Source organism: Culicoides brevitarsis, chromosome 3, assembly GCF_036172545.1.
Source record: "Culicoides brevitarsis isolate CSIRO-B50_1 chromosome 3, AGI_CSIRO_Cbre_v1, whole genome shotgun sequence".
Lineage (NCBI taxonomy): Eukaryota > Metazoa > Arthropoda > Insecta > Diptera > Ceratopogonidae > Culicoides > Culicoides brevitarsis.
The window spans coordinates 23,736,819-23,799,329 of NC_087087.1; the positions used below are offsets into that span (position 1 = coordinate 23,736,819).

At 28.6% G+C, this 62,511-nt stretch overlaps 2 protein-coding genes across 2 annotated transcripts in view; one reads left to right on the forward strand and one right to left on the reverse strand.

The window, feature by feature from the left end:
* LOC134833303 (uncharacterized) overlaps positions 1-10,793 on the reverse strand; it is a 25,031-nt gene extending 14,238 nt beyond the window's left edge. The window contains exons 1-2 of the mRNA XM_063847581.1: positions 10,156-10,793; positions 4,589-4,863 (exon numbers count right to left, since the gene is read on the reverse strand). Coding sequence (XP_063703651.1) covers positions 4,589-4,863; positions 10,156-10,670 — 790 coding nt within the window. The 5' untranslated portion in view covers positions 10,671-10,793. The remainder of the gene's footprint in view (positions 1-4,588; positions 4,864-10,155) is intronic.
* Positions 10,794-29,612: 18,819 nt separating this feature from the next.
* Positions 29,613-60,747, forward strand: LOC134834646 (nuclear factor 1 X-type). Its single transcript, XM_063849381.1, has 12 exons — positions 29,613-29,667; positions 34,308-34,659; positions 48,327-48,882; positions 56,246-56,401; positions 56,533-56,724; positions 56,996-57,179; positions 58,491-58,730; positions 58,813-59,004; positions 59,067-59,201; positions 59,258-59,940; positions 60,345-60,543; positions 60,613-60,747. Exons 3-12 carry the CDS (start codon positions 48,802-48,804, stop codon positions 60,681-60,683), a joined length of 2,133 nt encoding a protein of 710 aa, XP_063705451.1. The 5' UTR covers positions 29,613-29,667; positions 34,308-34,659; positions 48,327-48,801; the 3' UTR covers positions 60,684-60,747.
* The last annotated feature ends 1,764 nt before the right edge of the window (positions 60,748-62,511 follow it).

Consider the following 62,511-nt stretch of genomic DNA (forward strand, 5'->3'; position numbering starts at 1 on the left):
TTGAACGAAAAGCAAGAATTTAAATAAAATGAAATCTTTTATCTTTCTACACACTCGCACACCAATACACACACACAATTTTATAATTTAACGTAACATCAAGAAGACACAACAGGAGTGAATATATCAGAAACTTTTATATATAATAAATTGAACTGAACAAAGACACACATACAAATGCGTTTCTACTATGTCTTCTATGTACAAAGTACTGAGGAATGTATCAGGCTTCCAACTGTGCATTATTGCGCCACATGCTGGAAATGGATTTTTTTTTCTGTACAATCTGGTTCGTATTGTAGGCAGGCATGGAATTGATCGTTTTTTTTTTGTGTGTACTTCTCTACTGCTCTATTGCCAGAGACAACAACATGTGAAGGAAGAAATGAATTTATTTGATGAAAGAGAGATAGGCAAGGTAGAAATTTATAAGAAGAGCAATTCAACAATAAACAACAAGTTAAACATTTCTCTGGGAATATTGGGAAAAATTTATGTCTCTCGCATAAAATTTTTTTTTGAATAAATTCGTATTTTTAAGAGTCACAGTACGAAAAATTAAAAAAAAATCTAATTAAATTTTTAAAAAATTTTTTGATGAGAAAAAAATCAATTTAAAAATTTTAACTGAAAATCTTATTATTTCCAAGTTAAATTTTATATAAAAATTTTTTTAAAAATTTTTAAAATTATTTTATTTTAATTTAAAAAAAATTACAAAACGAAAAAAAAAACATTTAAATTTTTTTAAACAATATTTTTCTAAAATTTTTAAATTTTTTTAAACAATTTTTAAAATTTTGTAAGCACTTTTTATTTTCAAAATTTTTTTTTAAATTTTTTATAATTAATTTTGAATTTTTTTATAATTAAAAAAATAATTTTAGAGTAATTTCTTGTTAAAAATTTAAAAAGTAACAAATTTTGGAAAAAACTCAAATTTTTAATGCTATTGTTTAAAATTAAAGCCACACGGTGGGCTCGAGAAACATGATTTTTTTACATTTTTTTTTCAAAAATCTTCAAGAATTACAATGTTGAAGCTCATTTCTTTCCTTTTCTCTTCTTGACATGTCGAAACATGACTGTCGAGGTTAAAGAGTGAAGGTGAACAAAAATTTGGTGGATGTAACTCCAAACTACTGTGCGTAGAAATGTTACAATTTAACATGATTATATTGTCATGACTTCACTATAACTGTAAATATCACTTTATTATTATTTTTTTTTTTTTGAAATCTGTATCAAACACGATTGGCATGAATAGTGAACAACACTCCAGGGCAGAGCAATTGAAATTTAAACGTTTTTCTGCATTTGAAGTTTTGAACTTTGGACTGTTATTATCTTCGTCGTTGTCGTTGTTATAAAGATGCCCAGAGGGAAATCTCATGAAATGGTCTAGTCCTCATGATATTCTAATGTAATGAAAAAAAAAATGGCTGACTATTGCATGAATCCATTAATTGAACTCTTTCTCTCTCTCCCAAGTAAGTTTTATTGTTGAATAAAATAAAAGCCGAAAAAACTTTTCCATAAATCCATTAAGGAAATCCCACATTAAATTAATTAACATCACACATCATCATGCAGAAGTTTTCCGTTTGTCTATGGAAACCAAAATTTCTCACAAATTAATGATCGAGTAACTAACTTTTTCCTCTGACAAACAAAATTTTAGGAACGCACAAGTTCAGTAAAAGGGAAAAATCAAAAATTTTTCCTTCCAATTTCATAAACAACGATCAAATTAAATTAATTTTGATAACATCTGCTTCAGGCAGCGTATCTTGTACTTTTGAAAACTTTGTTATGTTCAATTTATTTATCATTAAAAAATATTGTTGTGATTGATTTCGGCGAAATAGAAAAATTCATTTGGCTTTTCTGGCCTTGAAGATTCACTGAACAGTGAAAAAATAATTATCATTATTTATTCAGGATTTTTTTATTAAATTTTGTCAAAAAAGCTGTCAGAAAACTTTTAGAATTTTTTTTTTATTTAAAATGACAAAAAACTACTAAAAAATTTAAATGACAGACGTTTCTATTCGAATTTCAGAAAAAAAATTAAATTTCGGAACAAAGAAAATTACACTCCGGAAAATTGTTGTCATGTGAGCTAATTGATTGGTTTTGGGTGGCAAAAACGATGGTATGGCGGATTTCACGTTGTGCTTTCTAATCTTCATACTTGCCATACACATCGTGAATTATCATTATTTAATGGCTGTTTTCAACGTTATATTGCTTTGGGAGTAGAAATTTCTCATTTTGCAAAACTCTTCTCTGCGTTTCATCTTCATTTTGCTGTCGACAACGGAGTAATTTGACTTGAAACCCTCCGGCATTATCTCTAAATTAAATGACTTGTTGCTGAATTGCTTGAGAGAGAGAGAGCAAAAATATTTTGCATAAATTATGTGCTGTGTGTTTTTTTTTGCGTTTCTCTCTCGCGCCTTGGCACAAAAGAAAATTTTGTAAGGCACAAAAGCCCGCTTCAAAGAAAATGTCGAAGGCACTTTTGTGCTTTTGAACAGAGATGATGTTGACGATGTTGTTCATGATGATAAAAGGAAAGGTTTTTCCTTTGAAGTTTCACATTTTTATCGTGACTCGTGTCGTTTTTTTTCTCGTTTCTGTGCTTTTAATGAAAAACCTTCCTTAATAGAGACTTCAAATTAAGAGCATTGTTGAAAGGTTTGAGCCGAAATTTATCATTTATTTACCGCAATTCGAAGAATTTTTGTTTGTCCATATGAAACATTGTTGAATTTTAAGGTTGAGAGGTATGGAAATGATGAAATTTTGATTTCTTGGAAAAACTTTTGATTTTAATGGAATTCGAGGTAAATGTGATTTTCATTGAAATTTAATTAAGTGAAAGAGTTTTGCTTTGTAATTTTATGCATTTGGAGTCTATTTAGTAAAAAAAATAATTTAATAATTTAAAATTTAAAAAAAAAATTTAAATTTATTTGAAAATGATTATTTTTAAATTAATTAAATTCATAAATAATAAAAAATTAATAAAAAAAAATTAAAATTAATTTAAAATAGGTAGGTATTTGAAAATAATTAAAAAATTATAAATAATTTTTTTACTCATTTCATAATTTTTATCGGATTTCTTTAAATAAAATTAATGAAATTTATTTTGACTGAAAAAAAAACACATTTTAAAAATTTAATTTTTCTGAATAAATTAATTGGTATAAAAATTAAATTTTTTTTTTTCATAAAATTAAATGAAATTTTTATCCATGAGAATTTTATAAGAATTCAAATTAATCCAAGCCAAGTTTTAAAAAAAATAACTTATAAATTTGTGTTTTATTTTTAAACTATTTTACTTTTTTTATTAGTTAAAAAACAAAATGAATTCAGTTTTTGTTAAAAAATCAAATTAAAATTTTAAAACCTTGGTTTGAATTAATTAATTTTTTTATTCATAAAAATTCAATTAATTTTGTATTTCAAAAAAGTATTTTTAGATTTTAAAATAATTTAATTTGTCAATTAAATTTTAATAAATTTAAATCTAAAAATATATTTTTTTTAAATACAAAATTAATTGAATTTTTTATTAATAAAAAAAATTTCAATTTATTCAACCAAGAATTTTAAAAATTTAATTTAATTTTTTTTAACAAAAACTGAACTCTTTTTAATTTTTTCTTTAAATTAATAAAAAAGTAATCAATTGTCGCTTTAACTGGACGCATTTCATGTCAACAACGAGCAACCAACAATGAGAGTTCTTAACAAATTCCTTCACTAATTCCGTATTCCGTATCATTAATCATCGGGAATTAGTTGATGATAATGTTTACTCTTTTCTTTCTCACAAAAAGACACACACATACACTGACACGCAAGTTGACGTTGATGCTGCTGCTGCTGCTGCTGATGTGTTATGCCCTTGAACTAACCACACATTCTTACGCGTCTCTGCTTAAATGATTCATGATTATGACTCTCTCAGCAATTTGTGTCCAACATAAACTTACGAACAATTACCACAAAAATACAATAATAATAATCTGGAAGACAAACACACAGAAAAATGACAACAACAGAAAAAAAAATGGTCAAAGTCATTAATCAAATTCTCCAAAATGTGTGCTTGACAATGGAAAAAAAAAGAAGAACAAGAAGCAAGAAAAAAAAAAGTTCTGTCCATTGGTAGACAAATTTTATTTAATTTTTTCGGTGTCTCTCGTCGTTGTCGACATCCCGAACTGGAGGACAGAACTTTTCTCTTAACCACCAAAAATAATTAATGAATGATAATGCTGGGGCATTGTGCGGGCAGCATTAAATTTCATCATCGTGCGCCGCGCCGTATAATACGATAATAAAACAAAAATTTCATTATTCAACATGAGCAAACAGAACAGCAGCAGAGCAGCAACAGCAGTCCGTTGTACATTATTTTAAATAATTAATTGCACCAAATTAATGATATTTGTACACGCGGACGTTAAATATTGCATTGTATTATAATATTATACCTCATTCGTGAAATTAAAATAATACGACACCGAAAAAAAAAAAAATGAGGAAAAAAAGTTTAAAAGTTACTTACTTCCTGCCACGGGTCCGGGATGCGATGGCGGCGCACCTGGCGATGGCGTCGGTCCGCCACCGTGATGTCTCTCGTGATTGTGATGCCGATTCGGGTTCGGGTACATGGGATTGCTGTTGGTCTTGAGAATGTCCGCATTTGGGGCGGACGTTGGTAGCGCATGATCGCGCTCAAGAATTTCCTCGAAATTACGATGGTGCGAATTAATTTGCTGGTAATGTTTTTGCAGTTCATGATTCTTGTTGTTTGCTGGTTCTTTCTCTTTCTCACGATACCTGATGATGATGATGATGATGACGATGACCACAGCGGTGAGCGATGCAAGAAATGCAAAGAAGAGAAAAGAAAAAAAAAACAGAATAAATAAAATTGTGTAGACATAAAAAATTTACGAATTTATGTGCTTTTACGAAGAACAAAAAAAAAGTTATTTGAGTAAAAATATTTTTCTCGACTATATATCATTCATCTGTGCGCGAAGATAAGAAACAGACAAACATACATTTGTACACATGGACACACAGAACAGACGAAGAAAAAAGAACGCGCACGCATAAACTTTTAACGCTCCTCTTCAAATGTTTGCTTAATTAAGAAAACATTGTGTTGTGTTTTGAGGGGAATTTATGTGCCTTTGACTTTTTTTTCTTCCAAGACATTTGTCGCATTTAGAACGAAAAATATGTGGTCTAGAAGTTTGTCCGTTACGTTAAATTAAAAAAAATCAAAATATGCACTGGGACGATAATTTAATGACAATTTTTTTTCATTTTTTTTTGTGGAAATTTTTAAAATATTTTAAATTAAAAGAAATATAATTTCATAAAGAGTTTTGGTCAACATTTTTTCGTATTTGAATAAAAAATTTAGAAAATGTGCACTGGGTTTTTTTTTAATTTTGTTTAATATGATTTTTTAAAAATATTCTTAACCTTTAACAGTCAAGAAAATTTATTTCACATGGAAAATTGGTTGAAATTTGTTCGTATTTGAATTAAAACTTCATAAAATGTGCACTGGGTCAAAATTTTACAACCAATTTTTATTTTGTTTCACTTCAATTTTTGAATATTTTTAACCTTTAAAAGTCAAGAAAATTATTTCACATGGAAATTTGGTTAAAATTTGTTCGTATTTGACTAAAAAAATTCAAAAAATGTGCACTGGGTCAAAATTTAAAAATCAATTTTTATTTTGTTTTACTTTGATTTTTGAATATTTTTAACATTTAAAGCAAATTTATTTCACATAGATTTTTAGTTGAAATTTGTTCATATTTGAATAAAAACTTTAGAAAATGTGCACTGGGAAAAATTTTAAAATCAATCTAGAACAATATTTTCAAATTATAACTGAATAAAATGTCTAAAATTTGCATTAGGAGAACTTTTAGATTGTGTATTGAAAGGAAAAATTCAGTTATTCAATACGCGGACATTTTAAAATATGCACTGGGCCAAAAAATTTTTCTATGGTTTTATAAGAAACATCAAAATGCGATAAAACTTTTCTTCAAATGACGACTTTCAACGAATTTTTTTTGTACAAGTCAAGAAAACTCGCAGACGCAGATCCACTCTCGCGATACACAGCACAACAAAATTAACAATTAGTAAGAAATATAATGCCCTTAACTTCATTTAACAGTCTACTAATGATATGCTTATGTACTTCTTATTATTTTTCTCTCTCCTTAAGTAATGTAATAATCACCGACGAGCAAATGAAGACGACGACGTTGATTTGCGATTATGAGTTCTTCGCACTGCAAAATTCCGCGTTGACCTGATTCTGTCGCTGTAGAAACTTTCAAGGCTTTTTAAGTGTATATTTCCACCTTTCTCTAATGTCTCTTTTTTTTTGGCTACAACACGCCATTCTGACACTTTAATGACCAAACTTCTCTAGAAATAAATATTGTAAGCGCACACAAAAAAAAGGTACGCTAAGTACAAAAACACAAAAAAAGTATCATTTTTTGTTTTGGAGCATCATCGTTGCGGACGCACGACGTGTAAAAAGTAATGTTTTCTTTACAAACAATTTTTTGCTCTGTGCTCGTTTTTTTTCTTTGCTATTTTTATTATTATAATGCTGCAAGAGAGAGAGAGTGTGTGTGTTCCAGCTCTACTCAACTCATCTCTTGTGCTTTGTTTGTTTACTTATGTCGTCGTAAAATAATATTTGTTGTACCATGATGTTATACGATTCTCTTTTAGTTGCACACATTTGGAGCAAAATATATAATTAAAATTTATGAGAATTTTAATGCTAACTACACATTTATAGCTAGTAGTTTGTGCAGAGTCGGGACGAATAAAGAGATAGATGGTATCCAGCATTTGCGTTTGTAAGCTCTTTCGAAAAAAAAAAGGAAAAACAAACGAAAAATCCTATTGTGACAATTTAAGCCATTTTTAAGCTTTGTTTGTCGAGTCGTCGCATGAGCAAGTGATTTTTTTTTTAATTTTCGATTTTTTTTAGGATTTTAAAAATTTCCATGAAATCGAAAACTGATCAAAATTTTTTAAAAATATTTTAAATCTGGTTAAATTATTTTAAAGCATTTTAACCTCAAATAATTATTGTCTTCATTTTTATTGAAATTGAATTATTTTTTATTAAAAATATTTTTTTTAAATATTTTCTATAATTAATTTTTTTTTCAGTATAAAAAATCAATTCAAAAAAAATTGAATGATCAAAAAAATTATTACTTATGAAAAATTTCTATTTTTAATTTTTTTTTTATAATTTTTAATCAATTTATTTATTTATTTAAAAAAAAAACTATATTTTTAAAAAAAAATAATTTTTTTCAACAAACAAAAATAAATTAAATATAATTTTAAAAAATCATTAATCTTACTTAAGTTTTCTTTTTTTGTGTTTTCTAATTTTATTTTTAGATTTTCTAATTAAAAAAATATTTTAAAAAAAGTTTTTAAAATTTATCAAATTTAGTGAAATTAAAGTTAAGCAATCGAAATATTTTTTTTTTTTATTTTTTTAAAACTAAAATTAATATTGACAGACATCCAACATTCCTGCCCAAAAAATTCGATGAAATTGAAAAAAAAAATTGAAAAATTTTTGTTGTCATTATACCTGGAATGACACTCAGAACTTAAAAGCATTTATTCGTTAATTTAAGCAACAATTTTTGTGCAAATTGAATTTTAATGTGTCTGTGCGGCGCGTTTTTTGCCTGCGTTTGATTGATGGAACCGAATTAAAATACACTCTGTTCGCAGGACAAAAAAAAAGTGATTGATTTCTATTGAATGTGTGTGATTTTTCTCTCATCCTCTCATCTCATCTCGTCTCATTTGTGATGCAAAAGTCACAATTTTTTGCAGAAATTTCATTCAATCAAACGAAAAATTAAAATGAGACCGACATTGACTTGAAGATCGGCCTAGTTGACATTTATTAAATCAATTTAGCCGGCATTAGTGTCTATTCTATCTCGATCCAATTAAAACTTAACTCGAGTAATTGACCTATTTTCAGGCGTCATTTTGGCATATGCATCTGCACTCATTTCGCAAAAAAAAATATCGATTAACGAGAATTTTCATTTCGATTTGGTTTTGTTTGTTTTTATTGAGCAAAAGTCTGAAAGGAAATGTGGGAGAAAGAGAGATGCCTGGAGATTCACGAGAAATACGCACATAAATCATTCATTTGAATGGATGAACGGAATTAAGTGGATTATGTTCTTCTTTTATTTCTGTCTGTCTCTCGTTGCTTGAAGCAGGCAGAAGAAAGACAGGCGCATGACCGTTAAACTATTTCGATTGTTTGTTTGGAGGAGCATTTCTACCCCAAATAAAAAGCGTTGCAACGAAAATTGCCTCATGGCAAAAAATGCTTTTTTTTTTGTACAAATGCGAGTGATCCACGCGCGCTGTTGATTGAGAGAAGTTGTCAATTGATTTCCGGCAGCTACCTTCCGATTTTAAATTACTTTTGATTATTAATTTGGGCGACGACGACGGCAACGACGAAGATCCAATCGGAAATGTCTGTATTTGGATGGTCATGCCTGACTTGCTTAATTGAAAGTTTTTTTTTTGGGGGGATGATGCATTTAGTTTTGACGTGTGCAGTAAAGGATGAACATGAAATTATGTCAATCGAGATCCAATATTGGTTCAATGTTCGTTCAAGTAGAATGACATGGACATTAAGGATTGCTTTTTGATGTAGGAACGTGCAATGAGCAAAAATGTTTCAAATTTTATTTTTCTTAATTTTAAGAAAATTTTTAAAAAGCATAAGAAAAATTGAAATTTTGATATAAAAATTAATTTTCAATTTAGAAGAATAAAAAAAAATATTTTTTAAAATTATTTTTTTAATTTAAAAAAAAAATAATTAAATTTATTAATAAAAAATATTTAATTTTAATTATTTTTCATCTTTGTATATTGTACTATTATTTTTTTTTCAATAATTTCAAAAACATATTTTTTTTGATTTTTGAGGTATTTAATTTATAAAAAAATATTTTAAATGAATTTAATTGTCTGAAAAAATAAAATAAAAATAAATAAATTTGTCAGACGATTAAATTTTGTTTAAATATTTTTTTTATTAAAAAAATAAATGAAGTAAAAATAAAAAAAAATATATTTGAAAAATTATGAAAAAAATAAATTTACAATGATAAAAAATAAATAATATAAAATATAATTATTTTTATTATAAAATTTAATAATTTTTTATAAATTGAAAAAAAAAATTATTTATTTTTTAATTTTTAAAAATTTGTGTATTAAAAATTTGATTTAAAAAATATTTAATTAAAATTGAAAAAACATGAATATCAAAAAATAACTGTCAAAATTTTTAGGAAAAAAAAAGAAATACAATAATTTTTTTAAAAGACTATTTTTTATTTAACAGAAAAACATTATTTGAGTAAATAAAATTTAATGAAGTCTTTTAGTTTGGAAAATTAAAATTTTGTAAAATTTTATTTAAATTTATTAAGTTAAACTTTTAAACGATTTAAATAAATTCGATTAATTTAATATTAAAATATTTTTTAAAAATATTTCATTTAATTAAAATAGAATCAAACAAATTTTAAAACTATGAATTTTCAACAAAACAACAAAATTTAAGCTCCTTTTCCAAGATTTTTGCTCTTTTAAACAAAAAGTGAAGTGAAACACTTTCATTTGCCGAGCCATCCTTTTAATGGAATGAAATTTTCGAAAATTTAGCCGGAAGTCATGCACTGAGTGTGTAAAATTTTCCGAATATTAATGTTTGTTTCCAACTTTCCTCATTTATATTTCAACTATCAAGAGTCATAGGACACGTCGTCCTCCCATATCCACATAGCGCATATCGCATACCCATAAATAGCCGTAAGTCAAATCCCAACAGAGTCACACCAGAAAACATTAAACTTTGTTGTTTATTTTGTCCCTCATACACAAATACACACATGTCAAGCACGATTTTCGGAGAAAAATATTTTTTTTTTACTCCATATGTACCGAAAATTAATAATTTATCATCTGATTAAATAAGTGAATGAGTAAAAAACGAACCTATTTGTCGTTAGGAAGGGTGTCGGTATCGTCGTTAGACTCGATTGTCCCATGCCCAGATCCGAAATGCTGCGTTTCGTCGTAGTCGAGCCATAGGAGACCCGACTGAAAATTGCCGCAATTTGGTTTTCCATGTTGAAACGATTGAGGGCATCCTCAAATCCGCCGCCGCCGCCGGAATTACTTTTACTACTTTCCACATTGTCTGTGGCTCCGGCATCGCTGGCACCGAGCATCGGATCGACAATCAGTGCGGATGCCGTCGATGTCACGCATGTCACGCAAATAATTAAATACACTAAATAATTTAAAATCACTAGGTTTGTTGGAGATTTTGTGGTGAGGACGGGATGTTGGAGTGAGGACCTTCGTCGTTTAGTCCATTTGATGTTTCTGTTGCGCTTACAACTACTACTGAGGGACATTTGACTTGAAATCCGCGTTGGACCATCATCTGTGATGACGAATGATGATGATGGCACGTCTGAAGCACTTAAGCTCATGTTTAAGACCATTATCTCATTTCTTTTAAAAATTATTTTTTTTTATTAATTATCACTTTTAATAATTTTTATAATTATTTTTTTTTTTTACAAATAACACTTGATAATCTTTTTATTTATTTTTTTATTGATTGATTGAACAACACTCTAATTAGGTGTTATTTTTATTTTCTACTTTTCTCTACTACATAACACTGTTATGATTATTATTTTATTCAATAATAATGAAAATAATTCATTTATTATTATTTATTTCGCACATGTATTCCAATTTATTTATTTATCTCGAGTAGATTTAATAATCAGCGGAATTATGATGTTGTTGTTGTTGCTGCTATTGATGCTAGTGATGATAGACTACACATTTTTTTTCCTCGTCGCCATAATAATTTATTTTTAATTTTATTTTTCAAGTTTTATGTTTATTTTCTTTGAAATTATGTTGGGGCAGAATTTCTTTTTTTTTAGTCGGTACGTTCTTGCAACATGATATTTCTAATATTTTTCGTACACACACCCAAAAAGGAAAATATTTTTTGTTCAATTCTTTTGAATTTAATTTTTTTAAATAGAGAATTATTTTTTTTTTTCGTTCGAAATGATGATATTATAATTAAATAATCACTATTTGTTTTACAATTCTCTGCGATTCTTTGTAATTTCCATTATTTTTTGTACAATACAATTCTATCGACTAAAAAATTCGATATTTTCTTTCCTTTCCATTTAACACACATGCCCTTTCTATATTATATTTTATTTTATGTATCATCACACACATATATTTTACTTGTGTATTTGTGTTGTATTATATTCAGCCATCATCCAAAAAGAAAAAAAAAATTAGCTGTACGATGTTGTGTGTGACTTGTACGCGGACACAAAGAATTATTTCAACTACAAGCACTAAAACATAATTATTTTCCGACTTTTTTCGCGACTTTCGTGCCTTTTCACTTAACTTACGACTGAGATTCACATGCGTTACTATTTACACGATTTTTACATAATTTTTTGAATGGTTTCCAGAGAGTTTTTGTGTGAGAAAAAATATATCCAATTATTTCTTGTGGCAGATGTCCATTTTGCTTCACCACCACTCGCATCTACGATTTCACTTAAACTGACTCCGTTGCTTGTCGTGCAGCTTGGTTTGCCTGCATGCTAATTCATGAAAATGTTGCACAAGAAACTTGAAGCTCGGGTGATGAATTTGTCTCATATGAGTTGAGCTTGGGTAAAAAACTTGAAACTTGGATGGAAAATATGTTTCATAGAAATTGGACTTGTACAAGAAACTTTAAACTTGGTTGATGCATGAATCCCATGTTGAATTTTTGATTTTTTCTAAATGTTTATTGGAATTTTAAGGTGTTCAAAATGTAAGTTGGGGGAGAATTTCAACTCACTTTCATTCGTCTCATGGTGAAATCAGGATTTGGTGAGAAATTTGATGGTTACCAACCTCCCAATTCCTGCGGTGAATAGAAATGGGCTCGTTCAATAGAAAAAATTGCGCAAAAGTTTTATTAAGTTGAACGAATTATAAACTCAGGAGGAATGGAGTTTATTTTATTATTGAATTACAGCAATTTTATCGTCTAGTCTTGAGACGACAAGAAAATTTTAACATTTATGAAGGCACATAACAAAAATTAATGACATGAATAAACTAATATATCGTCAATATTGTTGCCGTTGTCGTCGTCGTGTTTATTATAATCAAATAAAAGAGGGAAAACTTTTTAGTTATGAAATGAGCGCATTTTCATTACTTTTTTTAACGAGTTGAAAGTTTGTCAGGAATTTTATGAGTTGAAAGAATATTTAATTTTAGTAATTAAAAGAAAATTTAAGGACAATTTTTTTATTGTTTTCAAGGACATGAGGATATTTAATTTTTTAAATTTATTTATTTAAATTCACTACTTTAAAATTTTGAAAAAAAAATTTTAAAGTGCTCCTATATTTTTGATAAAAAAAATATTTAATCGAAATAAAAAATTTTTAAAATATTTAAAAAAAAAATCAATTTTTAAACAATTTTTTTAATCAAAAGATTTTTTTAATTTTTAGAGATACAAAAATCTTTTAAATTTTTTTTTAAAGTTTGATCATTTTATTCAATTTTGGAGATTTTTTTATGTTTGAATTTTTTAAAGACTTTAAAGATAAGAAAATTATATTTATTACCAAATTTATTTTTTTTTTAAATAAATATATCATTGAATTTAATTTTTATTTAAACAAATTTTACAAAAAATTTCGAAAGTTTTATATTAGTTTTTACTTTTTTTGAATTAAATATTTTAATAATTTTGTTTAAGGCTTAGTTATAAAGCTTTTTCGAATGTAGAAAATTTTTGAACCTATTTTTTTTTTGTACCTATTTTCTACAAAGATTGTTGGAGGTCCAAAATTAGGATAAGGGCGAACTTGAAAAAACTTTTGGTCTTTAATTTTAATTTTTATTTTCATCATTAGAAAAACTTTAATTCAATTTAAACTAAATTTAGGCCATTAAATTTAATTATTTCACTTTATGTCGCCCCCCCTCCGATTTTGCCGAAAAAATTCAGGGGGAAAAATAAAAATGATAAAAAAAATAAGGCATTACAAAAGACTTTAAGCCCGTTTGTATTGATGTGCGTATTTTGACATTTTTTGATACTTTTTGATTAAAAAACGATAATAATGTCCAGTAAAAATTAAAATTCTATAAGATGTGAACTTAACTTGCTTTAAAAACGCATTATCTATCGAAAATTGATGTAAAAATTTTTGAGTCACGTGACCTAATTTTTTATTTTTTCTTAAATTTTTATTTTGTGAAATTTTATGAAAGTTTTGACTTAAAAACTTAAAATAAAAAAAGTAAAAATTATTTTAATGTGTTTAATCAACGATTAACGTTCAAAAACGTCAAAAAGGTAGTAAATTAAATTAATATAATTAAATTTAATGGCCTTAATCTAATATTAAATTAAAATTTTTAATAAAAAAAATAAATGCTTAATTGATTTATTTAATTTTTAACCTGATTTTTAATTAAAGAAAAATTATTTTGATACACTTACTTATTTTAAATTTAGTTTTAATATCAATGAATGAATCGGGGTTTTTTTAAATTAAAAATTAATTAATTAATTATTTAAATTTAAAAAAATTTTAATAAAATCACTGCGGACAGACATTTTCTCCCAAAAAAATAATTTTTTTTTTGGGAACGCATTACAAACCACGGAAAAACGGTAACAACTTTATGACGAGTGTAGAATATATTTGCACATAAAATAATTTCCCATATCATTAAAGCAATTTTCCTCATCCTCCACCCTCCGTCGTCGTCTTCTTCTTCTTCTTCGCGCAAATAAAGCATCATCACTGCTGTGCACGCAATAAAGATCATTTGTATTTAAATTGTAATAAATTTTGAACAACATTTCAATTGACGTCGTCGTCTTGTTGTCTCTCTCTCGAGCACACTTGAAGCGAAAAACTTTTCGCAACCAACTGGAAGGCTTGAAATCAAAGTTCAAGTTGTCTCCAAGGACAACTCCCGCAACACACACACACACACGTGACATAATATTTTAATAAGTCCCCACAATTATTTTTGCTCATTTCCACTAATCTCTATTCATCAGCAGCTCATGACAGTTAATTTTGTGCAGCGTACGTGGAAATTATACCTCAGCATAAGTAAAATTAATGAGTACGCGAGCGAGAGTAATACACAAAGGCAGAAAAAAAAACAAGCAGCTTACTTGTGTAATGTAATAATAATAACAAATTTTTTGTTCCTCATTGTTGTATATGGCAACTTTGATGCCTTATGATTGCCGTGTTTCATGGGGGTTTTGTGTGTATGCAAAGAAAAACTGTGAAAAACATAATTTTAATAAGCAAAGCGAGACGAGTACTTTTTTCCTCCGTTTTCGACTGACGTCCTACATTTACGTAATCGAAAAAAATATAATAATAATAAAAAAATGTTTTTTTTTTCACTCACACTGAATATAATTTTCTCGATGTACTTGTTCATGCACTAGAAAGACGACTAGAAAAGTGTGCATCAAAAAGGGCACACAGCTGAGCGAGCGACGACTACGACGACGAGAGTACACAGATAAATTACGGTAATTAAATAAATGTGTTAGACAAGTTGCACCAAGAGGAGATGTAAAACGTTAGAATTAAAGTAATATGTCTTAATGTGTGCATCCATGGTCCGTGCTTTTTTCCTCCTCCTCCTCATGTACACGACGAGCTGTACCAACTATGCACGAAGAAATATGCACCTGTGATCGGTATTTATGGGTCTCATGACGTCCATCTATAATTTAATGAAAATGGCGTATGAAAATAATCGTTTTTAATGTAGGTTTTAAGGTCATTCTAGTTAATTGGATTTTTTTTTATAACAATATTATTATTTTTTCCAAGCAATTTTTTATTTTTTATTGACAAGTGTTTTGATGACGAGAATGAAAATTGATACAGTTTGTAAATATTCTTTTGTTGGTAGTGCAATATAAAAAAAAGTTTTTAACGAGCTGTAATACGATGAATTTTGTAGGAAAAAAACAATCTGATTGTTATAGAAAATATTTATTTATAGAGGAAATGTTTTTAAAAGGGCATCAATTTTTTTTAATGTTTTTTTTATTTGTTTAATTTGGTTTCTTTAATTTTAATGATCTTATGTAAATTCTTAATGCCCTTTTGCAAATCTTTTCAATTGCCTTAAAGGTGTAACAGTTGTCCAAATCGTTTTACATTTCCTGTTTCCTAATTATTTTAAAAATACCCAAGGGACATATCGATTAAAGAGTGTCTAAATAATAAAGAATTTTTCAAATTTTAATACATTTTTAACAAAAAAAAATTTTGAATTAATTTCAAAAAATTATAAAAATATCAAAAATTCTTTAAAAATAAGTTTTAAATATAAACAAATTTTTTAAATATTATTTTCAAAAAATTAATTTAAGTTCAGGGCAATTTTCAAAATCAAGTTAGAGACAATTGGAAAAAAGCCAATTATTAAAAAAAAAATCTTCAAAAATTTTCAAGTTAAAAATTGAAAATCTAATTTTTAATTCTTTAAAAATTGAAAAAGAATTCATTTAATAATGACTTCAAAAAATTTTAAAAAAAAAAATTTAGTAAAATTTTTTGATAAAAGTAAAAAATTATAAGTCCTTTAAAATATAAGGAAATTTTCAAAACAAAAACTTTTTTTAATAACTTGCTTTCAAAAATGGTAAAAAAAGTCTTAAATTTTTTTTTGTCAAATTAAGAGTCAGGAGGTAAAAGTCAGGGTCGAAAAAACTTTCGACTTTTAAAATTTTTTTTTTTTTTTTATTGGGGGGCCCAAAAATTGGATTTTTGTTAAGGTTATTTTAGTTAAAGAAATTTACAAAATTTTTAAAAAAAAATTGAATTAAAGTTAATAGGAAAAATTCAAAATTCAAAGTTTCTTTCAAAATAGTTAAAATTTGTAAAATTTTTAAAAATTTTTTTTTAATAATTGAAAATAAGACGGAATGATTTTACAAAAGGGAAAAATTTTAACAAATTCCTAAAACCACAAAAAATTTGTAAAAAATTACAAAATTCTCTAATTTTAAAATTCTTGAAAGGTTAAGAAGGTTAATAATGACTTCAAAAAATTGATAAGAAAATTTAGTAGAAAATTACTCTTTGATAAAAACTATAAATTATGAAGATATAAGTCCTTAATGTTCAATAATAAGGAAATTTTCTTAGCAAAAACTTTTTTAAATAACTTGCTTTCAAAAATGGGAAAAAAAAGTCTTAAATTTTTTTTGTCAAATTAAGAGTCAGGAGGTAAAAATCAGGGTCGAAAAAACTTTCGACTTTTACCTTTGACTTTTTAAGGCTTAATCTTTGAATTAAGTTAAATTAAAAAAAATTTGTCCAAATATTAAAAAACTTAAGCATAAAGTTCAAAAATAAATTTTCACTAATAAATTTTGTTTCAAAAAAATTTATTTTTTGACTTTTTGAAGATTTGTTTGCCAAAATTATTTGAACAAAAATCATTTTTTTCAAAAAAAATCAAGTCGTCAGCAAAATTCTACATTTCATCGGAAATAACTTCAATTGAAATTGTATTTTTAAAAAAGCTTAAGTCAAAAGTCAAATTGTTTCGACTTTTGACTTAAAAGTTTTTTCGACCCTAGTAAAAATGGCCAAATAACAAGAATGTTAGTATTTTGTTTCTTTATCAAGCATTTTCTTCTTTTGTAAAACAAGTCTACTTGTAGTTTAGAGCAAAGTTTCTCATCTATCATAATTCCAAGATATTTCATATTTCTAGCTCTCTCAACCGGATTAAATCTATTTTAAATGAAACTGTTTCATTTTCCTTTCTTGCGTTCATAATTTGTCCTAGACTCGGTGAAAATAAGTTTTCTTTTGTATTTTTGGTCCAAGCCTGGAATGTAAAAAAAATATTATTATTTTAATTTTTAGAAATTTTGTCTAAAATATCAAATATCTCTCTTTTTCCTCATCCTCAAGTGGTAAAATTCTTCTCATCAATTTCCATAGAAAACGTTCTGATTACGTCTCATCCTCGCCTCGTCTGTTTTGATCCGATTTGAAAGCATTTGCGTTGTATTTAAAAGTATTTTATGAGTCTTTAGCTGCGAGGCAAGTAGCAAGTGTGCAATATACTAGATGCACAAACAGACAACAAAAAGCAGCGCAAGACACATAAAAATAATTTTATAGACAAATAATAGTCATAACATAACGCATGAGCTCGAAAATGAATGAAATGAAAAGAAAAATCCAACAAGCAAAAAAACACAACAAGATTATTATTACAACAACCAACAGTCATAAAAGAGAGATATGTGTGTTTAAAAGTCACACAGAGTCACAATGTTTGTTAATCTGCATGAAAAAAAAAATACACACACACACAAGGAAAATAAAACAAAAACATTTGGAAAATTATTATTGCAATATTTATTCAACTTTTAAATTTTTATTATTATATTGCAATCTCGGTTCTGTGTGTGTGTGTTTGAAAATTATCATCGTCACATTTAAAAGCTTGAGACCTTGTTTCCTCAAAAATGTGTGTATGTGTCGCTAGCAGCAGCAGCAGTATGGAATTGAACAATCAGACAACTTTTCAGAATTCATTGTCGCCACACATTGACTTTTTCAACTTTTCACACAATTTTCCGCCATGTACGAGGCAACAGTCTACCATGGAACAACCGCCACATCATGTTACTTAAAATATAAAGCGACTGAGGACGACGACGACGACGGAAGATATTTCGCAAGGAAACAAAGCAAATTTTTATAGTATGTTGCATTTAGACTAGCGCGCTGCTGTATATATTTTATTTTTATTGCTTTGCTGGAATTACATTTTTTTTCTAGTACAGAGGAGAAGACGATAACAATTATATGTAGTTAGTAGATTTTTTTTTCGTTGGTTGTCTAGAAGAACGGCGAATGTTTACTGCTTCCTTTTTAGCACACAACGATGGACGATTATTGTCGTTAAATGGACTCATTTTGTGGACAAATTTACAACTTTTTTCAGATGACGCACTCTTTTCTAGTGAAAAGGAAGGACTAAAGCATAGATTTTGAGTAAAATGCGCATAGAAGAAGTTTATAACAAAAGATCTTTAACATGAAACTCGAATAAGTCCTTGTAATGGAAACGTGAATGAATGGATTTCGCATTATCACACACATTATTACAAAATAAAATTTGAGGCTTTCGTGGAATGGACACTTAAGCGTATTTTGATCGAATTTTGGTTGATTTCCAAAAGTAAGTTTTTGGTTTTTATCTTCTATTTTTAAGAAATTGTCTACGGGAATTCGCAATTAACACAGGTAGGGTCAGTGGCGGATTTTCTCAGATTTTTTGGCAATGGTGACTGAGGCTCTTAGGCCTTTTTCGACAATTTTGGAACCAATTGTAAAGAATTTTGCTCTACAGAAATCTCGGTGCCTGAGGCTGTAACCTCATCAGCCTACTGGTAAATCCACCTGAAAAACGGTTGACTGAAAAATGTGAAATGGTTCTGCCGTGTTGGGTTCTTAATCGGTTCAAAGTACACCATTGAAGCCTTGAGATATCGTATTCTTCGCTAAGATTCGAACCAAAATCGAACAATTTTCAAGATAGACCCGAACCCTTATATCTTTCTTTCATTTTGTCAATCAATTAGAAACTTAAGCCAAAGTCTGTCTGCAGTTTTCAACGGAGGATCTCTAACTAAACGTGGTTCATTCAAGCTTTTGTACAAAAATATAAGCAATATTTTTTATCTAACTATTGATCAATTCCAGTATTCTCGACGATTTTCAGGTTCCGCGAAACATTTACGAGCTGCATTGTTAATATCTGTAGTCCAGAGTCTAGCTTTTACAATGCTTACTTCGAATTCGACTTAGCCATTCACAGTATTCACAATCTGCCGTTCAGTGCTTTTTTCTTTCTGTTCTTCTTGAAGACAAAGTTGAAAGAACATCCCATATTTCAATATTCATTTCTAATGTCTTAAATGCAGAGAGTATTACGTGGAAACTGGCTGTTCCTTTAATAATTTTCGAATAATTCTTATCGCCTCTCGGGTTTCGTCCTTTGTTCTGAGTCCACTTTTAATTCATTTGTTCTGACATTCTTTTGCGTAATGGTCGAGGCATCTTTTGGCTTCAACAGGCAACTTACTTAAGATTAAACCGCCACACTAGCCTTTCGTCCCTCTTTTGATTAAAAGGGTTTCATTTCCCGCTTCGTCTTCTTGGCTTTAACTCTTTGATGATTCTTCGACAGCATAGTAGGCTTCCTAAAAATTTGAGTTCATTTAATTAATAAAATCATCAGTATTCAATAAATAAAAAAAGAGTATGAGATTAACGCCCTCTGGTGTTGTTTTTTAGTAACTTGATAAAAATTTACTATTTGACGGACAGACCTCCACCACATCTCCTTTATTTCCCCGAAACGCATTTTGTAACTCAAGATTATTATTACAGAGACAGCAAAAATGAGAGTAAATTAAGGCAATTAAAAATGAATATAATGATAAAATTGTCGGGAAATAATTTTCATAAATGTAGCTCGGAGTCGACTCATGTGTGTGTTTTCGTTACTTATGACTGGGAGGTTTCGGGCGGCAGTTTAGCAAGATTATTATTATGCCTTGAAATATTTATTTTTATTGTTATTTTATGTTACATGAATGAACATCATCTCACATTCATAGACACGTGCACCATACAGAAGCAACAGTAGTAGCACGGTCCTGCTTTACAAACTTTTATTAGAGACATTTAATCCGCACGCGTGTTTGACATCTTAATCTCGATAAACGAAGCGTCTCGTCCATGATAGGGATTAAGTGTCCGAAAATGCGCCTTAACGACCTCCTTGGGACAGATAATTGGCGTTTTAACGACCGGATAACCATTTATTATGAATAAAAACTCGGTCGTAAAGTGACATTTTTTTTTGACGAGATATGAAAACGAAAAATTTTCATGATCAGTTTCGACTAAAATCCCATCAATCAAATAATGAAAAAATAAAAAGACGAAGAGACTTTTCTCTCGTATAGACATTAAATATTATTACTTACCATTACAACACCATACGATTTACGACAACACAGGATAGCATTTCGTTTGTTTGAAAAAATGTTAAAAATAGACTGAGTGAATGTTTCTTACTTTTTGTTTTTACTATTGACGCGTGTTCGTAGGTGCAGTACATCCATTAAATGCTCAAACGATCGCGCACATGATTCACTCCTTCTCTCGCTCTCGCGTCTGTTTTTCTTACAAACCATCACACAGACCCGTGCCGACATGTGTTTGTGTGTTTTTCTTTCTGCTTTTTTTAATGTACTTTTTTTACGGCTGCTGTATGTTTCTTGACAGCTGTATAAACTTGTTGTTTGATCTTTCTTCCTCTGAATCTGTATGAACACGAAAAATCTCTCGATCAGTGAAAATTTTTTCGTCACTCAGTTGAGTTTGGATCTCGAACTAAAACGATGTGTAAAAACGAGAAAATTTGGTGAAAAATTGAAAATTTAATTTTTCAACGATATTTTCTTCCAATTTACGGCAAAAAAAGGAAAGAAAAAAGACGACGCGAGTGATATTGAAATCCGAAAAAAATATCAGAGTGCATAATTCTCAAAAAAAAAAAAAAAATTAAATTAAAGAAAAAAGTAATTACGTTACCTCACTTGAGTGGTACTTCATTAGCAGCAAAAGAATCAAAAAGTGAAGTTTATTAAAAAAAAAAGTACAAGAAAAGTAGAAAATTAAATTTTATCATTATTATATCATGAAAATTGACTCTCTGTAAAATTTTACATAGGAAGCTGTAAAAAAAATTTTTTTTTTTCGTCTACTTTTACACATTTATATACCTATGTTAGTTTGCTCATTAATTTTCTTCATACGAGTGAAAAATCTACACGACAACATCTCTGCTTGTATGTAAAAAAAAATAATAATAATGAAGAAGAAGAAGAAAAATCCGCTGTACGTGCGAGAAAACAAATTTTTGCTGTGAGATGTGATGTGAAATATTTTTTTTCATCTTCTAAGAATTCATGTGAAACCCACGTCGCATGTCTCGTAGGGTCGACAATTAATAATTTTTTGGTTGACCAAACAAATGTGGCCTTCAAATGCAATTAATGGTCAAAAAAAAACATTTTTTTCCTGTGTCAATGAAAATCTGGTTGGACAGCCCTGACAGTCAGTTAAATAACATTTTATTACAAAAATAGTGCGATGTTAAATTTAGTGCGCGCGCGATAAATAATTATATTAGTGTAAATTCATCCTGCGACATGACAGGCTACAAAAAGAGCAACAAGCAAAAATTTTCTCAAAATTATTTTTAACTTTCTTTGTTTCCCTTTTTTTTTTGCATAATATGTTCGTTCAATATTAATAATAATTAACGACGTTGCTGTTTGTGTACAAAAGAAAAAAAAAAGAGTGTTAGACATCTGCCTTTTCATTATTTAAAAATAAGTTACTACGACACATACGGTTCCTCTCGAACGAGTGATTGATTGATTTGTTGATGAAATGTTCCTCTACGCGCGCAGATTTCAAGTTCGCCGAGTCACTTGTGTGTATTTGTTTCCTCCTTCCTTCAAACAAACAAACACACAAGAGAGAGAGAGAGTGTATGAATCACTCACAGCTGTTAAGTTTTGGCACAAGATCCTAAAAACCACCTTCTTCAAAGTCTTTAACGCGCGCGAGATTCTTTATTTTGTTTGTTTCTCTACGTACGAGTCGTGTGGCATTTTTGGAGGAATTTTCTTTCTTGATGATTTTTTTTTCTTGGCAAAGTCAGCGTCGACGACGACGACACGCGTGCAACTGCGCATCTTGTTTAGGCGTAAATATGTGTTTAACCCGAAAATTATTTATTTACTTTCTTTGAGCCAAATATTTAAGTTAGTAGTACGCGTTTTCCTCGTCGTTGTCAATGAAATGAAGATGCGATTGTAAACTATTGAGTAATTTAATGATTTGTTTACATGAGAAGTTTGTTTTTTTGAAATTTAAACATGTTTTCACTGATTTTTTAATTAATTAATCAGAAGATTTTTTTTCTGTTAATGTTTACCTTTAAAAAAAAATATTTAATTTTGTTTTATTTTAAAATAAAATTTAAAAAAAATAATAAATAAAATAATTGAAAAAAATTAAGAATATTATTTAATTTAAAATTTTGAATAAGGATTTTAATTAAATTAAATTAATTTAATTATATAATAATATAAATTATTTTTTTCCTTGAATTTAAATTTTAATTAATTAATAAAAAATTTTAAAAATTTAATAATTAAAATTAAAATAATTTTAAATAATTTATTTTCAATAAAATTAATTATTTTTAAATCAAATACTTATCAAATTATTTTTTAAACAATTTTTAAAATTATTAATTTCGTCTATTTTTATTTAATTTTAAAGCAATATCAACGTTTTAAAATCTATTTATTTTTGAAAATTGAAATAATTCAATATTTGATATTTTAATTGTACTTTTTTTTAATTTTTAACGGATTTTTTTTTTAAATTGACATTTTCATACAAATTTTCAAATTTGTTTCAAATTTATATTTATTTAAATATATATTTAGACATAAATTTTTTAAAATATTTTCCTAAACTTTTTAAATTATTTTTTTTCGTAAAAGAATTTGATAATTTTAAAAAGTGACAGGTGTCAAAAATTTTACTGTCAAATTTTTTTCATTTTCATCAAAAACTGTCATTTTTAAATTTACTTTTAAAGGCTTAATTAAACCCTGTTTCAAAGAATTAAGCTGATATGATTTATGACATCTTTCAAACTCCAAAAGTTTTTCTAAGAGGCTTTATTAATTTGACACGAACATATTTGCAACATCCACTGAAACAGTTTTAATTCTTTCCAACCCATTTCCGAACGTTCCGAGTTTCTTTCATCACGGATGAAAGTCACACAAAGTTTTCTACTATTCGGAAAAGCCAAACAAAAATTATAAGTTTTACAGCAAATATTTTGCGTTTTCCCACAACTTTTCTTGTTTTCTCTCGCGCGCGCTATGATATACAAAATAGTACAAACTAACGGAAAAGTCGACAACTAACAACGTTGACGTCGTCGCTTGTAATATTATAAGAGTTGACGGTTGCCTGCCTTTTTATTTTTATAAATAAATTTTCATGCACAAACAAAATGTTCGAACGAGCGACGAATGAACGAACGAACGAACGTCTCTATGGCAAAAATGATGCAATGATACACGACTGAGCCACAGAAACAACAACAAAGAAGTTAGCATAAATTTGCTTTAGAGGAAAATAGATACAAATTGCTCTGTGAGAGAATAGGAAAATATTATAAATCTTTCTAGTTGAAGTATTTAAATATATTTGTGTGCAAAACAAACTATTCATACAAAATAACAACAACAACAACAACATTTTCCCCGAGATATCTAACTAAAAAGACAAACAAAATTCTTCATCTTTTACCTAGTTTCGGTGTGTCTCTGTGTGTATTTTTCTCTACCTATATTTCGCATCGAAACAAAATGTAAAGATATAATATTTTACAAGTCATGTGAATTACATGAATAGATCATGATGTCGTTTAAATTAAATTTCGAATGTAATCATCGTCAGACTTTGAATGTTTTAAAGTTGAAATGAATTTTTGATAATAGATGAAAAGAGGGAAGAAAGGATGTGTCTTCACCATTTTCAACGGGAAATGCTTCGGAAATTTCCCTAATTGTGTAATATTTGGTATTTTAACATGGCTTAAGGCATTACAGAGCAAAGAGAAACTGTTTGATTTTTAATTAGTGGTTTTTGTGTGGAAATTGCGGCATTGCTAGTGATCACGAACTCGTAAAAGTTGAAGAAAATACGCAGAACTTTAAAGAGGTGATTGTGAAAAATTCATGTTTAAATTAGAGAAATTTGTAAACAAAAAATATATTTTAAAGCAGTGATAAAAAAGTGATTTTTTAACCAAAATTTGAATAATTTAAAATTTTTAGTGAAAATTTTTCAAAAAGAGATTTGTAAAAATGAATATCAGTTTAAAATAGAAAATTTATTTTAAATTAAATACAATTAAAAAGTAAACGAACATATTAAAAAAATTATTTAAATTTAAAAAAAAATTATTAAGGCCGCTCCAAATGAAACTCAATAGTTTTGTCCAAAATTTTTGAAATAAAAATGGGGGGGGGGCAAAAAAAAAAAAAAATTTGAAATACTTTTTTTCATACAAAATACCAAATTTTTTAAAAATTTTTGATTTTAAATCAATATTTTTGTTGTTTAGAGTTTTTTACTATGATATTTGTGTATTTAAAATTGATTTTAAAAAAAATTTAAATTGAGAAAAATTTTCATAAAAATAACTGTCAAAATTTTTTTGAAAACAAAAATTCAATAATTTTTATAAAAATTTTTTTTTAAAGAAAATTTTATGTCGAAATACGATTTTTAATACAAAAATAAAAAAAAATTGAAAAAATCCTTGAAAATTTTTTAAAAATTATGAAAATACACAAAAAATCGGTAATTTTTGATGAAATTTTTAACTTTTTTTTTTATTTTGCCCCATTGGATTTTCGAAAATAAAATGGGGCATCGGACAAAACTATTGAGTTTCATTTGGAGCGGCCTAAATATGAAATTTTCAAAGCTTTCAGAAAATATTTAACCATTAAATTATTTACAAAAATAACAAAAAACCTATTTTTACAAAATTTTCATAAATAGAAAATTATTACTATGAAAAAAAGTTTGAATCAGCAAAAGGCGATTTCCAAATTTTTAACTGTAAATTTTTAAATTGACATTTACAAATTTTTAAAATAAATTTTAATTTTTAACATTTCTAGTGAAATTTTGTTTACAAGATTCTTCTAAAATTCAAAACTTTTTGAATAAAAATTAATTTTTAAAGAAAAAAACTATAAAAATCGCGAAACATCAATTCCTCACACAACAACTTCAATAAATTTAAACACTCTCCGCATTACTTCAATTAAATTAATTATCGACATTAACTTGATTAAACACACAAAATTAATCTAAATCATCGAAACCTGTCCACACAAAATCGCCGTCGTCGCGCCAAAGCCAATGTCCTTAATATCGCACCGCCCGTACCGCAAATTTTTGATTTATTTCAAGTGTTTGGAGCATTACACGCAGAGCAAGTACAACAAGAAAAAAACATGAAAAATTATTAAGGATGAAGGAATGTGGTTGAAGGCAAAAAAAGTACGAAGAATCAGCAAATTTTTGCAAGATAAAATTTCGACATGGACACACATATGCGAGACAGACCGACGATTTGTTTCTTTTTCGTTCGATATGTCGCTTTTTCTACGAAAAAAGAAAGAAAAGAAAAAAGCGACATTGGATTGCGCTCTCTCTTCGTACAATCGACAGACACACATTAATGTCGAAGTTTAAGAGGAAAGTTAATGTTTTAAATTTGACTTTTTTTTCTAACGAAGTGACTGATTGACACGTCGTCACAAAATGATGACTCAGTTCATTTTTTTTTAACAAAAAAAATTTTGTGTTTTTTATTGTATTTTCAATTCTTAAGTTAATGCTTAAAACTAAAATCACCAAAAAATTTAAAATTATCTTCGACAAACGCCGAATTGAAGGACGCCCCGTTCTTTGAAAAAATCTGTAATCGCTCTTAATCTCGCATATTCGATTCTTTCATTCGGACAAATGATAAATTCCTTCATAGCGGGACACTTTTCGGATATTTCTTCCACATCAACATCCGCTATCAAATTATTCGCCAGTCGCATCATCTTCAGCTTTGGCATTTCCGGCAATTCAGCCGCTTCAAATTTCTTGATTTGGTTATCGTTGAAATTGAGATGTTCAATTAGTGGCGTATGCGCGAAAACTTTTACATTTATCTCCTTGAAACGATTCATGTCGGCATCCAAATACCGCAACTTTGGATTGTTCTTGAACAAATCGGCATTCAGTGATGTGAGTTTGTTGTCATAAAGTCGCAGTTTCTCCAAGTCGGGACATCCAGCAAATGCATCTTCTTGGATTTCCTCAAGTCCGAGCCAATAAGCGTCATACCAGCGAATATTCGAAAAAGCATCGCAGATATCACGTGTCAGGACTTTCATACTGCTTCCACGTTTGCCGCCGAGATCGATACTGGTGACATCCTCTGGAGGCCCCGAAGCTGCTACAGGCACAAAATGCCGATGTGTCGAATTTAACAAGAGATTCCGAAAAGTACAAGTTTCAACGGGAAAGAATATCATGAATTTCTGACATTTGTAAATGGGACGAAAATCTGTCTGGAGTTCGGTGTCGTCAATTATTATCGGAGAAGCGCAAGCCGCATGGATCACAGCAGCGAAGCCAATAACCACGAAGGTCGAGTATTTCATGATTTCACTTTTATTTTTTTATTTTAATAATATTCAAATATTGACCAGTCACGTTCACGTCTAAAATCTTACTAATTCTTGTATTTTTTTTCGGCTTGTTTATCATCAGACTGATACCCTTTTCAAAACTTGTTGATCCGGTCTTATCACGTAGACGCTTTTGCAGTTTGGGTGTTGGAGGTGTGTTGTATATTCGATGGACGTAAATCAATTCAAAAGAAACCGAAAACTTTTGTTTATATTATGCGTAGATTATTAGTAATAATTTTGGAATTTATTGCTGTCCGATGAGTTCTTTGACGTCGTCGTCAGCTCTCCTTCTTTCTTGTAAACATTTTGTTTTGAAATAATAACTGGGTTAGTGGATTTACGGTGAAACGGTATCGCGCGCCACATACAAACAAAATTTGGTTGTGAGAAGTTTGTGTTTCGCAGTACGAGAAAAAATTGCGAGGTATGAATGTCTTGAAAATCTTTATTTAATGATTTAATTAAAATTTTAAGACGATTTATATTTTTAGGTTTGGATGAGGTCAAATATTTAAATTTAATTAGATAAATTTTTGCAATAATTTTAATTTTTTTTTCAGCCCAAGATCGGAAATTCAACTAATTTAAATTTAACTAAAATTTAACTACTTGAATTAGAAACATTCGAAATTTTAGATGTGACAATTTCAAATGGAAGAGTAGACTGGAAATGGAAAGACACTTTAAAACACTAAAATTTAAATCAGCCCTCAGCAAAAAAGCATGTACAAGACAAAGAGACAAAATAAAACCTTGTCTTACGATTCTTTGTAGTTCAAAGAGTGTAACTGCAAAGATTCGGTTCTAAATAAAACTCGGTTCTAGAACTTCAAGACTAAAGACCAGATAAACATGATCAAAAAACTACCTTCAACAGGCCGTTAAAAAAGGAATGCAGGCGTTCATTTCAAAAGTCAGTCGCTTTGCGCCTTTTATTCCATGCAGTGCACATTCGCTGAATTTAGTTGGAAGAGCAGCAGTAGATTCATGTCTCATAGCAGTTGATTTTTTTAATTGAATTGAGCAATAGCACTATACATTTTTTTCGCTTCATTAAACATTTTGGAAATATGGTATCTTTTTATAAGACTGATAAGGTTCTTAAATCCTTGTCAGATACACGTTGAGAATCTCATCATGAAGAAGCCAACGCTGTCGTAACAATTTTGATGAAACTCTCGCAGCGCTTAGTAATAATTTAGACGAACAAATGAAATCGTCTATTACGAAAAAAAACTTTTTCCAATTAATAATACAAAGAATGCAAGAACCAGTAAATTTGAGAACTGCAACCTTAAATAGTCAAAGTAATATCATACCAGGCTTAAGAAACGCAATCAGGAGAAATAGTCCAGAATCTGACTTGTTACTGTATGTTCGACCTCCAGCGACAATTATTCTTTTCGATCTCTTTAATTTAAGTTTGAAACTTTGAGACTATTGGGATTTATAATTCTAACTACTTATTCTTATAAAAATATAAATTTAGATGTACTTCAGAAGTCTCGCACAACTATCTCTCACTGCGAAATTTAATTTTTCACAATTTAACATCAATTCGCGTCATCAAATAATTTTTTCTCAAACAGCAGAAACAAGACACCTCCACGGAAAATTCTCTCAAAACAAACAACCAGGCAACCACTTATTACATAACATAATTTGAATTTTCCATGTACACCACGATACCACCACGACGCGTCACTATGTGGCCAATATGTCTACGATGCGATTCGTTTCCGTTGCTTGCTGTTCTGTTTTATTTTTGCATTGTAACTTCTCTCGTTCACATGCAGCGCGAGCTATATTCTCTCCAAATTAAACCATTCCGTCCTGTTTAAATAATGCACGCGAATAATAGTTGTCTCTTTTCGATGCACATGCACGTATTTTGTATTTGCATGCGAATCAATATCGCAAAAATCGAAAATGCTGTAGTTGTATAAATAGTGGATGAGAAAGTACGGAGGGAAGTGATGTTCAATCAAGGGACTTTTGAACTAAGAGTTTTATCGTAAAAAGTCAATAATTGAACAACTCTGAGGTTCTATACTATTTTATGGATTATTGAATGCAAATCGTACATATGGAACGAGATGAGATGGAAAATCCATAGCACGTACGAAGAACTGAGGATGGAAAATGTGAATGGCATGCATGTCTTTTTTCATTAAGCTTAATGTTGGTAGACGCAAAAAACACACAAATGTATATGCCATGGTATAGATACAGTGCAAAAGCGCAGTATCAATGCCATTAAAATTTTGCTGTAAAGTAAATGTGGCTCCAGATTGCCTACCTAACTGTATCTGTAGCGTCGTAGAGTGTGGTAAAGAGACACTTTGAGCAGCAGACAATCTCGCTCGTCGTTGGATTTAAAATCTATTTTAAAAGGTTGTATGGTGTATGGTGGCATGGTCGTACATCCAAAAATTTATAAAAGAGAAATTTTCGTACATTTAATGCAATTTTCTCTCTTTCTCCGGGTGTAGCGTCGTACGGAGAACGTGCAGAAACACGCGTACAATCCTTTTTTGCAAAAAGCATTATTATTGCATGCGATGCATTGTGCGCCACTCATTCATCGACCAATATTTGATTCGAGAAGAAGACACTTCCTCGGTTGTATTATTATTGCACAAAATTCACTCGCAAAGAAGTACACGCGAACGGAACACACACACTCTCTTCTTCAGAACTGCAGTAAAAATTTTTCCTACAACTTTTTTTTTGTTTCGTGTTCATCGTCTTCTTCACTACACTTCACTTCATCATCTGCCAACCTCCAACAACTATCTCCAGAGCTGTGTGTGCGTAAATTATTGTTGTTGTTATTATTATTTGTGTTTTGGAACACAAAAACTTCCAGTGACTGAAAAGTGACTTCAGTATTTTAAGAACTGCCGTCCGGTTTGCACCTAGAAAAAAAGTGAAAAACTTTCAAAATTTTGAATAAACGAAAAGTAATTTGAAAAAAAGTGAGCAATAAAAACTGAAATTCATAATAATAAAAATATTGTTACACCACACACCGTTCGTTCGTCGTTCGTTCATGCGATGTTTTCCACATTTTCGTACGAATACACAGGCATGTTTCAAAAATAAACCAATTTTCCAATTTCTACTCGAGACGTGCATACGTGAAAAAAGAGTGAATATTTATTATTATTATTATTAAAAAGTAAAAAAAAAACATTCTCTTCTCAATAAAATCCAAACACAGAACAGAAAAAGAGAAAAATCCAAGAGAAAATCCGTTTGTGAGCAAAAGAAGAGTTCCCAAAGAAAAAAATACACGTGTGCGTTAAATTTTGTCCAAAAACGAAAATTTTCACCTTTTTAATATTAACTCGTCTTCTATAATGTGTTTCAATAGTCAATAATGCCGCGACAGTAATTTCATGTGTGATTGATTATTTTTTTTGTCCATTCCTTAAATACTCAGAGTCACGTAGAGTCGTGCCAAAAAAACTGTTTATTTTGTGTTGTAAATAAAAACAAAAAGATTCGTCAAAAAAAATTATAAACCATTCACAAGTAATCAGTGCGGCGATTACAAATGATGTTAATGGTGGTGATGATGATGATGAGTCAAAATGTTGTGAGTTGAAATTTTTAACACTAATTTTCTTAATTATTATTTTTTTTCTAATACAAAACACATTTTTTGTATCTAATGATTTTTTTGAGTGAAAAATATTTTTTTTTAATTTTTATTTAAAGATCAATCGTCAGTTGATCACGAGAGAGAAGGTCTGTCTGACGATTTATTTATTTTTCTTTCCAATTCTAGTCAAAACAAAGTTTTCTAACGTTTGTTTGATTCAATTTTAGTCGATCAAAAAATTATATTTAAAAATTTCCGCGTTTTATTTTATTTTTATTTAATTTATTTTTCTTGTCAAAATTTATTAAAAAAAACATTTTTTTTAAATAAAATTAAATTTAAATAAAATAAATTAAAATAAATTTAAAAAAAAAATTTTAAATTTTTTTAAAAATTATTTTAAATATCTATAATAAAAATTTATTTATTTATAAAATTAAATAAATAAATAAAATAAATCTTTTTTTTTTTAATTTATTTTTTTGTCAAAATTTATTTTAAAAAACATTAAATTAAATAAAATTTTTAACAAAATTATTTTTTAAATAAAATTGAATTTGAAAATAATAAATTAAAATTAAATTTTTAAAAATGTTTAAAAAAAAAATTTTAAAAATATTAAAAATTGTTTGATTTATAAAATTTAAAAAATAAATAAAATTAAATTATATTGAAGCTTTAAAAATTAAAAATAAACTTTTTTAAATTTAAAATTATTTTAAAAATAATATTTTTGAAAATTTGTAAAAAGTTTTAATTTTGGAGAATAAAAAATAATTAATTTATGAATTAAATTTTCAATTCGTAAAAATTAATATTTTATAAAAATACAAAAACAGTGGGAAAAATCCAGTAAAAACCTTAAAAAAAACTCTTGCTAAATTTAAGAGATAGAGAAATATCTTTTAATAAAAATTAAAAAAAAAAACATTTTAAATACATTAAAATTATTATGCTCTTAATTTCACGAACACTTTTCCACTTTGTTCATTTTTTATAAATTCATTTTTTATAATGAATTAATGAAAACATAAATTCAAGTCGACGTAAGGTCTGAAAATGTCTGTTTTTCATTTTTATAATTATTTACGTTCGTCTAATTCGTACAAAAAATATTTTTTTTCGTTGTTGTTTAATTTTCGTTGTAAAATTAATTGAACGTGCAGATAATTAATTTTAATCAAAATGACTCTTTTTCGGGGATGATGTTGTTGTTGTTAATGATGTTACAAAATTTTGTACAAATTTCTTCCTAATTTTTTTCCGTCTTAATAAAGAATTGGAAAAATATTTCAAATAAATTTTCCATTGTGTGTTTATCTTTGAGAAATGTAAATACACCCGAGAAAATTTTTCAACAAAACGAGAAAAATTTATGCAGGTGGAAATTTTTGTTCGTGTCCAAGTTCGTTATTATAATAATAATAATTATTATTTTGTTCTCCCACTTTTTCTGTTTTTCTGCTGATTTTCTAAGAGAGCTTGCATAATTGTTCGAATGAAAAGTTTTCGCCGCAACACTTGTATTAAATTAAAAATTTTTCAATTTTAATTAAAATATTTTGTCGGAACAATAGACGATATTTTCTGGTCCTGTCGTGATGTCGGCGATGGGGGAATGGGACGCTACAGACTAACGACAGTCAGAATTGTCATTAGTATTATTTTAAAATAAAAATCTCATTCAAAAAATCATAAATCGTCTCCTTTATTGCTTCGGTCGTGCACTGTATGTCCGTCGTTGTCGTAAATAAATTGAAATAACAACATAACCACGTTGCCTTTCCTCCATGCTTCTGCTGCTGCTGCGTTTCCTGTGTAACGTAACGCCATGCAGAGCAAAACACTCAGAGAAAAAAATGGAAAACTATTTTGTTGTTGTTATGATTTTCTGTTTCATCTCTCGAACTGCAACTCACCGAAAATTTCTCCAGAAAATGAGTGTTTCTCTTGAAAAATAGTGCTGTGTGCGAGTGTGGAGAAGAGATGAATTTTGTACATCAACATAACAAATAACAGAGAATAGATTTTTTGGTCTGTGAATCAAAAATACGGCAACGTGGTGTGTGAGTTCGACTCTGTGTGTGAGAAGTGGAAATCGGAGCACAGCTACAGACAAATGTGCTTTTCGATCTAGTATTCTAGTCTGATGTCTGCAGTTTTCTGAAGGCTGTGTCTCTTAAATAAGAGTATGAGGTATGTCGGAATTGTTTTTTTTTTTGAACAATAGAGAATTTAAAAATTTCTTAAAATTTTAACTAAAATTTCAAAGGATTCGATTTTAAAAGAAATCTACTAAAAATATTTGATAAAATTGTTTAAAATTTTTTTTACAAATTCAAAAAAAAAAAAAATAAAATTAAAAAAAAAATTCTTAAAATTGGCGCCATTTTTACAAAAAAGAAATTTGACTTTAAAGTTTAATTTTTTTTTATTTATTTTTTTTTTTATTTTTCAATTTTAGTTAATTACCTACGTTAATTTTAGATTTTTATAATTTTTTCAATTCAGATTTTTTTAATTCAAATTTTTTGTTTTTTATAATATGTATTAAAAACTTTTGTATTAAAAAATACCTAACTTTTGTAAAAATATTTTTTAATTTATGATTTTAAATAAATCAGAAAAGATATAAAAATTAAAAATCAATAATAAAAATTATTTTAAATTTAAAAAAAATAATTATTTAATAAATTTTAATTTAATTTAACACACCTTTTACTACAAAATTAAATTAATTTTTTTAATTAAAATTGAATAAAATATTTTTTTTTAATTTTTAAATTAAATTTAAACGAAAATTTCAAATCAAAACAGAAATTTTACTTTTCAATGGGTGTTACTTGATACAAAATTGTTCAAAAATTTAAAATTTCCCCAAATTAAAACCGAAATTTACTTCAAAAGAATTTTTTTGCTTTAGTCAACAATTTAATTAATAAAAAAATAAAACAAAATTTTTAAAACATCTTATTTTATTAATTTTTTTGATTAATTTTTATCAAAATTTTATTAACAATCAATTTCATCAAAACAAAAATGTTTAAAAATATCAAAAATTAAATTTTTTAAACCTTTCAGAAGACAATTTTATGCTCAAATCTTGACTAAAATGTTCAAAATTTCTCAAATGCAAAAAAAAAATCATAGACTTCTTTCAAGTCAGAGCAAAAAACTCGACATAGCTAATGTCTCACAGCGATATGCTGTCGACGATGTGGTGCCCAATAATAATCAGTGTGGCTATGGCGTCACAATATCTCTTCATCTTGTCTTCTTTGGTATGAGTAACTATCCTCTCATCTCATCCGCTGGAGATCTTCCTCGAATACAAACAGTATCGCAATGTGCTTTAAAGTAAATCATGAATTAAAAGAATTTACGACTCGACTCATGTGCGTCGTCGGGGAATCCATGCAGGAAACGACACTCACTAAAACTATCGGCGGCGATGAGATGAAAATCATGTTCAAACTTCGACAACAAGCATGTGTTGTTGGTATCCTGTGTGCTGCGTGTCTCGATATCGAACGGAACTCACACGTGGCGTGTATGGAGAAAAGTATTCGGAAGAAGAACAAGAGAGCGAATTCTTTCATCTTCGCAATAGTGTTACGATTACACAAACATGCATTTTAGTTTGTGACATAAAATTTTGAATTATAGCTTAATTTTCTACTTCTTCTTGTTCTTTGCACGACACAGCTAAACTACTTACGCTCTAAGTGGTTTTTCTTCCAACATAAAAATATCATAAAAAAAATATTCTGCTGCACAAAAAAAACTGTTTTTAACTGTGTCTGCAATTTTCCCAACATTTTTTTTTTGTAGATTAAATTTTCTTTACCATATTTTCATATCTGTCCCGTACAATTGCCCGTACGACAAATATAATTTATGAAACTCAAACAAATCAGTGACAAATAAGGTACGAGTTTCGCAGTGTACGAACGACGACGACGACGACACGAAAAATCTGTACCCAAAATTAACTAATCAACCTAATTACAGGCTGTGGATATAATGATATAAAATATAATAAATATTAATTGATAAAAGTGACTCTCGATACAGATCAATAAAAAAACAACAACAACAACAAAAAAGACAAAAAGTGAAAAAAAATGTAAAAAAGTGAACAACGATAAAATTTCAATTGCGAACAAATAAAAGTGCACTGAATTTAATTACTCCACAAAACGTTCAAAAAAAAAAGACACAAACAGTTGAAAAAAAAAGTAGCAAAATAAAAGAGAGAGCAATTAAGTAAAAATAATAAAATATTATGATAAGAACCACTCTTGTTGTACGTGATTTTCTGTTATATTCTGAATTTTAATGTTTTCATTGAATATTCATAGAGGTGAGTACAAACTTTTTCCCTTTACTCTCTCTCACACAAAAATTACCTTGTTTTTAAGCGAAAACGACATTTACATAAAAAGGGGGCACTTGAACGGAAAACTTGACTAGACAAACTAATTTTTCAGTTTTTTTTTAATACACACAAGCACATTAAAAGACATGCGGAAGGTGAAAATTAATTCAAGAGAGATAAGAAGTTTTGTTCCAGTTTGTAACATGCGAATGTGTGATTAGATTAGGAGTTGTTCATTTTCGAAAAGGTGCTTGTGATATTAGCTGGGAAATTAATGCAGGGCTGAGTTTTGGGGAAATGAGCAATTTTTTTAGTGCTTTGAAAAATTTCTGAATTGTTGACCAAATTTAAAAAAAAATATTAAAAAAAAAATATTTAAAAAAAAATATTTAAAAAAAATATATTTTTAAAAAAAATATTTAAAAAATATTTTTAAAAAAATATTAATATGTATTAAAAAATATTTTTAGTTTTTAATTATTTTTTTAAGGTACTAATTTAAATTTTTTTTTAAATTTTATTTTTTTTTATTTTATTTTATATACGAAATCAATTTTTTTCTCAAGGAAAATTATGAAAACAAAATTTGTAGATTATTTTTCAATTTTTATTGCATTAATTTTATTAAATTTTAAAAACTTTAGAATTCTGACAGACACTTAATTATATTTTAAAATAATAAAAAAATAATTGTTTTTAAAATTATTTAAATCTTATCCTTTAAAATGAAATATTTTTACCACTTCAAAAATTATTTATTTGATAATTTTTTTTTATAGAAAAAAACAAGAATTTTGTTTAGAAAAAAGTGAAATAAACTTTAGTATTTTAAAAACAAAATTAAATAACTGAAGATACGAATTTAAAAAAATTAAAATAAATTAAATAAAAAAAAGTTAATCTATAAATGAGTTATTTAATTAATTAATTAATTTAATTTTTATTTTTATAATTAAAATTCAATTAAAACTTTATAAAAATCAATTAAAATTAATTTTTAAAAATTAAAAAACTGAAGATAAGAATTAAAAAAAAACGATTTAATTTTTAAAAAAATAAAATAAATAAATGAAAATAAACAAAAAAAAATATTAAAATATATATAAATGAGTTACTTAAATAATTATCTAATTTATTTTTTATTAAAATAATTAAAATTCAATTAAAATGTTATAAAAAAAATTATTAAACTAAAAAAAAATAAAAATCTTAAAAACAATAATTTTTTAAAATTCTGAACTAAATAAACTACAAATTTAATATGAAAACACAAAAAAACTAAAATAATTAAAGTACCCAAAATAGAAAAAAAAAGCGTCGGACATTTCAGACTTCATAAATTTTCCTTATAATTTATACGGCCATCCATTCAAAAGCTCTTGCCATTTAAAGTCTTAAAATATCCGACCACGTTTTCCTTGTGTGTGTGTGTTTTTTGTGTCGTTTTTTCTCTTAATAGATATCAAGTTGCTTCATTTACTCCAATATAAGACGATATTTATTGATTTTGCTTGCAAACCACATACATCTGATGACATCTGTTACAAGCGAAACGGAAGAAGGAGAAAAAAAAGTTGTAAATGTTTGTAATGTGGGTGATAATGATGATATTGCCACAAAAACCACCATTATTGACTGAAAACATTTTCCTTTCAAGGATTTCTCTTCTCGTCGTCGCTATAAATTAAATGCGATCCATGGCCATTTTTTTCTCATTGCATCTCTTGCTTCATACATCATCATATTGCTGCTATCTTCGTGTCATACAGGCGACGACATCCTTGTTCGATGCAAGAAAGCAAGAAGAAAAAAACGATGACAATATATTATTATTATTACTGACTTCAAACACATAATGTGTGTGTGTGTGTGTGCGATGTCGCCTAGTTGCCGCTGAGCAAAAAATTGAAAAAAAAAAATTATATATGTGGCACACACACTCTCTCATTAGAAATAATAATATATTAGCTTTGGCTGTAATCAAGCTATTTTTATCATAATTTACACTCCATTTAGCAATAAAATTTGCAATATTATTGTTATTATTATAAAGACGAGGAAAAAAACAACCGTTTCTTGTAATAATAATCACAAACACGAAGGCAGCATATGCACCACGGTGGTAATGACGACGGAATTTAATGGCAGGGAATGGAGGGTTAATGTTGCAATGTTGAATTAAAAGGTCGTAAAGGGGTGTAATTTGCATTACAGAGGTCGTCTCATTGCTCATTTATTTGTTTGTTCAGTAGAAAGTCTCATTTCAGGACATCCATCAATGATATTGACATTATCTGATTTTGTCGTTTTCTATAAACTGACGTCTACGTGTTTCGCATATTTTTTCAGGTTTCTATTGTTGTCTGTCTGAAAGTACAAAATCATTATTATTCCGTGCTGACGTTTCCTATGATGATGTCCAAATCGCGTAGTCATCTTCTTATGCAATGCACTGAAAACGAAAAAAAAAAACAAAAGTAGGAAGAGATAGTGCTTTATTTTTAAAAAAAAGCGAATTGATATTCAAATGTGAATTGAGGAAAAATAAACAAAGTAGACGAAGATATATATGCAAAAGTACGGTTTTTTAACTGTTTTCGTTCTTTTAATGATTCGCATACTTTTTTGTCCTCCTGTTTTTGTTTGGGATTGAGTTCATCTTTTTATCGGATTTGCGATTTTTGGATTAAATTTGGTGTTGGCTTGGGATCGTCTGTCTGTTTTTCATGCAAAGATTTTGAAATATTTTCTTAAAATTTTTAAAAAGGTTTTCAAAAAATGATCAAGGAGCTTTGAATGTTCTTAGAAAATCTATTGAGGTCTTAAAAAGCTTTCAAAAGTATCAAAAGACATTTCAGAAAAGCTTTTGAGGTCCCAACAATTTTCTTGAGACCCTTTGAGGCGCTTACAGGTACTTTGCAAGTTTGTTAAGACCTCAAAAAAATTTTTTATAAATTTTTGAGGTCTTTGAAAGTTTGAAAAGCTTTCAAAGATCCTCTTGAGGTTTAAAAAGCCCTTCAAGACTCCATAAGGACCAATGAGAGCCATACATTTGACCTTGAGGTCTCTAAGAGCTTTTAGGAAGGCCTTTGAGGTCTCAAGTCAAAATTTTAAAAGCTTAAGAGACTTTTTGAGAGCTCTTGGAAACCTCAAAGAATCATTTTATTGATATGTAGGCCTTAGAGATTATTGAGACCTCAAAATTGTTTCAAAATGTGTTTTGAGTTCCAACAGATTCTTTGAACATTAAAGGCTTAACCGTCGGGTTTCAAATGACTTTTAAACAGTCTCTTAAGGTTTCTAAAAGTTTTCAAATAATTTTAATTTAAATTTTTTGAGACCTCAAGAAATTTTTCAAAGTTTCTTAGACCTCAAGGAATTCTCTTTAAACCTCAGAAGATTTTTCAGAGCTTTAAAAATAAAAAATTGGCTGAGGTTTCCAAGAGCTCTCAGAAAGTTTCTTAAGGTTTCAAAATTTTTACTTGAGACTTTATGAGCCCTAAAATTACTTTCTTAAAGTTCTTTTAGACCTCAAGGTACAATATTAAGCTTCCATAGGTCTTTTTGAAATTTTGAAAGATTTTTAAACCCCAGGAGAATCTCTGAAAGCCTTTTCAATCTCTTAAAGATCTCAAAAAATTATTTAAAACATTATTGAGGTCTCAAGGCAGTTTTTGAGACCTCAAGAACATTTCTGAACTCTCTTGGAGACCTCAACAAAATCTCAAATAACTCAAAAAGCTTTCAAAGAATCTCTTGTGATTAAATGAATTTTTTTTAAAAATATCTTTAATTCCAAAAGATTCTCTGACAGCTAAGTCTCAAGCTTTAAGAAAATTTGTTGGAGTCTGAAAACGAAAGCTCATTGAATCCTTCAAAAATTTTCTCTAATTATTTTCAAACAAAATGAAACCTTTAGGAAAATTTAGATACATGTTCTCAAGAAAGAAAATGCGTTTTAATTTTATTCATATTTATAAAACAAAGCTTTTAAATATTAAAATTTTTCTTGAGTACTCCGGAAACCTCCCAACTTTTTTATGAGAATTTTAATTCATTTTTTTCTTCTTTCACGGCTCCTTCAAAGGCGAAGGATGATGGAAAAGGCGTTCAAGTGGGTACTTGATAAATATTAAAATGAATAAAAATAATGAGGATATCGAGATTTTTATCCCCACAAAGTTTACTTTTTTTAGTGAAATTAAAAAAAAGGAAAAAAAATCAAAAGCCCATAAAAATTTCCATCAAATCTCGGTCTTACCTATGGCAAAGAGACAAAAACGAATTTTTTTTTTGAAGGGAAAAGACAAAAACCGATATACATGTCAACAAACATATTAAAATTTTATAAGGACAACAAAAGTGTTTCTAATAAAATTAATTAAATCCTGGTTTGGTCTTTCTCTCGCACACAAGGCACATTCCTTTCGCTCTATTCATTTCTATCATCATGTAAAAGGGCCATATTAGAAATAGTTTATAAATATGCATGCAATAACATGCTTTCATGTTTAAAATATATATTGTTTTGACACACACACAAGCACGTAACATTTATGAACAATTTGAGTTGGTTGTTTGCCTGCCTGCGTTAAATAAAATGCAACAAGGCTTTTTTCTGTATTTTTTCCATTTTTTTTTTTTGAAAAGACGAAAGGAAAAAGGACATGATGCCGTAGAAGCATATGTGACATTTTACGTTTTTTTTTGTTGCCTTTCTTCTGCCATGTAACTCGGGACGACTACTGCAAAATTACATGATGCACATTTGTATGCAAAGTGCAAGGCTGGCAAAGATGAAGAGGGAACGGTATTAGAAAAACGTGATTGTACGTAAAAACGAGTGTGAGGGTAACGGCAGGTCATAACAATAACACGAACAAAGTGTCTCGCTAATGCCTGACGTTCGCCCCAACAAACGTTCGTTTGAGACCAAAATTGATTAAATTACGGAGAAATTTATCATATCTGGTGGGTTGTTATGAACAGGGACCGAAAAAATTTTTTTGACTTTTACTTAAGCTTGAAAAATAGCAAAGAATCTTAAATTAATTAGCTTTATGATGAGTCATTGAGTAAAAACTTAAAGATTAAATTAACCGCAAACATAACAATAAGGAAATTTTTTGATCCCCACCCAGCATTTATTTATTTATTTTCATTTATTTATTTATTGCAACAGCAGGTTTAAAACCCTTGGCTACATAAAAACTAATTTTCATTTGGGGCGAAAAAGCCATTGGAGAATCCACCGGCATAAAAAAAACCATCTTTTCAAAAAACATTTATTCATAGTGTTTCGTCATCCTTCTCAGAGTAAAGGTCCTGCATCATTCTTGCGACGGCCACTGGAAACATAAATACACAAAATTAACAAAGAGCAACATCAGGGCTTCGACAAAACATATACAAGTTCAAATTACCTCACAGTAAAATGTTGTCTTTCATGTGATTTGCCCTTGAATTGCAGCACGAAACTCCGCTCTATTTTGGTTAAAATTAAACGCCTCTGAAATTTGATTAAATATATAAGCATCTCCTTACTTGACTCAAAAGGGAATTTTTATTATAATTACAGGAAAATGAAATAAAAAGTTGAATAAAAATTTAACAAAGAAGCTTTTAAATTCGGAAATACTTTTAAAATTATTCTGAGAAATTCAAAACGAAAAAGAAACATTGAAAAATAGAGGTCAAAAATTTATATTTTTTAAAATTAATTGAATAAAATTTTATTTAATTATTAAATTAATTAAATTTATTTCAATAATTATTTATTTTTAAATAAAAAAAAAATAATTTGAAATTACTTTAAATAAATTTCTCAAGTAAAAGTCAAAACAAATTTTCCGCCCTGTTGATAAAATATCTGCTGTTATGAATGATGTGGCCACGGATTGTCTGTGGTTGTTGTCAGTGCCGCTTTTCCAGAACATTTTTTAATATTAAAAATAAATAAAAGCTTTCATCATAAATTTATCCTGTTTGTACAAGGAAGCAAAAGAGAAAGAAGAAGAAGAAGCTGCAAGAAAAAAACTCACGTAATAAATTTGTTTGCATTCTCAGATCTTGCTCCACCATCTCGCATGTTGTTGCCGGAAAAACAAACATCGAAAAAAAAAAGTTGAAAAAGGAAAACGAAGTGGAACTGGAAATTGTGAACTAACACAAACATTTTGTCTTTACATTTTGTCGATTCGACATCAAGACAGCAAAAATTTCGCGCACAAACACATAAACCATAACTTTTGCAAAGGTTTCTTTTTTTCTTGCTGCTGCTCCTTTGGAATGTCTCGAATAATAACAATGCAAGAAATGTGGAACTATGCTTGCTTGGATACATGCAATTCCGCACCAGTGAACGTCGTTTACTTACTAGGAATGCGCTTTTCGTGCATGAGGAAAAGTTCCTTTTTTTGTGGGGCACACAAACACACTCACTGTGAAGAAGAAGAAGAAATGCAATAAATAAAGTTTTTTTTCGTGAGGCAAACTGTTCATTTTCTGCAGCAAGCAACAACAACAATAACAATGAAAATAATAACAGTAAAGAAAATAGAAATGAAATGAAATGAAAAATATGTATATCTCCGTGTGTGTGTGAAAACCGAAAGAACCAAAAGAAGACGAAAGAAGAGAAACGAAGCGCTTTTTTGTGCCTTTTTATTATTTTTTAATTTCAATAAAAATAATAATAATATTTCGAAAAGGAGAGATACGAAAAAGGAGATTTGATGCACAAAAGGGGGTCATTGGAGATTTGTACAAACTGTCGAGCTTCGTTGCATTTCCACTCACTGAACAACCCTTTTGTCGATCCCCTTTTTTTGTTGTTGATCCTATATCTGGTGCAAATTTTCAATTTTCCGCAAATATAAGGGCATCTTTCTATTTTTTTTTTATTTTCTATCTTTGCTTAATATTCATTCTAATATACCTAGGCTGCTTCGTCATGTGAACATGTAGCGAGAAGACAAACAGTTAGACAGGCAGGAAGCTATGGATTTATAAGACTGTTTTCGGTATTTAACGAATTTAGTGACGGATTGATGAATATTTTAGGGACTAAGATATTAACATTTTTATACAAATCTTGTCAGGTGCTTTAATTCAATTTTTTCATCTAAAAACTAAAATTTATTTATTTAAAGAAAACTTAATGCTAAAATAAGTCAAAATTGAGTTGACTTTTGGTTTAAAAATTAATATCTACAACATAAAAAATTCATATCTGTGCCATGGGCGATGATCGAAAAATTATGGAGACGTCTGGTTATAGCAAACATTTTCACATTTTCCCATGTCTCCTAACTTTTTTTCACTAAAGATGAAAAATTTTCTTCCATAAGTTGTAGATCTAATCAAGACTAATCTAAAAATATATGACTTCTGTACCATGTGATGAAAATTCGGGAAGTTATGCCCGGAAAAGCGGGTGGAAAACCCCCAAAAAACGAGTTTTTGGAAAATTAAGGCCTTAAGACGGCGAAAAATGAAAATTTGAATTATACCATCTTGTAGGTTTTGAAAAATGTTATCTTTTGAGACGATGGGCGATGATGAGCGAATTCGAAAAAACCGTTAACCACGTGGTTAAAAATTTATTTTCCCGATTTTTCACGGAATTTTCACTATTTTCGGAAAAGTTTCTTCCATTAGTTGTAGTACTCGTCGAGACGCTTCTAACGACACCCTAACTTTTGATCTCGTTTGAGATAAAAAAAAACACCTCTTTCTGAGCTTAATTTTCCATTATCTCGGGAAATCAGTGGAAAAGTGAAAATCCTGTTAACGCTAATTTTCTTCTTTTTTTTCATGTACTTTCAACTGACAAAGTTTGAGAAAAATCGGAGGAACTCATTCCCACAAGTGGTACCAAGCTTAAAGTATTACCCTAAATTAAAATTCAAAAAAAAAAAAATGAAAAATGAGTTTTGCAAAGAAAATTTTTACAAATTTTTATTTTGTTTTCAAGAAAAATCAGAAACTGAAAAAAAAATTTTTTTAAATAAAAATTTGAAAAAAAAAATCCTCAAAATTTGAAGGGTCTTATTTTTCAACCCCCAGGGCATTGAAAAAATTCTATTTGCCTAATAAAAAAATTTTATTTAAAAAAAAAAAACTGGAAAAAACCAACTTTAAAAATCCACCAAAGCTCTTTTAAGTTCGTCGACTACTCCATACCAATCAACCTACCAAACTCACACAAAAAACATAGAACGAGATCAAAATCAACGCATTTCTGCAACGAGCATAAGAAATTTTTATGCATTAATGGTTTCACTGGTGACTACATGACTGCTCTCGTTTGATGGTGCTTTGCCGTTGCAATTTTTGTTTGTCTGCCGCAGAGCGCCCAACAGAGACACAAAAGTCGAAAATTGATTCTAGATTATCGGTGGATGATGGAGAACGAGAAAAAAAAACATCCGCGAACACATGTTAGCTCCAAGCTAAGCTAGGCTAATGTCTGAGCTTATCATCTCTCCTGATGTTTCTTTTTTTTTCTCCTGTCTCTCTCTCTCTCTGGTTTACATGCGGAGTGCAAGTGTAACAGCTGCGAAACGACAAGAAATGCCGCCCCGTTGAAAAATCCACTGCAGCTCTCAAATTTTACGACGACGAAAAAAAAAATATTTTAAAAAATTACTTACTTTACATGACGACATCGCGTGTGTGTGTCCGCAAAAACGTGCGTTGTCCTCGATATTTTTGCGGAAAAAGAGCAAAAAAGGAAAACAAGTTCACGTGCGACAAACGGGAACTCATTCACTCTGGTTTCTGTCCTGATTCAATTTTGCGTCGTACGTCGATGGTGGAGCGTTGTCTGGTACTTCTGTAGTGTTTTTATTTTTCATGCCAAAATTTATTGCCTTTTGGCAGTGTTTCTGTACGGGAAAAAAATCACTTGGACGACTAATGAAATGAATGACGTAGTACGACGCCGAGAGAAAATTTACAACACAAACGGTTTGTTTGTTTATTTTTTTCACTTTTTTTTGTATTTTCAACTGGAATCTCTAATGATGTTGTTAAAGTTAATCCATTATTTTACCTTTGTGAAGGAATCATCCATCATCACAAAATTTTTTTTTGCGCGCTTCGAGGAAGGATACAAGGGCAAAATGTTATTACGACAACAGAAAAACTTTTCATGACACAACATGTTCGAGCAAATTGTCGCCACACAGGCAGATAACAAGCAAAAAATTTGTCTTACCAAAAAAAAAAACTTACGCGCTTTTTTTCATAAGGCTTGAAAAGAAAATCTTCAATTTTTTTCGCAAAAAAAAAATTAAACCTAATAAAATTTAATGTTCCATAAGCTCTAAATGAGGTGAAAAATTTCTAAGCTTCTAAGAAACCAACCACAGATACCGCAAAATTCGAGCGACGAACAAGCGCTAATGCACTCAAAAAGTTATGATGGAAAATTCGTATTAAAAAGTTTACATATCAGTTCATGCAACAACGCAGAAGAAGAGAAGTTCAAATAGTTTTGTGCGAAGAGATAGATATTTTAGCACACATATCATACATGAAAGTCGCAGAGTAGTCATAGTTGTAGTAGTCAAAAAAGCATGTCGTTTTCTTTTTCTATTTTTTTTTTCGACAAACTTTTTTTTTGTTTTTATCGTATTTCGATGAGTTTTGTAAAAATGTGCGAAAAATTGTCTGTCTGTTAATTTATTTCTAATTTTATTGGATAATTTTTAAATATAATTCTTAAGAAAAGTATGAAAAATACAGAAAATTTCTTAAAACTCAAAAAATTAAAAAGAAATAACAGAAAAATTCCTTATTTTATGCATAAAATCAAAATATAGAATTTAATGTGAGAAAAACAACATCAGGTTGAAGTTTTTAGACTTAAAACCCAACAAAAGTGAATTAAATTTGAAAAGAAAGGTCACGAAAAATTAAAAATAATTATTTTGAAAAAAAAAATAAATAAGATCTAAAATTTAAAAAGAACTTTTAAAAAGTTTAAAATAACCAGTAAAAACGGAAATTCATTTAAAATTGAAAAATTTAGGAAATGTTAAATTAAAAAAAAATAATGTAGGTAAATCGAAAAAAATCTTTATAAAAATTAATAAAAAAATTTGAAAAATGGGGAAAAAAACAAAAAATAATGGAAATCAATAAAACTTTATAAAAATTCAGGAAAAATTTTAAAAAATAAGGAATTTTTTGCACTTAAAAAATATTTTGAAAAATTTAAAAAAATCATAAAATTAGAAAGAAATTTAGTGAAATTAATATTAAACAGAAACTCCAAAAAACGTTTAAAACTCGGAAAAAACTACTTTTTTCCAAACCAATAGGATTGAAAAAAAATTTCTGCTATAAATTAAATTAAATAAAAATAAATAAAATTTAAATTAAAGTTAATTTAAATCAAAATATTATGAAAAAATAGAAATATTAAAAGAACTAAAATAAAAATAAATAAATTAAGAAAAATGTGTTTTATACCTAATTCAAAAAATAAAAATAAAAAAAGCGGTAGATAAATGATAAAAATTGTTATAAAATTTTTTTTATACAATTTAAATTTAATTTTTGTTTAAAAATTATTATTATAAAAAAAGAAATATTGAAAATTCATGAATATTTTGGCAAAATTAGGAGATTTCAAATTTTACTAAGAAAAAAAAATATTTTTATTGAAAATTCTTGAAAAAAAAAAATTAAAAATCTTTTCAATTAAATAAAAATTAGAAAAATTTTCGAAAAACAAAGAAAATTAAAATTTAATAATTTTTCACACAAAAAATTAAATGTCACAAAAAATAATGAATCGAAATGCGGTTAAGTTTTCCATTTCTCAACAACAAATCTATAATATTTCCTTTTTTGTCCTCTGATAAAATAACTTGCGATTCTGCACAAAACTTCCTCTCTCTCTCTCACATACAGACAAAAATTCATAAGATAACTAATGTAACATCATGTAAAAATAAATTAAGGGACATGAAATAAACATTGCAGAAACTCTTGAATTTTCTGCATTTTTATTTATTTATCGTACGATGACGATGACGACGACGATACGCTGTAATATATTTTGTAGATCTCTACGTAAATACTACGAAAAAACAGACGCAAAGATTTATTTTTATCAATTTTTCGAAAAATTATTTGGGCTCGCTCGCGTGTCGTTTCGTGTTGCACCAAACAGTAAGAGCATAAGTAATGCAAAAATTTATTTTTGTTTCGAATTAATTTTTCATGTTTTGCTTGAGTTGTAATGAATGTTCGGTCGTCGTTAATTGGTCATGGAGAGTGACATAACTAAGCGAACGAAAATATTTTCTAGAGCGAATTCAATTGAGAAGTAAATTCTGAAGATAATCGCAAGAGACAATAAAAAGGTCATTAATTTTAAAACGAGTCGTCGTCGACGTCGTCGTTCTTAACTTTCAACCCTTATAATATGTGTGCTGGCTGTCTCTTGCTTAATGCTTCGATTTATCTTCCGCCATGTCGTCGTACGTTAAAAATGCAATTTAACTTGCAATCTATTGCTCTATCATTATTATTATTTCTTCCGCTTTTAAAATTTATAATAAAAGAGGAAAAATCTGTTATTTCAAATTTAATTTGCATAAAAATAATATGATTTTTTATTATTTGTCTCGGTGGAATGGGGTCGTCATCGTTTCTTGCTTCATGTCGTGGCGACATCATTTAAATATCAAAAACGTGGAGAGGACAGATTAAAAGAAGGGGCATCTTTTGTGCGTCCTTGAATCGATTTGAAACTCGTTTCAGGAAACTTTTGCTCCGAAAATTTACAAATGCAATAAAAAATTCATTTTCTCGTCTTGTCGTTATTTTTTTCCTCGTATTTTTTTTTTAAACAGTAATAAAAAGTATTTGCATTGCATTTATAGCTTTTTCGTATCATCATATTATTATTGCCATTATAGGTACAACATGGAGCATATTTAAACGCGCGTAAGAAGACATCCAAATTTTCCGACCCAACAGCCTTGGGTTTTTTTCCGTACGAACGTTGTCTGTGCTTGCAATGGAGACGACGACGACGGCAACGACGACAGTTTATTAACGCTATAAGAAGCACGACAATATCACATCATTATATTTAATGTGCAAACAGTCGAGGTACCTACTCCGTTCAGATGTCTTTAAAATGTAGATTTGAGTCGATTAAAGAAGAAGCGCAATAAAAAGACGACGAAAAATTGTGTTACTTCATTTCCAATAAAATATAAAATTAAATTCTGAATAAATATTGTCGTCTCTTTTTTTTTTCTTATGTGATGAGAATTTTCACTGAGTGTATGCAAGAAAAATTGCATACTGAATGAAATGAAGATTTTTACGTGATAAAGTCTCCTGTGTGGCGACATTTTTTTCAGGTGTTTGTCTTAAAGTAGGTTGAGATGATTATCTTGAACGGAGATTTCATTTGAATTTCTTTTAATTTTCTTTAATTAATTTTTTTTTAATTTTGTTTATTTTTCTAAATTTTAATGTTTTTAATTATTTCTTTTTTTAATCATAATATTTTATTTTTATTTTTGAGGATTGTTATTTAAAAGTTTAACTAAATTTTAATTTTTATTAAAAATTTATATTAAATTAAATTGAAATTAAAATTTTATCATTATTTTGTACAAAATAAATTTATTTTTTAAATTGAAATTTGTATTTTATAAATAAGGTCTTTTTCAATTTTTTAAAAAATTTTTATTTATTTTGTGTTCATTTTAAAAATGCAAATCTTTTATATATTTTTTTTCTATTTTTTGTTTGTTTATTTATTTTATTTTTATTTAATTAAATTTTTAAAAATTAAAATAAAAAAATATTTAATTTTTAAAATATAAATAAATTTGTAATTAAAAAATTAATTTAAAAAAATGATTTTTAAAATTATTAATTTATGTATTTAAAAAAAATTTTAATCTTTTTAAATTAAAAATTTAATCAATCAAAATTAAAATTAAAAAATTAAATTAAATTAAATAAATTTCAAATTTAAAAGAGATTTAATTAAATTTCAAATTTAAAAGAGATTAAAATTTTTTTAAATATATAAGTTGATAATTTTTTAAATTATTTTTTTTTTATTTTAATTAATTTTTATTTTATTTTACTTGATAAAATCTTTCAAAGTTTAAATAAAAAATATTCACTTAAAAAAATTAAATTTTTTATAAGAAATTAAAATTTTATTTTAAATATTAATTTTTCAATTTAATTTTAATTTTTTTTTTTCTTATTCTATGGAAATTCTAGAAATAATGATGTATTTTGAATAAAATTAATAAAAAAAAATTTAAAGCACACTAGAAAAAAAAATCAATAAAAATTGCTGAAGTGTGAAACAGTGAAAAAAAGTCGGTCCCTGGTGTTTCCGAAAAGCTAGAACAAACAAAGTAATGTGTGGTTTTTCTGTGTTCTCGTGTGAATGTGCACAAGAGACGGAACGACGTCATTATAGGACATTTGATATATTGCTGCTGTCGTTTTTTGTTGACAGACTATTTATTAGTTTTTGTCGAAAAAGACGCAAGACCATTGACTTTGTATCTCCGCACTGTATACCGAAATACATTCAGGCGTTGTTGTAACAAATCTCTGATTTTTTTCCGTTTTTTTTTTCTCTTTCATTTCAGATATAAGACAAGCAAGATGTTTAACCGTATAAACAAAGATGAACGATGTTCTTCCAACATGACTTGAATTTTTATACAAAACAAACAGACATTAATTGAATAAGTTACTTCTGTCAACTTTTCTTCTGGTTCCGCAATTTCGTCTTCGTCTTCTCCGGGAACGATTGATAGTTTTTTTCCAATTTCCGGCAGACAAAAACTCACATTGGAGCACTCACCTTCCTTCTACCTAACTGGGAGTCCAACTCCGCATCCGGTCTATGTGACAGATCCTGTTGTTGCTGACGAATCTGCCACCATTGTCGACGACAAAAATAACAACACGACGTCGTCGTCGTCCAAATATAACAACAACGGGCAACAACAACGCATCAAACGAAAGAAATCGCATCATCACCAACAACAGCAGGAGCAGCAACTGAACGAAGCAGCGTCACAGCAAACGGGCGTCACAACGGCGACCTCTAATCAGAGCATGTTCATACCAGATCCGTTACGTAGTTGTGTCATAGAAACGGATGTCTCATCGTATCTACAGGCTCCATCATCAGGACAGGTGCATTTGCATAACTACCACTCTACTACACAAAAGTGTGCGCGCTAAAATACTAAAAAGAAATTATAATGCCTTAAATTTTACGACTACTTCTACTAAAATCCCAAAGAGAGTCTCAGCTGATTAACATAACCAATCATATGTAATTAACATATGTCATTAACATATAAATGATGTTGTACGTGTACATATTCTATTACGTGTTCTCTTGTTTTTAAACTTTTTTCCTTTGTTGTCTTCAAGAAATCCTCTCTTTTCTATATATCTATGGGGCATTTTACGAAAAGTCGTACAGAATCAAAAAAGTCATCAAATTAAAAATCTAATTTACTAAAAGGAAAGATCAACCTATTAGGAGTTAAATTAATCCCTTAAGTAAATTTCTAGCTTTTAAGGGATTAATTTAACTCCTTTTGAGGAATTAATAGCGTTTTTTATGAGATAATTTGATTCATTTTAAGATTAAAAGCTATAAAAAAATTTAAATATTAAAAAAAAAATTTGCTGAAAATAAATTTTTTATACGTTTGCCTTTTTGGCAAAAAACGGGAGGTCAAATTGACCCCTTAAGAGAATTTTTTGATCCTTTAAGAAATCAATCTGATTTCCATTCTAATTAGTCATCTACAGACCCAAAAAATTGACCTCTTCAAGAGGTCATTTTGATCTTTTGAGAGGTTCATTTGGTTTCTTTTTGAAGAATCAACCTCTTAATGGATTAATTTAACCTCTTTCAAAGATCGATTTTTTAAGCCTTTAGATGACTAATCCCAATGGAATTCAGGTTGAACGCTTAACAGCTTTAAGGGATCAGAAAATTCACTCCTTATGGACCAATTTGACCCGTTTTTCGTCCACAGGGTGATTTAGAATACATTTAAGATCACAAAATTCGAATTCAAAATTCTGGAACGATCTTTTGAGATTTTTGAGATTTTTTTTAGTGCATTTGGGTATATTCAAGTATCTCTTTGACATACCGGATCTCACTAAAAATGCATAGCAACACTAAGGCTCTTTCTAGAATTTTAAATTTAGGTTTTTTTGGACTACTTTAGGCTGAACTAACACGAAACTATAAATAAATCTCACGCCATATATTTTTTGATGAAATGCCGATACCCAGTGGGAAATTTAGGCCTTTTTTTAGACCCTCAGGGTCTAAATTAAAAGCCCTAAAGAGTTTTCTTAACAGTTTTTCAACTTTGGTTTTTTGAAAATTTTTTTTAATGAGAGAGTTCAAAAGGAAAATTATCTCCAGGAGGTAAATTGAATCTTTAAGGGACTTCAGCTTTTCTGGTTTTAACCTCTAATAAATTGATAAAAATTGACCTTTTAAGATTCAATTTTTTCAGTAAATTTATATTTAATGACAAAAATTCGAAAGGTGTAAAAATTAAATCGGGACAATTAAATACATTTTTGCATCAGAAAGATAGAACTTTTTGGCTGCAAATCATTAAATTTACTCAAAATTTAATTTTTCTGAAAAATTTTCTCAAAAAAACAACGAAAAGTTGGAAAACTGTTAAGAAAAATCTTTAGGGCTTTTATTTTAGGCCTAAATTTCCCACTGGGTATCGAATAGATATCGATGAAATGCTGATTAAATACTGAACTTTTCACAGAATTAATTAAAATACTTTGATAAAATAAAAACTTTGAAAATTTTTCTATGAAGAACTAAAAACCCTTGTTAAGTCCCTAAAGTGGTTAATTTAACTTCTAAAGAAATAAAATAACCCTCTTTCTTGCTCTGTTCTACAAAAACTTAATAAGTTATAAAATTGATGACTTTTTGATTTTCGACGACTTTCCACTAAATGTCCCTTATATATTAAATGTATACTCTCTGTTTTTTCTAAATATAAATAACTGTTTTCTATATTCCTAAATAACTTTCTGTAACTAATTCACCACCACACAAAAATTTATTTTTCCGATTAACTTTATCAGTTCAAACATCTATATCTTTTTATTGCCAGTTATTGGTTTTTTTTTGGTTATGATTATGGTCAACGAGCTACTCATTAATTTTTTGATAGTTTCATTTCATTTCGTGCTTAATGACACGAAGCACGTATTTGACTGATTAGACAAAAAAAATTACATGAAAAATTTACTAGAGGAAATCCTTTTTCTGTTTGTCTATCGTACAAATTGTATACTGTTGAGTTAAATAGTAGATTGAATGAGTGTATGTGACAATCAGTTTGATTTAGATTGAGACTTTAATTTTCCGTATGACCTACATCAAACCAGATAATTCCTTTTCTCGTTTCGTATACGCTTCGCTTTTTTTAATCTATTTTATCCATTTGCCTGTGTCTGAAATAGCATTTTATCCGTCAATAAATTGCCACATTGAATGACTTGATGCGTTATTCCATCAGAATATCGAGATTTTTTTTATGTATTTAGGAGGATATTTTTTGATTTTTGAACGTTTTTATGGCGGTTAAAAAATTTTTAAAAATTGTTTTGATAATTTTTTGAATATCATTAATTTAAAACCCGAGATAAAAATTTATTTAAAAAATTCAAATTTCAAAATACTAAATTAATTTTTTTATTAAAAAAAAAAAAATTAAAATATATTATTTAAAAAATTTAGAATTAAAAAATTTTTAAATATAAAAAAAAATATTAAATGAATTTGTTTAAAATTTAAAATAATATTTTTCTGTGAAATAAATTATATTAATTTAAAAATAAATTAATTAAATAATTTAATTAAATAAATATTTGTAGATTTAATTCCATTTGAAAAAAGCTAAAAATTAAAAAAAAAATATTGAGGAAAAAATACGATTTCACTATCCTCACTTGTTACCTTTTGAACTTTCAATCCTGAATGACACTCGCTATACATGGAAGCATAACAATAAACATTAATATGTCAACAAATGGGAAACACAAGAGCTATGTAAGGACGTCATGTATCGCATCAGCAGCAGCACAAAATGAAACGAGATCAACAAATGGATGCGAAAAAGAGACAATTTTCCGATAATTTTCCTCCTCTTGATTTGTATTCTTTTTTTTCATTTTCATTCGTGAGCGATATCTCGTTTCATGACTCGTTTCTCGTTTGACATGAAATCAGAAAATACGAAAATATAAAAAAAAAGAAATGCGATCTAAATCTAATCTGTTGTGTCAATATTTAACTTCAATCTGAGTTTTATGTATTTGTATCAGTCTCAAAGTTTTTGACAGCTCCTCATCAATGAAACTTTATTTAAAACTGACTGAAATATTGTCCTGTCTCTCAATCTGATAAACATAAATATTTCACGTGGAACGATAAATTTGCGTTTTACGATGAATGAGAATTCGGGGGAGTGCAGTCCATAGTATTAAAATCATTATAATTCAAATAAATGGATCTTTTATTGATTTTACTTCCTGTGTTCTCTCTGATACTGCTGCTGCTTACGCCCCGTAATTTCATAATCATAATAAATTTTCCTTTGAGCACAACAGACATCATCCGGACACATAATATCGGTCTCTGGATACATTTATATGAAAATTAATCATGAGCAAACATATTACGGTAATTAGTCAAACTTTGACCTACGGTAATCCAAGAATATTTATACGACAACTACCTCCGAGAACGACGACGACGACGACTATTAATGGTGCTGATGATGATGATGAGGAGGACGATATGGGTCTCCATGTACCGAGAAAAAGGAACATTTCTTGTGTATGTGAAGGAACATGCATATATTATTATAATATCACTCATTATTTATGACTTTCACATGTATAAAATGATTCATAATCAATCTACATTATTATTTGTTATTATTAAATAAATGAGTACATGCAGTGTACTTAGCGAGGAAAAGACCGCATTCTATTATATGATATCGGAACACGCAACCATTATGTTTTCTTAATTGTTTTGTTCTTGGTCCTTGTTTTGGGGCCACCAAAGAAAAGTAGTTAAGATTAGATGGGACACGACAGCCAAATTACGGAAAACATTTTTCTTTTTTGGAAAATGATAAATGATGAGAAAGATGCATTAACAAAGTACACTTCAAGGCTAGGTTAGGGTCTAGAATGGCTCGGCCTTTAAAGAGTCCTTTTGTATTTCATACTGTGGTTTCCTGAACTTCCTCATTTGACGTAATAAATAGTAAATTTCATTTTATTGAACTTCTCCTCTGTTCAATGAACAAATATTTCTTAATTAATCGAGCAGGGGGAAAAGCCTTTACATACAGAATCCCATTTAAAAGTTACAAATTGAAAACGTTACCCGAACAGTTGTCACCCTTGCAAGGCCCAAAACCCATCCAAGTGTCTACCAACTCATTTCCAACTCATTTACGATTAAGCGGTCTTATTCTTCGGTCTTAGAATTTACCCTAACTTCTCAACCAGGCGTTCTCTGAGCTAATATGGCTCTCCCAGAAAGCCACACGGATTAAGTTCCAAATGCGAGTGTCAAATTTGCAATATGTTTCAATCTGAGCCATTTCGTGGAGTTCGTTTGTTGTGACTTGTGAGAACGTAAAGCTTCAATTATAAGTCTTGGTTCATTTGGAACTGAAAAGGTTTTTGAAACATTTTTTGTTATGAAGACTTACGGCTTTTGACTTAAGGTATTCACTGAAAAAAAATATGCTTGGTTTGAATTAGTTGGAATGATTGAAAACTTTTCATCGTATTGAGTTTTTGTTCCAGAGAAATTGCTTCGGACAGGTCTTCCATCTTGTTTGAAAATCTGATTTTAATTAATAAACAAGCCTCTTCCTAAAATTGATTTCTTTGGCTGTTAGTGAGAAAAAAATAAAAATTTCAAATTAAAAATTATTAGAAATTATTTAGAGTTTTTTTTTCAATGCAAAATAATTAGAACCTAAAATTGGTCTCTTTGCAATAAAAAAAATTCAGAAGGGATTTTCCGACACCTGTGCGTTAAAAATGACAATTGACACGGCATGCAACACATTCCGACGAAGAAAAAAAAATTCACTTCATTCCGTATTCCCATCGCGTGCAATTTGTTGACATCGTTTTTATCATTAATTTATTACTGTAACAAAACCGTTTACCGAATTTGTCCATTTGTTTTTTAGTTTTTTTTTTTTTATTTTGTTTGTTTTTTGTTTACAACTCCTCACACGCGCGCGCTAATAAAATGCTAGTTCATCTGTGATGCATGTAACGTTTGTCTCTGCTGCCATGTAAATTGGGCTGCGTGATGCGTGTGTTGTGCACTTTATCAACAAATTTATTGTTTGCCAAGTGAGTCAAGTGATTGGCAAAAAACAAGCAACTTTTTTTTTCGTTTGTAAAACAAACACGTGAAACGTGTGTCGAATACAACGTTAATTTAGTTGTAATTTGAATTGTACCGATTTATAGTTTTTTTCCAGGCAAAAATATTAATGATTTACTCATAATTGATCGACGTTGCATCGGTATGCAGACAATCGCATGTAATTTGAGTAAAAGTGCGATATTTGCTGATAAGCAATAAATTATATCGAATTACTTACTTGAATGTGTGACGGCAAATAAATACGTCAGTTTATTGTTTTAATGGCACGCTTAAGGCATCATCAAATAGAATGTCACTTTTTTGTTGTTCCTCATTCCCAATTATTAAATATTATTATTGATTGTAATTGGAAACTGACAAGTTATTTGACTGTAACGACTTTTTTTTTTCGTTTCGTTGTCGAGTCAGGCAATTGATTGATGTGTTTATCGATATTAATGATAATTTTTCATTTACACGAGGCGAGTAACCATAATCATAATCAACGAATGTTTTACCAAAATTAATGTCCAGAATGTCCCGTTTCCTTTCGTTTACAGTTAATGTTAGATAGAATGTCTCCGTTTCCCTGTTTTGTTTTTCCTTTTTTGTGATAAGAAATTTTCTGAATTTCAAATGTTTTCCAATGTTTGTGTTTTTATCAATAACGACTTAATGTCTATTAATATTTTTGATGTTTTATCAATGTCTTAAATGTTTTAAGACGATATGAAATATGAAACCTCTTTCCTCCTATCGAACACCGTACAACTTCAAATATGACATATTTAGAGCTTTTTTGCATGAAATTTGTTTTTGTTTAAATTTGAAAGTTTTTTGGTTAATAAAATCAACCAAATTTTCATGTAATTTTTTCAGGACTGCAATTTTTTTTATTTTTTGCAAATATAATTGGAAATTTGTTAAATTTAAATTACATTTTCTTTAAACAAATTTTATTAATTCTAAAACTTGTTATAAAAGAAATTAGTTGATTTTTAACCTTTTTTAAAAATTTATTTAAATTTTATCAAATAAAACACGAAAACTGCTGATTTTCAACAATTCATATAAAAAATTAGTATTTCAAAACCACATAAGGAAAACAAAGGAAATTCCTGTTTTTTGGATTAAATAACATAATAACTCAAATCCTGAATTTTTGCAGTTCTAGAATTTTTTTCAACTTTCAATCAATCCAATTTAAATCAAGTCATATATTACTAAAAAATCTTCAAACGAAACTATTGTTCCAAAAAGGATATCTCAAGCATTTTTAGCACAAATTAATACAAAACTTTAAAATTGACACAAAAATATTTAAAAAAAAGTTAAAAATACTTACATAACTTTTGTGCCTTTAAAATTTAGGATCCTAATTCTTTATTAATTCCAAAGAAACCTGAAATTAAAAAAAAATAAAGATTTTAATTGTTTATGAGATTACTTGAGTAAATCGTCTAAAAATTAAGAACCTAGCAAATTTGTCAAAGTCTATTTAGAAAAATTTCATCCTTTTTGATTCTTGAGTTAATTCCCACGCACTGCTTTACTTATCGACAATGATCACGCTTGTTTATCATTTCAATCAAAAACAAAAAAAATGTTCTGTCACACCCTTCTTCTTGTCTACTCGTGAATTAGAAACGCACAAGTAACTTTCTTTGCATGATTTCGATGTTCCTTCTTACTCTCTATACTTTTTTTTGTGTGTTTTTAAATGTTCCACTGACCAACTTACCTTATAAATATTCAAGTCTCTAAGTAGTGGTTGATGTTTTTTATTAGATATGTTTAAAAAAATATAAAAACTAAATAATAATAATTGTATGATGTGTGTGATGTGATAAATAATTATATCTAGATATGTTGTGTAACGATGTGACCTTTACCTTTAATTCGACGAAAAATAAAACAAAAAAAAGTTCTTTTGTTTTTTTTTTCGGGAATTTAAAAGGTTTCGGTCGAAAGTTTATCAAAACACAAAAATTAATTTTAAATTGTTTTCTTCCTCTTTTTTTATATTTTTGTGCTTTTTTTATTTGACGGATGACCTTTTTCGTGTACGAAACAAAACAGGATGAATTCCATCCCTTTATTGAAGCATTGCTTCCCTTCGTCAAATCATTCTCATATACATGGTTCAACCTGCAAGCAGCCAAGCGTAAATACTACAAGAAACATGAAAAGCGTATGTCACTTGAGGAGGAACGGCACTGCAAAGATGAATTACAGGTAAGCATGTCCTTAGCGCGGCGACAAAGATTGTATCTTGTGACGATAAAAAATTTATATTTTTTCTTTCTCACGTTTTCTGACATTTATCTCTCTTTTTGTTTGATTTCTTCCTATTGTTTGACTCGCAGAAAGAGAAGGCTGAAGTGAAACACAAGTGGGCCTCCCGTCTACTGGGAAAATTACGTAAAGACATAAACCAAGAGTGCCGTGAGGATTTCGTGCAGAGCATAACTGGTAAAAGACAGTCAATTTGTGTATTGTCAAATCCCGATCAAAAAGGCAAAATGCGTCGTATTGATTGCTTACGGCAAGCAGATAAGGTAAGTAAAAAATTGATCCTAGTTACAGCTTATCGTGGCTTGCGTTTGTAAGTCGTAGAGATTAAAGACTGCCGCAATGGAATTAAAATTCGGTCCAAAAAATATTTTTTATGATCCCTTTTAAACACACACGACGCAAATCTTATTCTACCGCTATTTTATTGTAATAAATGTGCGAAATTGAAGACCACTTGCCAATAATACGTCGTCGGTCTCTTGTTCGATTTTATGCGGCGCTAACAATTTTCTCTTTGTATTTTATTTTCTGCAGGTGTGGAGATTAGATTTAGTCATGGTAATATTATTTAAGGCAATACCATTAGAGAGTACAGATGGCGAACGGTTGGAAAAGAATGCTGATTGTTCTCAGCCGTTGTTATGCGTTAATCCGTATCATATTAATGTGTCTGTGAGAGAATTAGATTTATATTTGGCCAACTTTATTAATACTAATGGTAAGTAACCCTCTCCCTTTGTCTATGGCTTGTTTCTTTTTAAAAATTTACACCTGTAAACAAGTAAAAGAATACTGCATCGCGCCACCGATGTTACGGTTAATTAATTTTTACTGCGTTTAGAATAATTTAGAAAAAAATGACATTTTGTTCGTCATGGTGTCAGTCTGACATGAATTCTATGAATTATTTATACCGTTTAGCTAGAAATATTTTATCATATTCTTGAATCGAAAATTAGTTTTAAAAAACACGAATTTTAAGTACTTATGAATTTGATTATAATTGCTATAGTAAAATTTTTCTCGATTCTTCTCCAAAATAAAATGTTTTAAAGACAGGAACTGATTTGTCGATAATATTAATTAAAAACTAAAATTATTATGGATTTATTGACCTTAAGGTATTTTACACACACTTCTCTAGCGTTGCACTTTATGCAACCGTTGCACCCGTGAGTTCAAATTTCAAGAACTAATATTATTTATTTTTAATCATGAGTGTTCGGATATTTTTGAGTAACATTTATTTGATGCAACTAAAAACTCCTGTTAAGGTATGGATGGAGGTAATTAGTAATTACGACGACAATAATGATTTGGGTATTTTAGCCTTATAACAAATCAAATCAACTCATGGATCAAATGAAAATACAAGACCTGCTTACCACTAAATTAATAAAGTTGACTTTCAACGAGATTTCACTGCAGGTTAATGGGATCATTTACTATTCTTGTTGTCGCGATTGCTCTGCTTCTTTCCTTGTTAGATAATTTGACGGTCTACGTTCCTTTATTATTAATTCAAGTTGCATCTTTGAGACTGTTAGATACTTTTTCTCTCATGTGTCTCTATACAGGATAAGCTTTATCCGCCAGTACAATTCTTAGTATAATTAAAACCTCTTAATTTTAAAGGCACTTCACTTCAGAGGTCAAAAATGCTAAAAAGAGTATGTTCATCAATTTTTTTTTTTCTTGGAACAAAATTATTTGCTGATAATTTCCTTATTCTTTATCAAATTGAACCTTCGAACAAAATTTTAGAATTAAAAAATATTTTTAAAAAATTTATAATAATACAGAAATGCGGTTAAGTCATTTGTTTTACGTTACCTTTCATACCATGGTCCGATCGAACGATAAGTGTTCTGGTGTCAATTAACCAATCTCCAGCTTATTTTAATAGAACGTTAATTTTAAAACAAGGGGATTAACATTGTTAATTTTTGTAATCCCTAAAATTAAAATACAAGAAAAAATTGAAATTAACCCTTTTGCTTCTTTTCTTTCTCTCTTTCGCCCGATACAGAAACAATAGGTGATTATAATAGTAATGCTTTAAGTAACAATAACAGTAGCAGTATAAACAATAACGTGAGCAACACGACGAATAATAACAACAATACGTCGAACAACAATAACAAGAAGGAGGACGATCGTAAAAATAATAAGGGTTATTTGCACAATCCCTACAACGGTGTGATATGTAACGACATTATCTTGGCAACTGGTGTCTTTTCCTCAAAGGAACTCTGGAAATTGTCGAAAGGTATCTATGTCACTTACCTCCGTTGTGTGTTAGATTCGGGTTTAAAATTTTATTCTTTCCTTCCGTTCCGTGGGTATGACAGCTTCAATTTTGCAAGATACCGGTGAAAGTTCATCCTTTTGCGCAAATACAATAAAGCTCGAGAATTCAAGTGGTTATTACTGTAATAGTTATGCAAGTCCGTCGGCGCCGCCACCATGTATTGTCTCCGTGGGATCCATCAATGAAAGGTCTCCCAATTCGTCGTCTTCAATGGTTGTCTCCAGTGCCAATAGTGAGTATTTTCTATGAATTTTCTTGAAAAATTTGTTTTATTTTTAATTTTCAAAATTACAGATTTTGACTTCCCTGTCATTTTACGACCTGGGGAACAAGTTTCTAATCCAGGACATGATTCGTTATCACTTCAACGATACTCTTTGCATCCAGCGACGAGATTTGTTGCTGTTAGTCAATCGCGTCCTGATGAAGGTAAGAAATTTAAACTTTTGTTTTAGACTGTTTTCGATAATTTTTTGATTTTTCAGTGTTACTCTCCCAAAATGTGGGAAGCAGCTCCGTCTTCCATGGTCACAATTCGTGCGAAAGTTCTGATATGAATGCTAGTCCCACAGACGACTCTCAGCAGCAACAGCAGCAGCAGCAACAACAACAACAGCAGCAGCAACATTCACTTCACCATCCTGTGCCACAGCATCACTCGCATCATAGCAGTGCCAAATACAACGACACCTCCGGTCAAAATGGTCACGATTCGTTGTCGGACTTTGTGACATTCGTGTGTCAAGACAACTCGTCGGGCTCCGGGCAGGATCCTCCCGATATGTCACGCTCCTCAAAATCATCTGCCTCTGCACAGTATTCACAGTATAGTACAATGTTACCGCCTCCGCCATTGCCGCCGATGGCACGTCCCGTTGCGATAATTCGTTCGCCTGGCGATTTATCGATGGTGACTCCGTCATCTGGTGCGGGAGGACAACAAATGACGCCGCCACAATCGATGGCGTCACCTAGTAGTGCGGGACATCATACGTCTGACGAGACAATGAATAGTAATGCGACGGATCAGATGAACCAATCGCCGCCTCCTTTGAGTCCGCAATCCCAAATGGATATTAGTCGAAAGCCGCTCACGCGAATCCCAAGCCCTTATTCAATTAGTCGCGAATATGCTTCATTTAATCATTTTCAAGCGCAACCAACACAGGTAAGTGGGATTTTTGCCCTACGGATTAGTAGAGGATAAAATTAACCCTTTGAGAAGTTAAATAAATCCCTTAGGTGAATTTTCTAAAGGTTTATTTAAACTCCTGAAGGGAATAATAAAATCAATTCAAAGATGTTTTAAACTTTTTTTTAAATTTTTCATCAAAAGCCCCCGAAAACAAGTAAAAAAAAAGTTTTTTTTTAGCTTTTGATGAAAAATTAAAAAATAAAGTTAAAAATAACTTTTGAAGTGATTTTATCAATTCCTTCAGGAGTTTAATTAATCCTTTAGAAAATTCACCTGAAGGATTTATTTATCTTCTCAAATGGTTAATTTCATTCCTTTTTCAATCCGTAGCGTAAATAATTGTCACAAATTTATACTTACAATTGTATCATTTTCAGCTATTTAGCTATCCGAGCTCGATATCAACAATGCCTGGCATAATTAATCCCACAAATTTAAGCTTATACTCTAATCCAACGTCAATTACGACGCCACGTACGTCGCGATGGAACACGCAGTTTCTCTTGGAGGAGGATTTGAACATGATTTCGCATCCGGTGTCATCGAATAATCCGGGGATTGTGTTACTCGAAGATGGTCTGTTTGCGTTTTCTGATTTATTTCCGCCACACAAAAAGTCTTAATGAAGGTTTTTTTCTTAGATAGATATTATGAGTCGGCCACCACTGCCGACAATGCAGATGATTTGGAAAGACAACACCAGCAGCAATGTATAATTACGACCAGAGACCATCATTTAATGAACTCCGCCATGGAGCATCATCATCCGCATCACCATCACACGACAACTGCGCATCACGACGACTCTGGCGATCAGGGCGGCATCAAAAAGTCCGAAGTTATATGAAATTACAGAATGAATCTTTTTGGATACTAGCCAACGTATTATGTGGCTTAGTCGTTCGCGACTGTATTTCAAAAAGATTCAATTTTTTATTAATTTTAGTTTTTAAGTAGACAAATTTTTATTTTATTAATTTTTTTTTTCGTAAAATAATTTTGACTGTTAAAGTTTAATTTTTTTAAATAATTTTTTGATAAAATTTTAATTTTTTTCCAATGAATTTTTAAGTTTAAAAATTTTACTTAACTAAAAATTTTAATATTTTTTAAAAATATTTCTAATTATTATTCAAAAAAATCTTTGTAATTTTTTTCAATTAATTTATTATTTATTCAATTTTAATTATTTTTTCTAAAATTATTAATTTTTATTAAAATTCTTTTATTAAAATTAAAATTAAATTTATTTCAAAGAAATCCTAACATTTTTTTAATAAATTTAAATTGTTAATAAAAAAATTAAAATATTAAACTTTAACCGTCAAAATTATTCTATGAACCTCAAAATTCATTAATTATTTTTTTCACTTGAATTTCATGTCGTTTTTTTCCGATCACCTAACAACAAAACAAAAATATATAAATAAATAAAACTAAAAAAAAAATTCAAAAGTGCTAGAACAATAATAGAACAATAAAATTCTCTAATGTAAATATATGCAAGTCTTGAAGCGAAAAGTACTTAAAAACTCATTAAAAAGATTAATTAATGCAATACACACACTCACAAAAAAATACTTGAATTTACTGAAATAAAACGCATAATTATGATAGAATATTAAATAATATATAAAACAAAAATTATTAGAGGCTAGTGTAGAAACAAACAATATATTTTTTGTAAAATTAATGAATATATTAACACTCAAAACAAATAAATACACAAAAAAAAACGTTTGATAAAAAAATACATGATCTTTAAAAAGGTTACGATTTATAAAATAAACAGCGAATGATTAATGACATTATATAGCAATGATAAAATTAAACAAGGAAACAGTTATTATACCAATATTAATAAAATAAAATAGAACATTTTTCTAGCGTAGAATATAATATAATGCAAAATATAATCACCAATTAGGGCGTTGAATTAAATAAAATAAAAAAAATGCTTGAAAAAACATGAAAATATGGATTGTGGCGTCCTGTAACTAAAACTGACTTGACTATTTAAGTGCCAATTATTACAATTAGGAGTTAAATAATATTTAATAATAATGAAACATAGCAATAAAAATTATATAGAAAATAGAAAAAAAATTATAGCATGAAATAAATAAAAAAGGGGCTTCAGTAGAATTAAAATAAATAAAAAAAAATATTAAAAAGCAGGAACAGACCTTAGTTGCAATAAGCTAAAAAGATGAAAAGAGATAAAAAATATCAATTGTGATAAATTAATAATTACTTAAAGAAAAAAAAAGATATAAACATAAAATAATAATTAATTGAATTTTGATGTGCAATTTAATTGTCGTTTAAATGTCTTTAAGTTCATGATCGATGTGTATAGGTATTTACATAAAATAAAAAAAAAATACTATAGGAGACGATATTCTAAATTCAAACAAAGGTCTAGTTCCTGTATTAATTATTATACATATAAATGAAAAAAATTAATAAAATAATAATCAAGGCCACTTGCAAAAATTTCAGTTTCACATACCGGTTTCGTATATGAGAAAAAAAAGTAAAATA

What these genes read in the sequence shown, in the direction of transcription:
- LOC134834646 (XM_063849381.1), top strand. Translation starts at nt 48,802, where the DNA reads ATGTTCATACCAGATCCGTTACGTAGTTGTGTCATAGAAACGGATGTC. An exon ending in AGGCTCCATCATCAGGACAG is followed by an intron (nt 48,883 to 56,245) that starts GTGCATTTGCAT and finishes GAAACAAAACAG; the next exon opens with GATGAATTCCATCCCTTTAT. An exon ending in ACTGCAAAGATGAATTACAG is followed by an intron (nt 56,402 to 56,532) that starts GTAAGCATGTCC and finishes TTTGACTCGCAG; the next exon opens with AAAGAGAAGGCTGAAGTGAA.